The sequence below is a fragment of the Saccopteryx bilineata genome, chromosome 4 (genome assembly GCF_036850765.1).
Source record: "Saccopteryx bilineata isolate mSacBil1 chromosome 4, mSacBil1_pri_phased_curated, whole genome shotgun sequence".
NCBI classification, from domain to species: Eukaryota; Metazoa; Chordata; class Mammalia; order Chiroptera; family Emballonuridae; genus Saccopteryx; species Saccopteryx bilineata.
In genome coordinates, this window is record NC_089493.1 from 198,633,495 (window position 1) to 198,701,298 (window position 67,804).

Consider the following 67,804-nt stretch of genomic DNA (forward strand, 5'->3'; position numbering starts at 1 on the left):
TTCCTGGGGTCATGGGTCAAACAGGGGCCAGCAGCGGCCTGTGTCCGTCCCAGGGCCAGTGGAACGAGACCCTCTCTCTGACCGGCACTTACATGAGGACTATAAAGCTGTAACATCAAAAGCGGGAGCCATGAAATGAAAATGAATAAATTAATAACTTTGGACATCACCAAATTTAAAAACTTCCTGCTCTTTAAAAGTCACTGTGAGGAGCCCTGGTCGGCTAGCTCAGTGGTAGAGCATCGGCCTGGCGTGTGGAAGTCCCAGGTTTGATTCCCGGCCAGGGCACACAGGAGAGGCGCCCATCTGCTTCTCCACCCCTCCCCTTCTCCTTCCTCTCTGTCTCTCTCTTCCCCTCCCGCAGCCAAGGCTCCATTGGAGCAAAGATGGCCCGGGCGCTTAGGGTGGCTCCATGGCCTCTGCCTCAGGTGCTAAAATGGCTCTGATCACAACAGAGCGACGCCCCAGATGAGCAGAGCATCGCCCCCTGGTGGGCATGCCGGGTGGATCCCGATCGGGCGCATGCGGGAATCTGTCTGACTGCCTCCCCTGCTCTCACTAAAAAGAAAAAAAATAGGCAAAATATATGAATGAGATATTTCCTCTCTCTCTCTCTCCCTTCCTCTCTCTAAAGATCAGTAAATTAAAAAAAAAAAAGTTTTAACCCTGAAGCATCCACGTACACAAGGAATTCCCTCAATGCGGCAGGGTACGCGATTTTCTGTACACTGACAACGAGCAATTTGAAAAGGAAATAAAGAAAATAATTCCGCTGATGATAGCATCAAAAAGAATGAAATACTTGAGAAGGAGCCTCACCAGGGTGGCAGAAACTGGCACGCTGAAATCTACAGCCACCCCTGAAAGAAATGAAAGGGAACCGGAAGAAACAGAAATACATCCAGTGTTCATGGATCGGACGAGAGTATACGCCCCATACTGATCCAGATTCCGTGCCGTTCCTACCAAAATCCCAACAGCCTTCTGCTCAGACGTGGACGAGCTGATCCTACAGCTCATGTGGAACTGTAAGGCATCTCCAAATAACCGCAATATTCCTTTTTTGTTGTTTTTTAGAGAGAGAGAGAGAAACACTTAATTTTTTGTTGTTGTTCCACTTCTTACGTGGAACCTTGACTGGGGAATCGAACCTGCACGCTTGGTGTGTCAGGACGATGCTCTAAGCAGCTGAGCTACCCGGCCGGAGCCAACATACTCACTCTTGAAAAAGAACAATGCAAGACTCCACTCCTACTCTCTGATTTCAAAACCTGCCTCCCGGCTATGGCCATCACACAGCATGGGGCAGAGTGAGGATGGCCCTCAGCATCTTCGGGAGTCCAGAAAAGAGCCGTCCACTTGCGGTCCTTGACGGGCCAGGACCGCTGGACGAGGACTGGGCAGTCTCTTCCGCAGCGAGACTGAGATGCTGGGTACCCAGGTGCAAAAGAATACAGCTGGAACCCCTACCTCAGACCATACGCAAAAATTAACTCAAAATAAGTTTAAAAACCTAAAAATGGCCCTGGCCGGTTGGCTCAGCGGTAGAGCGTCGGCCTGGTGTGTGGGGGACCCGGGTTCGATTCCCGGCCAGGGCACATAGGAGAAGCGCCCATTTGCTTCTCCACCTCCCACCCCCTCCTTCCTCTCTGTCTCTCTCTTCCCCTCCCGCAGCCAAGGCTCCGTTGGAGCAAAGATGGCCCGGGCGCTGGGGTGGCTCCTTGGCCTCTGCCCCAGGCGCTAGAGTGGCTCTGGTCGCCGCAGAGCGACGCCCCGGAGGGGCAGAGCATCGCCCCTTGGTGGGCAGAGCGTCGCCCCTGGTGGGCGTGCCGGGTGGATCCCGGTCGGGCGCATGCGGGAGTCTGACTGTCTCTCCCCGTTTCCAGCTTCAGAAGAAAAAAAAAAACAAAAAAAAAAAACAAAAAAAAAAACCTAAAAATGACAGCGAAAAACCATAAAACTCTTAGACCAGTGGTTCTCAACCTTTCTAATGCCGTGACCCCGCAGTACAGTTCCTCAGGTTGCGGTGACCCCAAACCAAAAAACAATTTTGGTGGCTACTTCAGAACTGTAATTTTGCTACAGTTATGATTCGGAATGTAAATACCTGATATGCGTTATGTATTTTCCGATGGCTTTAGGCGGCCCCGCCGGGGTCGCGACCCACAGGTTGAGAACCGCTGTCTTAGAAGAAAACAGAGGTGAATCTTCATGGCCTCGGAGCCCGCAGTGGTCTCTGAGACACGACCACCAGAGACACCGCGACGAAAGGAAAACCAGGCAGATAGGGGCTGCGTCCCATTTTAAAACTCGGGCGCGTCAGAGAACGCCACCGAGAAAGCGCGAGGACGGCCTACACCACAGACGCGGAGAAAGGGCTCTATTATCTGGCCAGGGTCTAAGTCTCAGAAAGAACTCTGACAGCTCAGGCGCCAAAAAAAAACAAAACAAAAAAACCCGAGTTCTAAAATGAGCCGGGGAGCTGAGTAGACATTGGTTTCTCCATAGAGGACACACCTGTGGGGTGTGTGGGGTCGCTAGGACAGGAGGGGAGATAGCAGGTCGCACCCCAGCTGCGCGTGTGTGTGTGGGTGTGTGTGTGGGGGGTGGAGCTTCTCCTCTGGGTGTGCTGGGACCACGGGGGGGGGGGGGGGAGCCCAGTGAGACCTGGCCTTCTGGGGGTTTTTTTTTTTGTTTGTTTGCTTGTTTCCTGAAAGAGCTAGAAATAAGATTTTAATGTAAAATTTCTCCATTTTAAATCTTGGCAGCTGATTTTAATTTTTTTTTTTTTTTTTAATACTATATTGTGCTTTTCAAACAAAGCCCACATCTGGGCCACCGTTCGGGACCCTCTGGTGAAAGGGTAGGCAGGTCAGAGGCCCTGTGGTTCAGCGGCCCCCTCCCCTCCCCTGCCCCCGCCTGGAGGCCTGCCACAAATCCCCACAAGGTCAAGAGGAGATGGCTAATGCCCAGGGGCTCAGCAGCCTTAGGGGACAGCAGACCCACCTCTCACTCCTAATCTCCACTGGTGACGGGCAGGCCACAGGAGCCGGAGGAGCCCCAAGCCCAGAGCGTGGCCTGTGAGGACCCAGGTGCAGGCCACCAGGGGCCATCTGTGCTCTGTGCCCCTCTGGCCTCCTCCCCCCTGCGCCCACCAAAGGGTTAATGGAAGAGACTGACACCCTGGGATCTCAGATCCCATTATCCCCTGTCTGTCTGCCCCCACCCCCACTCCAGGCCAAAGCTCTTGTGTTCCAGATCCAATTAACACTCCAGGAGAGAGCAGACAGGTGGGGTGATGGGTCCCCCTGGGTCCCCGGTCCTGGGGGGAGACAGACCCTAGCTCTGCAGCCCACCAGGGTCCCCAGGTCAGAGAACGCTGACCAGTCACCACTTCAGGCCTTTCTTTTCCCAGCCTGGAGGGTGATTTTTCTTGGTGACCCAACTCCCAGCTCTGGGGAAAAGGTGGGAACCCCAGGAGAAGCAGTGAGCCCCGACACTGAGCAGGACCACCTCCAGGCCCAGCAGAGGTGTGAGCACAGGGGGACATGACTCTCTACAGCTCAGCTAAAGCTTGGCCTTGAGGGGCTGGGACTGTGGCCTCAGTCGGGCTGGCCTCCCTCCCTTCTCCCTACAAAGTTGGATCTCAGTTCTTAGATGTGTTTTTTGCGCTGGTCCTCAATGCCACTGGCCACTGGGGCACTGTGTCCATGACCCTCTGGTGTCATCTTCCATCCTCAAAGGCCCCAGAGGCCTCCTCACACACACACACCCCAGGGCTCTCTGTCCCTCTTCCGCTCCACTGTATGGCTTGGGAACAGCAGGCCACCTCCCACCTGCAGGCAGGAGGGACCCCTGTACTGCCCAGGCCCAGTGGACTGGCCTACCTCCTGACACCCCACCCACACATCTCATTTCACAGTGGGGAGGGAGCCTGCAGGAGGCTGGGGAGAGGGGCAGACCCAGCCCCAGGTGACAGGGACTGGGTCTGCCCCTCTCCCCAGCCCCAGGTGACAGGGACAGGACAGGCGGTGTGGGCGGGGCGCTGGGCCTCCCGACCTTGGAACAGGCCTCTGTGCGCGAAGTGGACCCGTCAGAAGGGTTTGCGGGCAGCTGACAGAGCCCGACGTGGTGTCCCTTCTCCACCTGTCCGGTAAGACCAGCTGCCCCTCCCCCAGGACCTCCCACCTGCTGCCTCTTCCCAGTCCAGTCGCGGACACCCCGTGGGGTCTCCCTGGGGGGGCCTCCTCGCCCCTCTCGGCCTCTGTGTTTCCCGGACCCTCCCCACATCACCCCACACGCAGAGGCCCACGGGGTCCAAGGGGGCGGCTGCTCCAGTCCAGGCGGAGGACGGATCACGCCGATCCATCCGCGGGCCTGGGGAACTGGGCCACCGGGTGGAAGACGTGAAATGGGTCCCCTACCTCCCACTGCCCCACAGTCCACCCCCAGTGGGTGGCGGCTAAGGGTACCAAGCCGAGTTTCTTGCCGTGTCCGGGCCGGCAGGGAAAAGTTCTCAGACACGGAGGGCACAGATCCCGGCGAGACTATGGATAAATCCACCCGCGGCAACGCCAGAACCCCCGCAGGACGGAGCACAGTGCTAACGCAGCCACAGGACAGCCACACGTCACCTGCGAGGGATGAACACCCAGGACACACGGAGGGCTCCCTGAAATCAACACGAGAGGTGGGCGGCCCGTCGAAGCCCTGGCCACGGGCGGGCGGGAGCAGCCGTCCCAGGAGAGGGCGAAGAGGGGGCAGGCCCCCCACCGGGTCACGATCTGGGAATGCACCGAAGCCACAACCAGCCGCCCGTCAGGACCACCACATGGGCAGAAATCGAGGTCTGGCGGGATGGGGTGTGGGTGCAGACGGGGCACAGCCGGACCCTCCCCCTGCGGGAGCGCACCTCAGTGCAGCCCCGTGCCACGCCTAGCGCGGTCTGGACTGTCCTTGCCGCTCTGTGGCAATACCTTGCCGACCGTCCGTCCCTGCGAGCCCGGTACACGCAGTGTGTGCACATGCTCGGAGTGTCGGAGGAAGGGATGAACACCTCCAACCACCCTCCTAGGCACCCCACTGCCCGGGTCACAGGGCAGGGCTCCCCCCAGACCCAGAGCTTCCGGAATGAAGGGTTGGCCCGCTCCCACCCCCCTACCAGCCTCGTTTTAACTTAATTATTTCTTCAGCGGTCCTCTCTCCAAACAATACAGTCACATTCCCAGGTAGTGGGGTTCGGGCTTTGACGTGAGTTCTGGGGGACACAGTGCAGCCCACACAGAGCACTGGGCCACCATCGCCGGCTCGGTGAGCACCTGACCAGTCATCTTCCCCGGGGACTTTCCGGCAAGAGCTCGAGGGAGACCAGCAGCTCCCACCTGGTGGCAGATGGCCTGGGACTCAGGCTCCGGGGGCCGGGTCCCCCTGTCGTCCCCCCACCCCCACCCCTGCTCTGAAGGTGCCGGTGTGCTAAGAACAGAGACGAGAGGGACAGCAGAGCAGCCCTGGTGGCATCTGAGCCTCCCTTTTATGTGCAAAACCCCAGGGCCCTGCCTCCGGTGAATTCGTTATTTGCCTCAGCAAATTTGAGTAAGGTCTTTGTCATTTGCAAACCATAAAGAACCCTGATGGACAGACGAACGGTTGTGGAGGGAAGTGTGCTGCCCTGCTGTCACAAGGGGCCCAGGCTCAGAGGGCTCGAGATGACAGGGAGGCGCAAACCTGCCTCCGGGTCTGGACGGGGCCCAGCGCCAGACGCTGTCAGCCTCGAGGGGCCTCCGCTTCTGCCTCTGCAGTGAGAGGGTCGATCAGGGGGCCCCCCAGGGCCAGCTCTGAGAGAACTGTGACACTTGGAACTGTCCCCCAGCAGACCTCCCATCAGGCTGTCCCATCGCCCCCAGGAGAAAGGACGCTCTCACCAAGATCCTCACTGACCGGTCGGGTGACTGGGGTGAGCCCAGGTCCAGCCACCTAGCCCCAGCCGGCAAAGCCCTGCGCCTGTCAGCGTTCCGCGGCTGCCCAGGCCCGCCTCTCCGGCACAGCACTGCTGCGGGGGGTCTTAGATGCCCCTAATTGGATTCCTGACAGTTGGGGGAACGGACAAACGGTTTGCTCATCCCGGCTTTAATTGGCACGGCGCCGCCTCCTCTGCTGAAGGTGGCACGGGCGAGAGCCACGGGGCCGTCATTACCGCTCCTCGGGCAGCGTCTGCCACGGGGGCTGTCACCCCCCCCAGAGCCGTCACCCCCCCCAGAGCCGTCACCCCCCCCCAGAGCCGTCACCCCCGTGGCCGCTGCACCAGGTGCTCCCTACTCCTCTCCACCCTGGGCCTCCCGCTCTGCTGTCCCCACGTAGAGCCTCCCCCCGCCCCCCGGTCAAATTCTCAGGTGCCAAGAGGTCTCTGGCCTCCCCCTGCCACCAGTGCCTGCTTCTCCGGCTGGCCTCGGCCACTCTGGGGCATCTCGAGCCCCCCCAGGGCAGCGGGACCTGCCCCCATCCGAGATGCCGCACTTGCCCTGGTCTGGGGTCTGTCCGCCCCCAGCTCCAGCCTGTGCTGAGCCTCACTTTCCTCACGCACACGGAATAAAGCCTGCTGGCTCAGACTTCCACCTGGCTTGCTGCACCCTGCTGCCCTAGGCTGTCAGGGCACCCCCCCCCCCCGAGACGCCCCGTGCACACAGTAGGCACTTAGTGCACGAAAGGATGCCGCTGCCCACACACGCTCTGGGGGGGGGGGGCTACTTCCCTGCTGCGTCTCAGCAGCCCCCAGCCCGTGGGCACGGCCACCACCAGCAACCGAAGGAGGCCAAGCGCCCCCCCCCCTCCTGCCCCTCGGAGTCCGGCAGGGTGTCTCAGCTGCCGCGGGGGGTGCTCTGTGCCCCCAGGGACACCTGGGGGGTGCGTGCGTCGGTGGACATATGACTTCTCGTCAGAGATTCCTCTGTCTCTGTGGTCCCGTTCTCCCAAGTTCCCTCCTTTCCTGTGTCTGACTCTTTCTCTTCTTGACTGCTCTGGCTTTGCCCTGGGTAAATCTCATTTCATCTCCCCTAATCTATTCAGACAAAGTTGCAGAGTTTCACTATCCCCTAAGTTATTAGCCGCACCTGCATAACGGCACCTGCAAATGTTTGCTTGCCTGTGGATTTGCCAGCCTGCCTTACAGGTCAGAAGCCCACCAACTTCCTGGGGGTGGCCCCCAGCCAGGGCAGCAGGGAGGAGGCCAGTTGGGGGGACCCTCAAAGGTGACTGCTAAGGGGGAGGGGTGGGCATGGACTGCGTAAGGCAGGGGCCGGCCCCAGTGTGCAGGAGACCCTGCCCGTGCAGGCCCAGCAGGCTTCCTGGGGGAGGCAGGGCTTCAGGGGCTTAAAAGGAATTTGTTGCTTATTAATCTCTGAAACTTACTGAGCATTTTGCATGTGGCAGGCACTACTTTAAGTATTTTACAGAAAATAACGAATACCCCTGACCACTTTGTGAAGACGGGCAACGTGTCACTGAGAAGTCTTGTTTCTTGGGCCATGATGCTGAGCTCTGACTTGGGCTGGGGCCCCGAGCCCTTCTGGCCCCGTGGGTCCTGGGGGGGAGGACAGGAAACAGGGAGGGGTGACCCTTGTCCCCCCACCGGCCTGTCAGCCACACCGGGGCCTCGGCTCTGCTCTGGGAAGCCGAGCTCAGAACCGCCCCCTCACCACCAAGTCATTCCTTCCAGCCTCTCGCTTTAACAACATCTCCCGAAAATGTCATTTTGTTCCACGCTGTCCGAGATGGCTGTAACAACCTGTTCAAGGAAACAATGAGAAGGATAAAGCGCACTCGGACACAGGGCCTCCCAGCCCGTAACGGCGCCGATCTCGAGGCGATGATTCAGAAACGGGCTGGAAGGGTTTCGGAGGTTGGGGGGGGGGGGTCTGCAGTGCCTGGCGGGAAAGGGCAGAGCCAGAGAGGCTGCAGCTTCCTGCTGGGGGGGGGATCATTGAGGGAAACTCCTTCCCCAAAGAGGAGCATCTCCCCCTCTCGCCCCCAGGCTGCGGCTCCTCATGCAGAGGGCTCAGAGCCCCCCTCTGCTCCCCAGAGTTAGAAACTATGTCCGGCTGCCCCCAGCTTCACAGCTCCTCCCCCGCATCCAGGCATACCGGATCGCTCACAGCCCACCGCCCAGCTCCCACCCCTCCTACAGCACCTGCCCGAGCCCCATGCTTCCAGAACCTTCCCTTTAACTGGGACAGGCCTCTGTGATGACCTCCGTGAACAGACGCTCCGTCAGTCAGCTCGGGGACAGTAACAAATGCCACAGGGCTGGCTGCTGAACCAGCAGACATTCCTGTCCCTCAGCTCTGGAGGCCAGAAGACCCGGTGGTGGGCGGGGCTGGCGCCTCCCTAGGCCTCTCTCCTGGACAGGTGGACAGCTGTCCCCCCCCCCGTCCTCACGTGGACATCCCTCTCCGCGTCCGTGACCTCATCTCCTTCTCCTCGTAAGGACACTGGTCAGATTGGAGTGGGACCCAAACGAACAGCCTCAATTTAATTCAGTCACCTCTGTAAAGACGCTGTCTCCACATCCTGTCCCACATCGGGGTCCCCCTGGGGCTCAGAGCCTCAGCCTGGGAATCTGGAGGGGCCTCAGGTAGCCCGTGACAGGTGCGACCTGACTTCCGAGGCCGGAGTCAGGAAAGGTGACACGTCTGCCCTTGGAGTCCGGGGCCCTGGGCCGCCTCAGGTGGCTGGGCAAGTCCTGGAACCAGTGGCTCCCCGTGGAGCCCACCCTCGCGCGGCTAGACTCGCCCCTCCGAAGGCCACCTCTCCTGCCGTGCCCCCTGGCACGGAGGCACAGGCCCCGGCACAGGGGGGGCTGCACAGACCTAGTGGTGGGCAGTGCTGCAGTCGCACACTGTGACTGATCTTTGGCCTCTGTGCCGGACGGAGGTGCAGTGTCCAGAAGCAGGAAAGTGACAGGAATCTTCGCCGGTCAGTCAGAAACGGGAGCGTCGTGTGTGATCCTGAGGGCATCACCTAAGGACACTGGCAAGGCAGGATGCTGCCTGGGACAGAGTCGGGGGTCCTGGCCTCAGCACAGGGGTGTGGGGTGAGGGGCCGACATGAGGAGCGAGTAGGGGTGAGTCTGCGCGTCTTCGGGGGGCAGGACACAGGCCGCAGAAGCGGACTTGACCTCATTCACACAGAATACCCTTCTCACGGCCAGACCGCACCAGTGTGAGACGGTGCTGCTCCGACAGGTGGTGAGCCCCCCATCACTGGAGGTATTCAAACAGAACTAGGACAGCACTGGGTCGGGGACACTGTACAAGGTGAGCAGTTGGGCTTTGTGCTCTGCCAGGTTCTTCCCTTCTGATTGCTGCTGTCCCGGCGGGCTCTGGGGAGATGGCGTGCAGTTATTTCTGTCTAAAAATGACTCCTCGCGCCTCCTCTTCCCTGTCACGTCGAGTCCTCTAGTAACAGCTGTGAAGAAGTCACATTTGTACCTTCTCAGGAGCTCTCTTGAACTTGGAGTGCAAATTAACTTCATGTGATCTGAAATGTAAAAGGTCGCGTCTCCCGCAAATTAGAATCTGGGTGATGCTTGCCAAGCTCACGAGCCTGCAGGTTCTACAGGGGAGTCGTGGGGGCGGGGGACGGTGTCCAGCTGCCACGCTCACGAGGATGGCTCCACACTGTCCTCTCTCAAGGCCACTGGCCGGGTCACAGCGTCCTCCCCGGCTATGGCTCCCTTGGCCAGCCTCCTGAGTACATGAGCGCCCACACAGGACACACGCAGCAGGACCCTGTCTGCCAGCCCCTCCCCACACCATGTTGAGAGGTACAGGGCGCAGGCCTCAGTCCCCCACACTGCACAGGACCAGGCCCTGCCCCACCCCCCTGTTCTCCTGTGTTCCCACACCCTACGGATGGATGCTCCCAGAGCCCCCTGGACTGCTGCTATGTAGGGGCAAAGTCCCTGGCTCCTCCCCCCACCCTGGGAAAGGGGTCCATCAGGGAGCTTGGGGGGTGTCAGCAGAAGTGCTCTGGGCTGGGGGTCTACAGTCAATCCCAGCCCCGCCTGGTGACAGCTTCCTGAGATCCTGAGAGACCAGCCTCAGGGGTGCCGGCTTCACTCCTGGTCTTCTGGGGGCTCCTTCCCTGGTCTCCCCAGCAGCGGGCCTGGCACGGAGATCCTGCCGGTCTCCAGAGAGCCCCTGTGCACAGCCTCTGCCAGAGCTGAGCCACTGCCCCAGGGCAGGGCCAAGTCAGACAGCTGCTCCAGGCCGGTGACCTGGCCCCAGCCTCGGCCTCGGCCTCTGCCCCTGCTCCCCTTCACCTGGACACAGAGCCACTCAGCTTTCCTGAGCTCCCCACTTCCTGTCGTGGCCTGTGCTGTGCCCGCCCAGGGTGCCATCCGGACACCACAATCACTCTGCCGGGTTCCTAGTCACACGACGTGTCTTCCAAGACAACCTGAACCCCCAGAGGCCTGAGTTCTAATCCCACTTCTGCTTGTCACTGTCCAGGGCAGCTGGGGCCAGTCATCTCCCCACGCCTTGGTTTTCTGGGGACAATATGGGGGGCCACAGTGTAAGGTGAATCCCCAGTGTTCAACAAGACAAGACATCGCCAAGGCAGAGAGAAAGAGGTGCCCGGCACAGCGAGGCTGGGAAGTGGGGGTGCTTTCTTCCTCCTGGAGGAAAGATGCCACGTCTTCGGACCCGGAAAGGAGGGACGGAGGGACACACGGACAGGTGGCAGATCGCACTGCCTCCTTTCCAGCTGAGAATGTGGCCTGAGTCCCATTTCCAGGAAAAGTCCTGCAGAGGACACAGGAGCCAAGCGCTCGTCCCTCCACCCCCACCCCCAACACACACACACGCATGTGCGCAGGCGTGGTCAGGGCGGGTGTTCCTGGGCAGCCCCTTCCCCGGCCCCCTCCCGCCGCCCCCTCTGGCTTCCTCCCCCAGAAGTAAAGGGCGGGGAGGGGCAGACGTCTGAGAAGTTTAGCAAGATGCACAGAAACGTGTGGCTTTCTGAGAACACCAGGTGCAGCGCCGGCAAATGAAAACTCACGGTGATGAGAGGAAAGGAAGAGCGATGAGGGGGTCTTGGGGGGATCCGGTTTGGGCTGACGGGCCAGGGTTGGGTGGCCCCGCGGGAGGAGGCGGGGCCCGCGGGTGAGTGACAGGCCAGGGAGGAGGCGGGACCCGTGGGTGAGTGACAGGCCAGGGAGGAGGCGGGGCCCGTGGGTGAGTGACAGGCCAGGGAGGAGGCGGGACCCGTGGGTGAGTGACAGGCCAGGGAGGAGGCGGACCCGTGGGTGAGTGACACACCAGGAGGCCCAGTTCGCCTCACGCCCTCGTGGGCCCCACCGAAGGACGCAGCTGCCCGCTGAGGCCTGGGAGCTTGAAGCCGGGAGGCGGGGGCTGCCCAGGTCCCAGCCCGCCCCATGCGTTCTCCTCTCCCGTCCCCAACTGTGTGCACACCGGTTAGCTGGGACTCTGGTGGCAAACGGCCTTTCAATCCAAGATGCCCACCGTGGTTCCTCCCCACCAGGAGGGGGTCTACCTCCCCTTCCTGAGGTCCGGGCCAGGCCCGATGGGCTTTGACCGGTGGGACGCAGCGGGAGTGATATCAGCCAGCCCGGTCTCTAGAGGCTCCGAGGCTCTGGCCTCACCCTGGGATGGCCGCCCGAGGGAGCCGTCCACCTCCCGCAGCAGCGGGCCTCGAGAGGGTGGACCACAGCCCACCGGAGGAGGGCAGGCCGTGGCCACACCAGTGGGGAATGACGCAGCCAGCCACATAACCATCTGGCGAGCTCAGGGCCCCGTCTTCCGGCTGCCACAGCCCCTGGGAGAAGGACGGAGGGGGAGTGTCCACCAGGAGTCGTCGTCCCCCTAATGAAGCCATCCCGCCGCCGTAATGAAGACCTTGTGCACCTCCAGTGCCACTTAGCAAATCCGGGCACAAAGAACTAACCCAAGTCCAATTGAATTAGCCTTCAGCTGATCAGCACAGCTAAACAAATTATCCCGCAGCCCAATGAGATTACGAGGCCGGGCGCAGACGGGCTCCTTTGGCGGGAGGGTTCCTCGGGTTTAACAAGTTTAAAGCCAAGTGCCCCGTGGTCCCTCCTCCAGCCGCAGGCCACTCCTCCACGCAGGCTTTCGGGGCACGGCCCTGGGGGCTGCGGAGAAATACCAGACACACGTGGAGGAGCACGCGGGCGCGGGCACCGGGGAGTCAGGGAGACAGCTGCTCGCGTGCAGGGGAGAAGACGCAGGCGGCCGGTGCCAGACGCCCGGTGATGGGGACGATGACGGAGCCACCCCTGCTTTCCAGGCAGACAGGCAGGTGCTGGTGGCAGACGCCGTGAGAACCAGCGGACCCAGGAGAGACCCACTCTGCAAGATCTAGTCTGTCCCAGCCCCGTGCAGGGGCTGCAGTGTCACCACACAGCTGGTGGGTGGAGGCCTCCTTGGCGGGCACCCCAGTGACAGGGCCAAGCATTCAACAAAGCAGGAATAAACGGAGCTGCTGGCGTCCTCACCACGCCCCTGCTGTGCCCGCACCCATGCCCGGTGGCTCACTGGCCTCATCCCCGGCGGCCGCCACACAGCCACCCCAACGGCATTTAGAGCAGAGAGCACAGGGCTCGACCTCCTCGGAGAAGGAGATGCTGTCTTGGCTCCTTCTGTTGATGGCAGCCGGGGGGGAGGGGGCTGCAGCAAGGCTGGGGCTGGGGAGGCCAGGGCACAGGAGAGCCAAGGGCTTGGTCCACCGGAGCCAGTGGCCACACACCCAGGGGGCTGTCTGTGCAGTAGGCTGCCCAGGTACACCCCCAAAGAGCTGGAAGCAGGGTCTCAAATGGACACTTGCACATCCATGTTCACGGCAGCATTGTTCACGGCAGGCAGCCGGTGGATGCAGCCCCGGTGCCCACCGACGGGCGAGTGGACAAACACAGTGCAGTTCCTCCAGACAGTGGAATGTCATTCAGTCTTAAAAAGGAAGGACAGTCTGACATCTGTCACAGCGTGGATGAGCCTCGAGGACACTGTGCTCAGTGGAATCAGCAGGACACAAAAGGACAAATACTGCGTGGTTCCACTTCCATGAGGACCTGGAGGAATCACATTCACTGAGACAGCAAGTGGAGGGGTGTGTGGACTGGGGTGGGGGGTAGACAGCCTTTAATGGGGCAGAGTCTCAGCTTGGGACGATGAAGAGTCCTGACGATGGATGGTGATGGTTGCATAACAACGTGAATGTACTTAATGTCCCTGAACTGGACACTTAATAATGGTTAAAATGGCACATTTTATGTTATATCTATTTTTATAACAATTTAAAGTGGGTTTTTTTAAATACTATGGCCCATGAGAACCAAGAAAGGCAAGTCAGGAGGGACGAAGGCAGTGCTGGGCGTGAGTCCTGGAGGCCGTGGGAACAGTGTCTCCTCAGGGAGATGCTGATGGGCCAGGTGGTCCAGAGAACAGGTGCTGGTCCAGTGGCCAAGTGTGCATGCAGGCGGGAAGCAAAGGGACAGCATGGAGCCCCAAACCACACACTGACCCCCCTACCCACATGTATGCATGCACACACAGGCACACACTTGTGCACACACATGTGCAAACACACACCATAATCTTGTGTACACAATAATCTCATGCACACATGCACATGTACACACTCACACTCATACATACACATGCACATACATTTACACACAGTAATCTCATGCACACAATAATCTCATGCGTATACATGCACACACAAGCACACTCTAGGGCACTCAGGTGCACATTTACACACAACAATCTCATGCACACACTAATCTCATGCACACACAAGCACACACTCTTCTACACTTGTGCACAAGCACTTACACACATCATATCCTCGTGCACACAATAATCTCGTGCAAGCATGTACATGTGCACACGCTCACACACACTCTCATGCACACACGTGCACACACACAAACACACACACAGCTCCCCCTCCTCGCCAGGGCTGCCAGCACAGACCATGCGATTCCATTCAGACGCCACTTCTGGAAAAGTCTGGGCTAGAGGGACAGGAGCAGGTCAGGGGTCACAGGGCTGGTGGGGAGGGGCTGACTGACGAGGTGACAGGAGGAAAGGTGGAGGCACGGTGGCACCTTGGTGTGGACATGGGTCAAGACTCACAGAACCGCACACCAAGCACATGCGTGCTACCGTATGGAAGTCACGCCTCAAGTTTTTAAGTTATTAAAAGAAAACAAGCTTGGCCAGGCGCCTATTTCTTCAGAAGATGTCAGGGTTCCCCTGGGTGAGGCTGGTCCCCACCCAGGGCCCTGCGTGGGTGACACAAGGGGGTCACACCCAGAAGAGGAGCAGGGAGAGGGCGGGCCAACACCGCGGTGTCCGCTGCAGAGACCTTTGGATGGAGGACGTCATCCTCCAGGGGTCTGGGAATCCGTGGGCAGCGAGGTCGGAGCCTGGGCACCTGACCCTGTTTCCCTTCCTCTGTGGCTACCGGGAAGGCAAAGCTGAACTGGAGGCCCAACAGCCTTGACGGTGGGGGCCCCGTGGGCGGCACGCCCCCGCTCTGTGTTTTCACTGTGGCCGCGGCCGGCCCTCTAGGCCAGCGACGCTTCCTCGTCCGCAGGTGCCTGCTCACCACCCCGCTGCCTGCGCGCACCGGCCGGCCTCCCCACGGATGCGGCTGGGCCTGCGACTTCCTGCTGCCCCTGCGCAGGGCCTGGCCCCCGGACAGGCTCAGCAGGTGCCTGTGACATCAATCACAGGTGTCACACCCTCGCGGCACAAAGGGCTTTGCCCCTGGGTGTCTGCGTAAGGGGGAAAGACGTCCAGACGACAGAGACAGGGCAAGGGAGGACTGGCGGCTGGCCTCCTGGAAGGACGCAGGGAGCTGGCCCCCGACGAGGACGAGGTGGGGAGGGCCTGAGGGAAGGAGGCGCCGCTTCCCCAGCTGGAGAGGGAGACAGGACAGCCGGTTCCTCCGCTCACCCGCTTGCCCCGGGCTGGGCCCTAGCCGGGCGCCACCCTCCTCAGCGTCCTGCGGCCTCTGCTGCCCTCCAGTGGCGCTTGCTGGTAACAGGCGCCCCCGCCCAGCTGTCCCTGTGACCCGCCCTGCAGCCCTGGGGTTTCCCCGCCAAGACCGGACTCGGACCCCAGCCTGGGTTTGTCCCAACCCCGGGGGTTGTGGGTGCATCTATATGGTGCAAGAGTCCCTACCCACACGGCAATACGTTCCCTTCCTTCCCCTTTTTCTTTCTTTCCGGTCATAAAAGTAAAGGATGCTAGCTTTAACAAAATACAGACAGTACATAAATGCGTAAAAACGGAACAAAAGGCCCACTTCATTCCCTCCACACACACCCCCTTCTCCAAAGCGACCTCGGGACACAGCCTCACGATGGCCCCTGCACCAGCAGCGGGTCCTGATCTCCAGGCCTCTGTTCACGGCCCTGGCTTGTCTGCTGCAGCTGTTTCCCCCGAGAGATTCTCCGCTTCTTTCCAGCTCCTTAGCGAGTCTCACCGGTCTCGTCTGGGCTGGGGTGGCTCCTCCTGCTCTCACCAGGCTCTGCCCTGGCCCGCAGCCCTCTGGTCATCCTCTCCTCTCGGCTGCAGTGCGGGGCGGGGGCCACAGACCAGCCCCGAGCAGAAGACGTTCATTGGCTGAATCAGCAAGCCAGTGCCTCTCCCCTGGGTGAGAGACAGCCAGGTGAAGTCATCTTGTGCCCAAAAGGGAAGCAGATGAGCTCGTGCAGGTGAAAAGACACAGACTAAAACGACTTCTCTCTCCGTGATGGATGGACAGACGGATGGATGGTGATGGATGGACGGATGAACAGACAGAAGGATGGGCAGACAGATGGTGGTGGATGGATGGATGGTGATGGATGGATGGATGGATGGATGGATGAACAGACAGAAGGATGGGCAGACGGATGGATGGCAACGATGGATAGATGGACGGACAGATGGATGGATGGTGATGTAGCATGTGTAAGGGCTTCCCTCTTTTTCAAGGCTGAATAACATTCCCTCCTATGGGTGGACCCGCTTTGCGTGTGCATCTGTCTGCTTAGGGACAGCTCAGCTGCTCCCACCTCTGGGCCCCTGGGGACTATGGGGCTGTGAACACGGGTGAGCGGACACCCCAGCCTGCTGTTCTCATCTCCTTTGCGTAGACGCCCAGGAGTAGAGCTGCTGGGTGACGTCATAGCCCTGTGTTTAATCTCTTAAATTCCACGTCCCCTCCCAAGCCGCGGCATCCTCCACAGCAGCCTCGCCGCCCCCCCCCCGAGTCCACAGCCGCGCACAGGGGCTCGTGTGCCCCACGGCCTCTCCACCGCTCGCCGCACACATGCCCCGTCCTCATGGGTGCACGGCCCTGGGTTACGCCGAGAGGCTGCTTGGGCGGGAGGTGGGGCTTTTCCACCCACTCCGTTTGTCGGTGTTGGAATGATTCATTCACTTTTTAATCACACACCCTGAAATGAACTCAATGCACAGTTCCAACCGTGTAGACCAACGTCTAAGTCACGTCCCAAAGAGCCACCATCCCAGAGGTTCCCGTGGCCCCGTCTGCAGTCAGACGCAGCCCTCACCCCGCGGGCAGCCCCTCCCCTGCCTCCTGTCCCTGCAACCTTGCCTTCTCCCGATGCCTAGCCCTTCCGCCTCACTGAGACCCCGCGTGCCTGCCACCAGCTGCTCGTCCCCGTTTGTCAGAGGAGCCTCCGCTGCTCCAGGCCTGCGGGGCGCTGCCGGCCCCCTGTGAAGAAAGCTGCTGTGAACACTGCTGCCCGGTGTCCGTGTGAACACACATCTTCACTCCTCCTGGGTAGACCTCTAGGGGTGGGGTTTCTGAGTGTGCGCCTTTAGGGGAAACGGCTGAACCTCCTCTCAGTGCTGCACCGCGACGCATTCCCGCAGCCCCAAACTCCAGCCAGCGCTCCGCGCTGCCCTTGCCGGCTGACTGTCTTGTTCTGAGCATTCTTGTAGGAGTCAGTATCTCACTGTGGTTCTCGGTTTGACCCTGACATACAGCACTCTAGAGGTCCGAATCTGGGGAAGCCTCCAGAACTCTGAGTCCAACCCCCCACACGTGACATCCCTGTCCCCTAGTCCTCACCCCGGATGACCGCCTGGTTGCAACGCTCCCAACGGAGGGCGCTCCTCTGAGGCCACATCCCCATCCCAGTCGGGGAGCTCAGAGGAGCGCATTGGAGGTCACCGGGAGGCCACTGGGCCGATTTTCCCATTTTACAGATGAGGAAACCGAGGCCCGAGGTGGGGGAAGGAATTGTCCAAGGCCCTCGTGAAGTTAGAGCCCCGGGCAGGGCCTGGCTTCTCCTTCCTCATCTCACCGCCCCCCCACCCCTCGACCCCCTTGCTCTGTGAACTTGAATGGGATGCAGGTGAGCAGATGTCGGTCACGGCTCCAGGAGGACCAGCCCTGGCTTCTGTCCCCTCTCTGTAGGAGAAGAGGGCGGGCACACCAACCTCCGTGTGGACCACCTTTGCCTTTGGCTCCACACCCTGTGTAGAGGTGGCTCCCTTTCAGGGGAAATAAGTTTTTAAAATATTGAAAGAAAGGCTTTCAGGAATTGTACACGGATTAAGATTTCATTTGGCAAAGAGCTAAACAAACAGCATTAAGACCTGAGTAGCGGCCGTGTTGATATTTCTAACGGGGGCAGAAAGCCTCACTCCGGAACGAAACAACTGTCGTATTTGGGTCGGACGAGGTTCGGCGGAGGGGAGAGTGACACACCAAACTCTCCATTCTGGACCATGACAGGATTGGGCCCAAAGCGGGAGATTTTCTTTGTGTTTCCCGTGGGATGTCAAAATAAAAATAGCCCCGTGGACATAAACCCCCCAAAGCTCAGGGCAAACCCCAGGCCACGAGATCCTCGCTCAACGGGCCGGCTGACTCTACACCCGACAGGGGAACACCACCGGCCTCGAGGGGAAACCGATGTTGTTGCTTCGGACCCTGTGCTGCAGGCACCTCGGAAACGCTCCCGAGAAGTTCCCTGGGAGGGGGGGTTGTTCCCTTTCCCGATGAACTGCTCCCTGGATCCTTATAAACCGGGCTTGGTTTTAACGGTATTTGTTAATTTCCCCTGGGAAAAATCTGAATTTCACAGAGACCCGGGGTTTGTTTTGTAATAAAAGATATGTGATTTTCAGTTGGTTGCCTTCAATTTGTTCCTTTTTTTCTCTCTCTTTCTCTCTCTCTCTCTCTCTCTCTCGAAAAACCTCGGTGGCAAATATGTTTCCTGCATCTTGTCCCCCTCCCTTAATTTAGAAAACCTTTGTTTGGAAAAGCTAATTGTTTGCTGTCTTCTGCTGGACGAGCGGGGGCTGCGGGGTGATTTCTGTGCTGTTACTCGTGCTGGGGTCCCTGTGACCAGAGGCTGTGTTGGGAACACCATGCCACACAAGCAGCTCTATGGTCTGGCAGCCATGCCACCGCATTGTCACACCCACCTGGGGCAAAGAAGGGCAGTGCGTACGAGGCTGGGTAAACTGGGTGCACGGGGCACGGCATCTCTGCCCAGCAGCGGGGTTGCCCCTTGGAGAAGGGTGTACACAACGCAGCCAGGGCGGGGGGGGGGTGTGGCCGGAGCCCCCGAGTCTCGCCTGCCGCCTCTGTAGCTGTTCGTGCCCGCCCATATATTTATGTCCTGATATGGCGTGATCCAGCCCCTCAACCATCACGGCCTTTCTTCCAGAGACGGGATGGTGGCGTTGTGACCCCAGGGCCTGAACGTGCAGTGTAGGCTGCTCTGATGTTTACCAGACCAGCCATGGGGGGAAACAAGGACCCTGAGGGGTAACTGCCATGCCCAGTCCTTGTGCCCCTGCAAAAGCCTGGCGTGTGGACAGCCTGGAGCCACTGACTGCAGAGGGCCTCCTGTGCAGCATGGCGCTGGACCCCAGAGACCCACGGAGGGAAAGAAACCATTAATTAAATACCCTGCCGACCTGTGACCTGGATACACTGACATCTGTAGGAAAGGCAGAGGTCTCAGGCCTGCTGGGTGTCACCTCCACACGTCCCTGCCTGAGCGTGATAATCACGCACATAAGTAAGCGGTTCTGCCTGTGTCCACGTCTCACTAAAGCAAGAGGGGTGTTGTGTCCACGAGATGGTGACTCGTGGAAAGAGTGTCCCGAGAGGCCTGGGCGTGGACGCGGGCCGGGGCAGCACGCAGCACTCCAGCATGAGTCCCCCCCGAGTCCCGGGGCGGGCACTTGGCAGCGGGGTTTTACTTCCTGAGGATGAACCGGTCCATACTACGTTCAACAGCTACAGTCGTGCAAGTCCCAGTGACCACGCGCCCCGTCCCATGGGGCGGGCACAACAGAGGCCAACGGGCAAGTTGCCCCAAAGCACGAGGTGAGGTCCAAACAGGTCTGACTGACCCACTGGAAGACCCTCGCCCCCCAGCAGGTCCTTCTTGTCCAGGACGTTTCCGTTGCCCGGCTGCCTGCGTCGTGAGGTGGCACTGGAAAACAGGAATTGTCACAACGCGGAGCTGCACTACCAAGCTGACTGTTTCCACGGTAGGGTCCTCCTCAGACAGCTTCTGGGTGCCGCCCCGGAATCTCACACACCCACACCCCACGGCGAAAGGCCTGGAGCCCCACAGAGTCCAGGGCACGTCACCTGCAAAGTCAGGGGGTAAACCTCACCTAAGATGCGTGACTCGGGGAGCCCAGGGGTGTCATGCTGCGGGGTGCTCCGGTGGAGCCCACAGTCGCATGTGGGTGCGGGAGGGCCAGGCGGTGCCGGACAGGCAGCAGCTGAGGATGCGGGAGCCAACAGGGCTGGCGGCCGACAGGATGGCCCTTCCACACAGAGTGACCCGAGGAGCAGAAGATGAAGAGGCTCCAGGGCGGACGGACTGGGTCCTTGGACACGTCAGCAAAACCGATGCTCTTGACCACGCAGCCGGGGGAAGTCACACATAGCGTGGAGGGTGACGTGTGAAGCCGCCACCACACGATCTGTTGGGAAAAAATTATGACCCTCCCGGCCTGTAACTGGAAAGGTGACCCACAGGTCTGGCTGGCTGTCACGGAGGAAAGTTAAACTCCTGAGCCGGGGGCTGATGAGAGAGGGAAAGAGGTTGATCCAAGTGCCGGCCCCCCGTGAGAAAACGGGGAGACCCTTGTCCTCAAAAACCCACCTTATCCTTTGGTGCGGGCAGGGGTTTTTACAAGGGAGGAGAAAGAAGAGGGGGAATATACAAAAAATAGAACAAAGGCTTCGAAAGGAGGGGCTGAGAGTTCCTTGCTGAGGGTGCTCAGTGCAGCTCATTCAGACTCAGTGGGTGAAGGCCCAGCGGGTCTTCCGAAGCGGGCACAGCTGACGGCTGGCGTCGTCTGCCTTTTCTGTTGTTACAAGAACTGAAGCCAGCAAGCAACTCATAAACTAGGGGTCCTGTTCTCTGTAACAGGTGCCCTCACATTCCCATGGTCAGGTTGTCCTCGGCATGGTGGGAGTGAGGAGAATGGGGGTTGAGGTGAGACTCCTGCTCATGCTCATTCTTTTTTTTTTTTTCCTTAGGTGAGGAGCAGGGAGGCAGAGAGACAGACTCCCGCATGTGCCCCAACCAGGATCCACCCCCACCCCCTATGGGGCGATGCTCTGCCCATCTGAGGCCGGCGCTCAGCAACCAAGCTATTTTAGTGCCTAAGGCGAGGCCATGGAGCACCCTGGGCCAACTTGCTCCAACAGAGCCATGGCTGTTGAAGGTAAGAGAGAGAGAAAGAGAAGGAAGGAGAGGGGGAGGGGTGGAGAAACAGATGGGCGTTTCTCCTATGTGCCATGACTGGGAATCGAACCCAGGGTCATCCACACGCCAGTTGGATGCTCTACCACTGAGCAAACTGGCCAAGGCCACTTACACTATTCTTCTTGCTCAGATGTTAACCCTCGTTGTGCATCAGCCGGAGGGGAACAGGCCTTTCAGCCATAACCTGGCCAGAGGTGAAAGCACAGGATTGACTGTACTCTTTTGATTTGTTACAGAATATGGAACTGTGGTCAATAAACCCATGATACTAAATCATGGTTATAAGAGAAATAAACTAGATTTTAACATTATACAGAGATTCTTTCATATGCTTACTTTGTTATTACGTTCTTATTTAGCTCTATCTTATGGCTCGTCAGATGGAGATCAGTAAACCTGTAATAAGCATGTTTACTCCCAGTTACACAATCAACACTTGATTAACTCTTTGGTGGTTCTACAAATTAGCATATAATTGCCTTCAGTATCCCCAATTCCTTGACTAAAAAAATTTTTTTTTTGACTAAAAATTTTTTTTCTTTCAAGATAAATTCTCACATTCTTTTTTTTTTGTTTTTTTTTTTGTTTTGTTTTTTTATTTTTCTGAAGTTGGAAATGGGGAGGCAGTCAGACAGACTCCCGCATGCGCCCGACCGGGATCCACCCGGCATGCCCACCAGGGGGCGATGCTTTGCTCATCCGGGGCGTTGCTCTGTTTCAGCCGGAGCCATTCTAGCACCTGAGGCGATGGCCATGGAGGGGTTCTCAGCTCCCCATCCAACTTTGCTCCAATGGAGCCTCGGCTGCGGGAGGGGAAGAGAGAGACAGAGAGGAAGGAGAGGGGGAGGGGTGGAGAAGCAGATGGGCGCTTCTCCTGTGTGCCCTGGCCGGGAATCGAACCCGGGACTCCTGCACGCCAGGCCAATGCTCTACCACTGAGCCAAACGGCCAGGGCCTAAATTTTTTTTAGCTGTGTATTGTTATACTTGTTGCCATGATGTAGCCACCAATCTTTTTTTTTTTTTTCAGAGACAGAGAGAGAGTCAGAGAGAGGGATAGACAGGGACAGACAGGAACGGAGAAATGAGAAGCATCAATCATTAGTTTTTCATTGTGACACCTTCGTTCAGCGGTTCTCAACCTGTGGGTCACAACCCCGGCGGGGGTCGAACGACCAAAACACAGGGGTCGCCTAAAGCCATCAGAAAATACATATTTATTATACAATACGTTCTTAAATAAAATATGTATTTCCCGATGGCTTTAGGCGACCCCTGTGTTTTGGTCGGGTCGCGATCCACAGGTTGAGAACCGCTGCTTTAGTTGTTCATTGATTGCTTTCTCATATGTGCCTTGACCGCGGGCCTTCAGCAGACCGAGTAACCCCTTGCTCGAGCCAGCGACCTTGGGTTTAAGCTGGTGAGCTTTGCTCAAACCAAATGAGCCTGCGCTCAAGCTGGCGACCTCGGGGTATCGAACCTGGGTCCTCGGTATCCCAGTCCGACGCTCTATCCACTGCGCCACTGCCTGGTCAGGCAATTCTCATATTCTTTTGCCCCACTATTGATGCTGTGTTCGGTTCCCATTTTCAGTGAATTCACTTAAGGGACCTTTCTTTCCAACCCCGTTTCAGCCTTGCCCTGGAGGACAGCCTTGGGTAGGTGGGGGGTCCTGCTCCATGGTGCCAGCTGCATACACTCTGCCCACACACCCATCAGGCCGCCATTCAGCCACAACTTTCCCGCCTCTAGCTCCCTCACACTCAAGTCTTCAGCAAAGATCTAGACTCCTCCCCCGAAAAAAAAAAAATAGCCAAATGACAAGCACTTACATATCTGCTTAACAATGTCAGCAAAACATCAGCCACTTTGTTCTAACACATCCATCTTATAACAGTGATGAGTTATTTCAGTGTTGGTTTTGGGGGGAGTCATCAGATTCCTTGTTTCTATTTGCCTAGAGAGAGAGAGAACAAAGGAACAGTTGACTAAAAGCGGGGATGAGACTTTTGAAGGTTTCACACGGCAAAGGAAGACACTGACAAATTGCTTTCAGTGTGTGTGAGGCATGGGGGTGGATGTGTGTTTCAATTTAGAACCAACAGAAACTTAAGTGACACCCTCGAAGAAATTATACGCTTCCTTCTTTTTGAGTCTTGGAACCGTGAGGCTCAGAATCCTTCCCTGTTGAACTGGATGCAAGAAAAGCCCAGAAACAAGGTTCCTCTTGATTGGTGTGTCTATTTTGATCATGTTTTATATGTGTGCCTTGTGTTTTGAGCCACCAGAAACCGTTTTTGGAAGGAGCATGCTTCACTGGGCTTGACTTGAGTTGCACAGGAGTTAAGTCATTAGAAATAAATGAGTAAACATATCTGGGCTGCCAAGGTTTCCTGCCTAAGGGGGATAGGTGCTGTGGGCTGGGGGTTGAGGTGAGGGGTGAGGGGGATGTGCTTTGACAGGGCTGTCAGGAAACTAGACAGAAAGGCCTCTCAGAGTGGGCTTTTCAAGGGGAGTTAACCCCTTGAGGAAGAGTTGCAGGTCCGAGTTGCTGCGGTATCAGCACAAGACTCCCCACCCTGCCAGTAACACTTGGAGAAAGGGATGTCAAGCAGTGGGAGACTCTGGGGGTGGTGTGTCCCAGGAAAGAACCAGAAGTCATCTTGCTACAGGGAAGCCCTGGTCACCCCTCCCCCTTTACCAGAGCATGTGTGACACAAGACCAGTGATTAAGGGTATAAAGGTTTGAAGCCCAGATCCAGCTCTTCTCAGCTTTGCGACCTTGGGCAAGTTCTCTGAACCTGAACATCCTGTCTCTAAAATGTCTCCACTTAGTGGGGTTAAGATTAAATGACTGAATGTGTAAAGCACTTACAACAGTGGTAGTCAACCTGGTCCCTACTGCCCACTAGAGGGCATTCCAGCTTTCTTGGTAGGCGGTAGTGGAGCAACCAAAGTATAAATAAAAAGATAGATTTAACTATAGTAAGTTTTATTTTTTTATTTTTTTATATTTATTCATTTTAGAGAGGATAGAGAGAGACAGAGAGAGAGAAGGGGGGGAGGAGCTGGAAGCATCAACTCCCATATGTGCCTTGACCAGGCAAGCCCAGGGTTTCGAACCGGCGACCTCAGCATTTCCAGGTCGACGCTCTATCCACTGCGCCACCACAGGTCAGGCCTTAACTATAGTAAGTTTTATAAAGATTTATTCTGCCAAACTTAGTGAAAATCTGACATAAAGTAATTATTATTATATGCTTTAACTTGCTGTAACTCTGCTTTATAAATTTTATAAAGTAACGTTACTTCCCTACTTTATAAATCACCATTACTGTGGAACTGGTGGGCGGTTAGAAAATTTTACTACTAACAGAGATACAGAAGTGGGCGGTAGGTATAAAAAGGTTGACTACCCCTGACTTACAACAATGCCAGGCACACACTAAGTGGTATTCTTTCTACTCCCTTGGGCATGAAAGGATACCCAGCTGGGCTTTGGGGGGCACAGATCCCGGCATCAGCAAGAGGGGCTCAAGAGCTCTGTGTCACTTTGGGCAGAGGGCTCTGACAAAGGTTCTCTCTGAGACCACACTCTGCGCAGGGCCCCCTGAACTCTACTTAGCAGGCCTCCTCTTTTGGATTCCTGTGTCGTTTCTGCATTTTCCAATGTTGCAAGAAGGCCCCCTCCTCCACCACTGATCCCCATCCCCCAGTGGTCTGGATCACCTTGGCCCGCCATCAGCAAGCATCCCGCCCCCTACCCTGATGTTTCTTCTCAGTAATTTCCAACCCACTGACCCCACTTGCTTCTCTGCTCTAAGTCCCACTGGCCCACTTGAGCCCGTGGGACAGTCCTCGTGAACAACAACAACAAAAAGGGGGTTTTACGGGCAACTGATCATGAAATCCCAGCGGGGCTGTCACGCCCTAGAGGCCTGCGCCTTGCGGAGCCCTGACTCTGCCTTAAGCAGCCCTGTTCTCTCTGTTGTTTGTGCAGGTGTTAACACACCTTTGACATAGCAGCCATGCTCCTTTTTTTTTTTTTTTTTTTCATTTTGAAACGGTTACTTATTGATTTTTAGGGAGAAGGAAACACCGATGTGTTGTTTCACTATTTTATGCAATCATTCGTTGATTCTTTGCATGTGTCCTGACCGGGGATGGAACCAGATTCTTGGCGTAATGAAAGGAGGCTCGAGCCCGCTGAGCCACGGGCCAGGCCTGCACATCCTCTTCCGTACCCCGTCCTCCAGAGTCGCCTTGCCGTCCCCTCCTGCACCCCAAACGCCTAACAGAAGCTGCGCCCTGTCCTTGTCGCAGCCCCTGCGGTCGAGCTCCCGGCACGTGGTCAGCTTGGCTCAGCTAAAACCCTCGCGACAACTGCGCCCGGGCCTGGACGTTCCCTAGCAGGGCCACTCCGGTCCGGCTCGCTTTCCTCAGAGCGCCTGAGGCTCTGCAGAAGCGGGCGGGCCTCCCGTGGACGGCCTGGCGCCGAGGCCGCGGTTGCGGACTGCAGCCCTGTCCCCAACACCCGGCACTGCGTTCCCAGGCGCCCCATCAGGAACCTTCTTCTCGACGGGAGGAACCCAGCTGCTCAGAGGCCGGAAGACCCGGCCCGGGGACCGGAAGCCGAGCAGCCTGCACTTCCGGAAGGGCTGTGGGGTGGGGGGTCTATGGGGAGGGCCGGCCCGCGTCGCCTATGTGTGCGTCACTTCCGGGCGCGGCGAGCTAGGTGAGCCCGGGCGGCGGCGTAGAACCGAGTGCGGATCTCTGCGGTCAGCCCCGGCCGTCCTCTACCCCGCGGCCCAGGTCTCCGCCCGGCCTGGCGGTGGTGCTGCTTCCCCTGCGGGGCCGCTCGTTTTCCCCAGACGCCCCGGGTCGCTCCGGCTTGTTTCCGCGCTGGTGGCGGCGGCATCACGGGAGACTGTGTGATGGGTGTTGGAATCCATGGGAGTCCGAAAGACCAGAGTAACAAGCTTTTTTTTTTTTTTTTTTTTTTTGTATTTTTCGGAAGTTGGAAACAGGGAGAGACAGTCAGACAGACTCCCGCATGCGCCCGACCGGGATCCACCCGGCACGCCCACCAGGGGCGACGCTCTGCCCATCTGGGGCGTCGCCATCCTCAGTGCCCGGGCCAGCTTTGCTCCAATGGAGCCTCGGCTGCGGGAGGGGAAGAGAGAGACAGAGAGGAAGGGGGGGGGGGTGGAGAAGCAGATGGGCGCTTCTCCTGTGTGCCCTGGCTGGGAATCGAACCTGGGACTTGCACACACCAGGCCGACGCTCTACCACTGAGCCAACCGGCCAGGGCCCAGAGTAACAGGCTTTATTGAAAGGAACCCTGCCAGACACTTCTCCTGGGGAAAAGAGCCTCAGTACAAGCTAGGGAGATGAACTTACAGGGTTAAAAGGAGGGTCCTCAAGCAAGTGGGTGTTGAGTCCAAAGCCCTGGTTTGCTTCCTTCTGCGGTTTTACGATATGGGCTTCTTGGAATGCTTTTCCTCAGGGCCACCGACCAGCTTCCTAGAACTTTTCTGCTTCAGGGGTGATAGTAAGTAAGCAAGGGTGGGGTCAGATAGACAAGTGGACCAGCAAAAGAGCAGTTGGAAGTTCTGGTGAATTTATGTATCTATCAGTGGGAGGGCCACGCGGTGCCGCAGAGTGGCTGGGCGAGCGTGGGAGCTGCTGCCCGCGGCGGGGAACGAGGCCCCGCACCCGCCTCTGGGCAGAAGCGCAGGTCGGCATCCCCCTTTCTTGCCGGGGGGTGGGGGGGTGGGGGGTGGTGGTATCTATAAGTGTGTGTCTAATGAACACATCCGGAAAGGTCCGGGGGAAGCCCGCGTGGGCGGGCAGACCCTTGCTTCCCAGTGGGCCGACCTGTGTTTCTGTTTCTGTGCCTCAAGCTCCTTATTTTGCAGCCTCAAGGCGTATCTGACACTGATCAATTTACTCCCTTTCTCCCAACCGCCCTCCCTTCCTTCCTGCCTTATATAATAATAAACTAAAGGTGCCTTTGCAGAGACCCCCACCATGGAAGCCAAACCCTTGGTGACATCGAAACAGAAGACGGAAGTGGTGTGCGGGGTCCCCACCCAGGTGGTCTGCTCCGCCTTCAGCAGTCACATCCTGGTGGTAGTGACCCAGTTCGGGAAGATGGGTACCCTGGTCTCCCTGGAGCCCAGCAACGTGACCAGTGACATCAGCAAGCCCGTGCTCACTACGAAAGTCCTTCTGGGGCAGGACGAGGTAATGTGGTTGGGAGAGCATCTCCATGATGAGGCAAACGACAAAGCCAGGGCTGTGGCTGTAACTTTACCTATACAGATGAGGAGGGAGTGTCTGTCAGGGATCCCTCCCCTCCCCCGCGACAGCATTCTCCAGATGGTCTTCCCAGCCCATCAGCATTTTACCCAGCAGGCCGGTAGAGGTACTGGTCTTGGAATTTGGGTCTACTCCTCAGTTTGACCCTGTAGTGATGCATCATAGTAATGACCGGCTCTCCGTGCTCCCTTCCGGAAAGATCCTCTGTGACACTCCACAGAGCTCCCATCTGCAGACTTGTTCTTTTTTGGGGGGAGGGGCATCCTCCCAGATTAGAGACAGCCGGGAGAGACAGGAATCAGGAAGCACTAAGAAGATCAACTTCATGGTGCCTCCCCGATGGTGTGTTTATGACCGGCGTGTTCCGCGTCTCGCTGAACTCTGAGACACTGTCGTGTCGAACGTCTCGGGCGGTGTGGGAAGCGGCTTGGGTTCGGGGTCCTGGGGGAGACGGGAAGGCATAAAGGAAGAACAGGCAGGAAGTCGTGACCTCCCTTTGCCCCCCAGCAGCCTCTCATCCACGTCTTCGCAAAGAACCTGGTGACGTTCGTGTCTCAAGAAGCTGGTAACCGAGCGGTCCTCCTTGCCCTGGCGGTGAAGGACAGAAGCATGGAGGGGCTGAGGGCCTTGAAGGAGGTGATTCAGACGTGCCAGGTGTGGTGACCCTGGGGGTGGCAGAGGCAAGCAGACACTGAAACACCCTCTCAACTTGAAGACCCTCCCTTCAGTCCGTCAGCAGAAGCAGCAGCGCTCGGGCGCTAGGCTGGGAGCCAGGAGAGAGGCGCTGTTTCCGGCAGACTTTTTGTTTGGCCTCTGACGACATCCACGAATGGAAGGGAGGACGTGGATTGTGTGCTGGGAGAGTCGTGAATGGTTCTCATCAGGGTCCAAGTAGTTACGTATATTTGAGAATTGAAAGAATGAGTCACAGCCTTCGATATGTCATGTTAGCTACTGGAGAAAATTGTTTTTGTATTAAAAATAAGTGCATAAACCAAGCTACTCCAGCATCCTTCTTAACTGTGCTGAGAACTTCCAATCCCACGGCATAAATTCGATTTAGTGTGCCTTAGATGGGGAGAGGCCTTGTGTGGCAAATACCAGGTCTGTGGTTCACACAGAGAGACGGACCCCAAGTGCTAGTTTTACACCCTCATCTTGCTCCTCGTGTGAGTGCTGGGGTGCTGGCTGGGAGTTTACTTCCATTCCACAAATGTGTCGTAACTGTCTGGCTGTGTGCATTCCCTGCCCTGGGCCAGGGGCGCAGACCCTAGCCTCAGGAGCCACATCCTGGAGAGCTAGGAGCAGGTGCACATCACCTCACAGGCACAGGACCGGGGGAAGGGCCGATGGGGCAGGCCAGGTGGTAACTGCCCAGGGAAGGTGTCCAAGGGAGGGAAGCACATGTCCAACAAAGACCAGGAGGTAGGTTCCCATCAAGGGCAAGCAGTGCTGCCGTCCGGAGCGATGCAGGACGTCCAGGTGGAGAACAGACGGTGGAGGCCTTGGACTTGATCCTGAACTCAACGGGGTGGTCAGTGGTTTCTCCAGGATGTGAACTCAGTGCCTGGGTCATTTGCACAGCCCACAGCTGCTGCCCGGAAGGTGGTGGCTCAACTGACCTATAATTGAAAGGGCCCCCGGCATCTCTCAGTCACATGTTTTTACAGCTGCCTGAAGCTGCTTGGGAGCTATTAAAAAATACAGACTAAGGCCTTGGCTGGTTGGCTCAGTGGTAGTGTCAGCCTCACATGTGGAAGTCCCGGGTTCGATTCCTTGTCAGGGCACACAGGAGAAGCAACCATCTGCTTCCCCATCCCTTCCCCTTTCACTTCTCTCTCTCTCCCTCTCTCTCTCTCTCCTCTCCTCCTCTCCTATAGCCATGGCTCGATTACAGCAAGTTTGCCCTGGGTGCGCTGAGGATGGCTCCAGGGCCTCTGCCTCAGGTGCTAAAAAATGGCTCTGGTTGCAATGGGGCAAGGGACCCTGATGGGCAGAGTATTGCCCCCTGGTGGGCATGACAGGTGGATCCTGGTCAGGGCACACGTGGGAGTCTGTCTCACTAACTCCCCACCTCTCATTAAAAATAGAAATACTGAGACAAAAGGCTCCCGTGAGAGCTGATGCCTGGGTGCTCTGCTCTGCCTGACGTGGGACTCGTGTGAAAAGGCACCTGGCCTTGCCTTCCGCAGTGCTCGGCTCCCAGGTGCTACAACTCGGGGAGGTACAAGCTCCAGCTGGGAGACCCACGGAACCGGCAGTTTCCATGGGCAGGTGGGAAGGCTGCGTGTGGCACTTACCCAGCCATCAGACTGTAATTACAACTACTTCCAGCAGTTAATGACTATTGAGCTAGTCTGCCAGCCCGGGCAGCACAGATGGGTAGGTGAGGTCTGCTCTTCACAGCTGTGCCCCTGGACCAGCACAGCGTAATTCATCCAACATGCTTTCCTGCTGAGCACAGGCAGCAGCCCCCGACCTCCCCCCCACCCCACCCACTCACACTGGACGCAGGTCCAGCTGAGCCAAGGATGGCCGGCACCCTTGGAGGTCGAGAGAAGCCAGGGAGGGCAGCGGCTGCGGGTTCTCTTTCCGAGCAGCCCACCCAGGGTCCTAGACCCAGCTGAACCAGTTACGTATGACAAGTGACTGTGGAATAGGGCAGACGGGGAGAAATCAGGAGAGGGGCCCTGAGTAAGTGACCGGGATGGCGGCTGGGTCAACGAGGATGAAGCCAGGGAGGCCAGAGGGAGGTGGGACGGCTGCGGAGTCACTTGTCATCCAGGCCACGTCGTCTGCACCACAGCGAGAAGCAGCACACAGCCCATCCCGTGTGGGGGTGACGGGGGCTCGGGTGGGAAGTGGGGACTCAGAAAGTTCTGGAAGGACTGCCCAGGGCAGAGGCAAGAGTGACCAGGTGCCACACGTGTGTGGGGACAGTGGACAACGGACTTGCACAGGCCCAGTGTCTCTTGTGTAAGCCTCTCGAGAGCCCCCTGATGGGCTGCGCAGAGCCGTGAGTCTGTCCATCCTCAGGGAAGACAGGAAGGGGATTCCTGCGGGGCTGATAACTCACTGCCCGGTGGCTGGAACCAGGCTGCCCATCGCCGGCCCTGGGCCCTGGGAAGGGATGGAGGGCCCAGTGCTGGGCGGGACAAGGTGTAGGACGGGGAGGCACCGAGGAGAATGCGGCACTGGGAGGAGAGGAAGGAGAGGGGGAGACATTGAGAGAAAAACAGAAAGGGGGGTCTTTTTTATTTTTATTTTTATTTATTCATTTTATAGAGGAGAGGGAGGAACAGAGAGAGAGAGAGAAGGGAGGAGGAGCAGGAAGCATCAACTCCCATACGTGCCTTGACCAGGCAAGCCCAGGGTTTCGAACCGGCAACCTCAGCATTTCCAGGTCGACGCTTTATCCACTGCGCCACCACAGGTCAGGCAGAAAGGGGGGTCTTTAAGAGGAGGAGACCAGAGCACTAGCCCTCGAGCAGGTGCCGCAGGACTGACTGTGGACAGCGCACCAGACACGCTCACAGGGCCCGCAGCCTGCTTTGCTGATCCACCTCCTCCAACCCCGACACCAGCCAGGAGCCTGAGGGTCCTTGTGCCCACTTCACCAAGGGCGAGACGGAGCCTCAGGGCTGTGCAGCTCCGTGCACCTACCTGCCGGCTTGGGCTGCACCCCGCAGCCTCAGCCTCCTCCCTGGTCGCCCTGGCCCCAGCTGCCCGCCTGTGGTCCCTGCTTTAACAGTGGGGAAGGAGCTGTCCCGAGACTCCGTCCCGATGCAGGACACTCAGAGGGAAGATGGGCAACAGAAGCGTGACAGCGAGGGGATGCCTGGCCAGGCTCCTGGTGTGGCAGGCACTGTCTCCCCCCACTTCACTGATAAAAGACCTCTGTCCACACAGAGGGGCCACCCAAAGCCGCACCTGGTCAGTGGTTCCAACAAAACCCACACCCAGGCCATGGCCGGTTGGCTCAGTGGTAGAGCATCGGCCTGGCGTGCAGAAGTCCCGGGTTTGATTCCCAGCCAGGGCACACAGGAGAGGCACCCATCTGCTTCTCCACCCCTCCCCCTCTCCTTCCTCTCTGTCTCTCTCTTCCCCTCCCGCAGCCAAGGCTCCACTGGAGTTGGCCCAGACACTGAGGATGGCTCTATGGCCTCTGCCTCAGGCGCTAGAATGGCTCTGGTCGCAACAGAGCGAAGCCCCGGATGGGCAGAGCATCGCCCTCTGGTGGGCATGCCAAGTGGATCCCGGTCGGGCGCATGCGGGAGTCTGTCTGACTGCCTCCCCATTTCCAACTTCAGAAAAATACAAAAAAAACCCAGACAAACAAAAACAAAAAACCCACATCCAGATGCCAGAATCGTTTCAGCCAACTTGTACCCCAGTCTGAACGATGGCTGGGAGAGACAACTGGTCCCAGATTGGACAGGGTATGGCAGAGGGTGTGGCCCACGTGCACCGGGGCAGGTAGGGCTGGCCTGGCAGGGCAGGCAGACCAGCAGTGGACAGCTTTCTGGGGCTGGGGACAAGCCAGAGCTTCTCCAGGAGCAGCAGTGTCTGTGGCTGTGCCAGGCTGCTGTGAGGAGAGCAGAGGGTCGGAGGCCCCCACTGTAGGGTCCACACCCCTGGGTGTCTGTCTCAGGCCTGGAGAACTGCCACAGACCTGTCCAGGGGGGCCTGGCCGGCCAGCGGAGGGAATCACCAGGGAGGTGAGCTGCATGGGTACACGAGCATATGTGTGTGCATGTATGTATGTGTGCATGTATGTATGTGTGCACACAGAGGAGGGGCGTGGCATCCAGGCTGGGGCCCCAAGCACCCCAATGGGGTAGCAGCTGTTAGAAGAAAGTGCCCACACCTTGCAGTTCTGAGAGTCACGGTCACTTTGCCCCCACCCGCTCCACCCCCAGAGGTCCGTGTTCCTGACCGACCCAGTATGCCACCTGAGCACCAACGGGTCTCAGGCCTGCCTGGCCAGTCCAGGCCCAGGTCAGGACCCCTGATCTCCCCAGGTACACAGCCAGGACTCACATCTCACTCTGGGGCGACCGACAGGCAGGTACAGACAGGTCCTGGGCTCACACGGGTTCCCCCCCGGAGACCGAGGCAGCAGGCCTGGGAGTGATGCAGGCTGGGCATGGGCGTGACAGGAAGGGGAGTGGGGTGGAATGAATCCCAGAGACTCCAGCCTGGGGCACCCTGGGAGGAGAGGCGACCGGGCTGGTCAGACCCTCGGCCTGGACACTGAGAGAAGCCCACCATGGTACAGCCGGCTGGGGGGACACCGCAATGAGTGAGCCAGCCGGGCCCGAGTTCCCGGGCTGCGGTAGCCTGACACTACCTTTACCGGGAGCAGGTTAAAGAGATGCCAGTGCCTCCTGAGCCCCTCCTCGGGCTGGGGGTTCCAGTCACCTGTGGACACAGGCTGAAAGAGGCCCAAGGTTTGCCCAGAGTCACAGACACAGGGTGTCAAGGTCTCAGCCCAGACGTCCAACCCTGTATCCCCTTCCCCCACTCCCTGGCTCTGAGGCCAGTGCCCTGGCCCCGGTGAGGAGTGGGCGCTTCGACCACCAAGAGGCCACGCTTCCCTGTGTGCCCACTGCCTGAGGGACCCCAGAAAGAGCGCTTGGGGGGGGACCCGTGGTTCACTCACCCCCTTGAGGCCCAGAGGAATGGAAGAAAGTCTCGGGATCTCCAGGCTGGTGCGTGGCCAGCACAGGACTGTCATCCAGGCCTTCCCTGTACTACCGGGCAGAGCTGGGAGGTCAAGGGGCCCGGTGGTCCAGCCGCTATCCCTCCCCTCTGCTCCCAGCTCCCATGTGTGTGACCTGAAGGCCTAAGCACCTGAGCCCTTGGCCAAACATGGAGTCCTGGTCCAGCCATCCCTGGCCCCAAGCCATGGTGGGTTATTAGCTGAGTCAATGGCCGTTGTGTGGGCTGGGACAAAAGGTCAGTGACAAGCCCTGCTACTCCCTGGGTGCCAGCCGGGGAGAGCCCTGGCGGGGCTGGCCCGGGAAGACAAGGCATCGGGCACCCCTACCTGCCACTGTGGCCCCCACTTTGTCTCTGCCAGCCCAGAGGGGGCAGCTCTCAGCTGCAGAAGGAGGGAGGGGGAGCCTGTCCCTCGTGGGAGAGCCACCACCTGCCGCCAGAGATGTCCCCAGATAGCAGGCTGGACTTGGAAAGAGGTTCGGTGCCAGCACCAAGGCGGGAACCACGGGTACCGGGTCACTGGGGTGAAAGGCAGGTGGCGCTGGGACGTGGGCATTGAGGGCTACGGTGGCTGGCAGCTTCTCAGCCACCCCAGCCCGGCCGGGAGCTGCCAGGAGTCCGGTCACCTGCTCAGAGTAAACAGTGCTCCCCAGCCCTGGCTGCCCGTCTGGACCCGCAGGTCTGTCCTGTGACAAACTTGGCCAGCGTCCAGGCCCAGGCAGGAAAATCAGGCTCAGCCGGCCCTGCCAGCTCTTCTGAGTGGGTGTGGACCACGACACCAGCCACCCAGGACCAGCCCCAGGGGTGGTGGAGTGGCTAGCCTCAGCCCAGCCACTGGACACAGGGGCTGACTCCTCGGTTTCCAGACCCAAACCTCTGTTCACTGGGCAGCTCAGCAAAGCCAGCCTCCTCCCTCACCTCAGAGGAGGGTCGCCTCACCTCCCCACGGTGTCCTGCCTGCCACCTTCCTCTGAGCTCAGGACACAGCAAGGGGGTTTGTCCCAGGCCTCCAAAGATGACAGAGACCCGCATGCGCATGCTGTACCCCAGGGAGGGGCAAAGGGCCCAAACTCATCTCTACAGACGGGAAGGCTCTGGAGCAGCAATGGGGCTGCAGAGATGACCACGCGGCTTAGAAAATGCACATGAGGCCCGTGCTGGCAGGAAGGGCCAGGCTGAAGCCAGAGCTGCTCCGTGAGGCAAAGACCTTGCCCAGAGTGTGCAGGAGATTCTGAAGCGGGGAGGCTTCAGAGCCAAGGCTCTCTGGAGGCCTTCCTGGAGGCAGTGACCAAACAAAAATACTCCAGGGGAGGACAGCTGCAAGAACAGCCCCGAATGACACTGGACCTGGCCTCCACCGTCAGAGCACAGGGTGGCCTTAAGCAGAAGGAGCTTCCCAGGGATCAGGGACCCTCAGGGTCAGTCTGATGTCAGAATCCCCTCGTCCTCACTCATACAGGCAGAGCGATGGGACGGGTTGACCACCAGCCCCTCCGCCTGCCTTTCTGCACAGCGCCATCGGCCTTTGAGGAAAGGGCAGAGCTTTGGAAGGCCCTTGCGGAAGCCAGCACCCTCGGGGCCCTTCCAGAGGTGGTCCTGGCAATTCCAGCTAAGGAAGTCCTCATGGCATCTAACCACAGTGCCTCCTGCTGTATACTTGCTCATCCCCAGCATCAACCTGGGAAGGACCTGGACCTTGGTTTCCCCACCTGTCACATGAGTGGGTCCCCTGGGTCCCTGCCAGCCCTGTCCACATCCTGGTATCCGAGTCCTTGCTCTTTGACGCCCCTGAGCCGTCATCCCCGTAGGCAGGAAACCCTGGTCAGCGCATGCGGAGCCAACACTTCAGGTCCCTGGGAGCCGTGGCCAGGTCTCAGGGGGGCTCCAGGGAGCCCCTGTGGCATGCAGGAGGATCTCACTTTGGCTGGAGATGGTATAGACCACACTGCCACCCCCGCTGAGCCAGTGGGAGCCCCACCCCCCGCTCCAGGACACGGGCTCCCTGCACAGGGGGTGTGGGCCTGTTGGCTCCAGGCTCCAGAGGCTCCCGCGGAGGGAAGGCAGAGGCAGCGGCCTCAAAGCGGCGATGGGAAAGGAGCCGACACCTGAGACAGCAGGACAGGAGTCCCCTGGGAGAAAAGTTGGCCCGGAGGAGGCTCCTGTGGGGTGTTCCCATCTCTAAAAGGGGCACGATTTTAGCATCATAGGTCATCACGCTAGGGCCCGGGGCACAGGGACGGTTGATGGCAACAAAGGACAGGACCTGTGGTCCCAGGATGGCATAGAGCAGGCACTTCTTCCCAGTACCCACCACGGCACGAGCCCTTCTGTAACCAGAACAGGTGCCAAGACAGAGCTGAGGCCCTCACCCACCCACCACCCCCTCCGGAGACTGAGCAGGAAGCCTCTTTCCTCAGGAGCCTTGGCACGGGATGACTGTGGGCACAGGAGAGTCAGGCCTCCAAGCCGGGCCCAGTGACCTGGCTGTCACCTCCGCCCCACCCACCCCCAAACCCAGAAATGTTTCCCATGTACCTCTTGAGGGCCCAATGTTTTACAACCCACGATGTTGTACAGCAGACACTTCCTTCTTCCAGAACTTTTCATCCCCCCAAACGGAAGCCGTGTTCCCCTGCACCCCACCCTCCAGCTCGAGGCCTGTCCTATTAAAGCCGCCAGCCCGGGTCCACCCACCCTGACCCACCACAGACCCCTCCCACCGGTCTCTACGGCCGGGCCGGCCAGTCGGTTGGAGGCAGCTGCCCGGCCAGCTGGCACAGGCAGGTGAGGGTACCTGGCGGCCAGCAGGTTCCAGCGAGCCAGCTGCCGCCCAGCAAAGGCCAGGAAGGATCGAGTGTCCACAGGGGGAGGGGACAGGCGTCTGCTCCTCCTCCTCCTCCTCCTCCTCCTCCTCCTCCTCCGCAGCCCCTCCCTGCAGCCAGGAGCTCAGGTCGGCCACCCCTTGGTGAAGCCAGTGGCTGCCTTTCCCTAGGGGCTGGTCCAGCCTCCAAAGAGGTCCCTTGCCCCACCCCCAGGGAGGCCACCACTGGGGGCCACGTGGCCACACGAATGACCAGTCAGGCTTCCCTGGAGACCAGGCCACCCAGGGCCGGGCTGGTAGCTTCCTGCCTGAGAGGTAGGTGTCGGGCCCTGTGACCAGGGCAGGAAGGAGGCGGGCGGCGGGGACGCACAGCCTTGAGCAGGTGTGGGAGGAGGGAGATGCCCGGCGCCCCAGCCAGTTGGCAAGCAGCTGAGGACAGGCGTGTGGGGCTAGCGAGTGGCAAAGCTGGGCACCCAGACTGTCCCAGGGAGCCAGTGGAAGTGGAGTCGCACCCCCCGCCCCAAGCCACCTGCTCCCTGGACTCCAGCCCAAGCAGGCCTGGCAACTGGGGTTCCCCCTCTAAACCACGGGCTCCCGAAGGTGGGCACTACCCTCGGTCACAGTCAGGTGGCTGATGTCTGCACCCAGGGAAGGAGGCACCCTGGGGCTGGGACCCTGTACACAGAGGGAAAGTGAGCAAGATGGTTAGACTTGGGCTGTCCCGGAAGGGACAGTGACCGCTGCGAGGCTAGTGCAGGCCGGCTGGCTGCCTGGAGGAGGAGTCCTCCCTCCCCACTGCCTCCCTCCCCTCCTGGACCTGGGCTGCTTCCAGCTTCCAGACACCTTTGCTCTCTCCTCCCTGCCATGTCCTTCCTGACTCGGCAGATGACTAATGCCTCGGGGCTCCCGGGAACAGCCGGCGTCCTCCTGGTGCCAGCAACCTGGCCGCAGCCCAGCCGCCTGCCAGCCATGCCCACCGCACCCGCCGGGCTGCAGACCGACCCAGTGGGGAACAGCTCCCAGGGCACCTCCCAGCTCTTCCTCACCACCGCGCTGGCCCGCGGCATCTCGGGCATTTTCGTGTGGACGGCCCTGGTGCTCACCTGCCACCAGGTAAGCCCTTCTCTCTGCACCTGCCTCCAGTCCCCGCTCGTCCTGAGATGTGACCACAGCTCGGCCTGGTCGTGACTGGCCCTGCTGGGATCATGGTCCAGCTAGACAGAGGGGCAGTGCCCAGGGCCGCTCAGAAGCAGCATCAGGCCAGGGCGCCTGTGGGGGGCAGGCGGGGGGAGAGGGCGGCCTCTCCAGAGCGTAGCCGGGGCTCTGAGCCTGAAGATGGAGGTCTGCCCGGCAGAGGGAAGAAGGTGTTTCACCTGCAGTATTTCATCAGCCCCATCAGCACGTTCACCCAGGTCAGCAGTCTCGTTCCCTTTCACGGATGAGAAGACTGAGGCTAAGAGCGGTCAGGGGTCTTTTGCAGGTTCTCATAGCGGGTAAGGGGAAGTTCCTTCCTCCTCCAGAGGCATGGCACCCCCGGGAAGGCTGCTGGGGGCTTAAACTTTGCTCTGTATGGAGTTGAGAGCCAGGAGCAGGGTCAGAGCACCAGGAAGGGACTGTCCTTCTCAGATGCTTCATGAGAGAAGCAGGGGACAGAAGCAATGTGTCCAGCCCAGAACAGTTGCCACTGGGGAGACAGGACAGCCCCCAGATGGAAGAGCGCCAGGCTCAGAAGCCAGGAAGAGTCAGGGAGTGTTGGCAGCGCCTGCAGGAGGGAGTCTCTGAGCCCAGGACCCCGGCAGTGGGAGGCCCTGAGATTTCTCAGAAACGTAGAAGGACACAGGGAGGACATGTTTGCACAAGAGCAAAGATGGGAGGCAGGAACTCATGGCAGGCCGGCAAGAGAGCCACCTGGGCTAGAGGGGCCTTGGACATCAGTGTGGGGGGATGGCCTTCAGCATGGGGGGTGCTGGGGAGCCATGGAAGACTGTTGAGGGGGAGCTGCAAACAGAGCTGCCCTTCAGGAAGATTCAGCTGGCACCGGTGTAGCGAATGGATTGGCAAGTGAGCCTGAGGCAGGGGGCAGTCAGGAAACTGGAAGGCAGGACAGTGGGCGGCCCTCTCAATGAGGGTCACCTGCTGTGTGGCCTCGAATAACCAACTGGAAAGTAGACACAACAAGTGTGTAAGGGTGGGCCAAGTGGACACCAGTGCAGCTGAGGGGAGGTGAGAGGAGATGGTTTCTTTTTGTGGCACCATCAGGGAGGACTGCCTGGAGGAGGCAGTGTTTGCACTGAGTCTTACCCAGCTGCATCTGGACAGGCAGTGGCACGTTTGCATTTACATAAGGTCATGCCTGACTGCCTGGTGGTGGAATGGTTTTAGGTCTGGTATATGCGGTGATTTGTAGGACAAGGCTCAGCAAAGGGGAAGTCACCCAGTGCCCAGGGTCAAGCTTTCTCAGTCCCAACCACGGTAGGGCCCTTGGTCTCCCCCCCACACACACACACCATCCCCAGGTCTAGCTTAGACCTTCTGTAACTTGAAGACCAGCTGTGTGTGTCTGTCCATGCTTCCTGGGGACCCACCACCCAGACAGGATGGACGGAGACTTCGGGCTGCAGCTCTCCAGCCCCACTCTCATCCTCCAGCCCCAGCCCACCCCCTCTGCCAGGCTCTGTGCCCATCATCCAGAGCCCAGCAAGACAGACAAGGACACAGGCCCTTGTGGCTGAGACAGGAAACCGAGGCTGGAGAGGACAGCAGCTCACCAAGGCCACACAGCCAGGCCGTGCTGGCACCAGGAGCAGAGTTCAGGGCTCCGAGTGGCTGGTCACCCTGTGCCCTGCCCCTGCTCCAGCTAGGGAGTGAGCCGCTGATAAGGAGCCTGTCCCTGCTGCCAGCCTGCCCCCACCTGCCCCGAGCTGTGCCCTAGGAAGCTGGGCACACTGGCCCCACTCCCTCTGCCTCAGCCTGCCTTTCACCTTCCCCCTCTCCCCCTCTGCTCACGGCACCTCCTCCAGGAAGCCTTCCTCAGGTGCTATGAGACCACACCGTCAGCCACCTAGGCACCAGGCTCCCCTCTTCCCCTTGAGGACCCTGTCACTTTTTTTTTTTTTTTTACAGAGACAGAATCAGAGAGAGGGATAGAAAGACAGGAACGGAGAGAGATGAGAAGCATCAGTCATTAGTTTTTCGTTGCGACACCTTAGTTGTTCATTGATTGCTTTCTCATATATATGCATATATACGTGCACAGACCAAGTAACCCCTTGCTTGAGCCAGCGACCTTGGGTCCAAGTTGGTGAGCTTTGCTCAAACCAGATGAGCCCGCGCTCAAGCTGGCGACCTCGGGGTCTCGAACCTGGGTCTTCCACATCCCAGTCTGACGCTCTATCCACTGCGCCACCGCCTGGTCAGGTGACCCTGTCATTTTTTTATGTCCTCGTAGAAAAACCTAGGAAGGTATAGAGATAAGCTGTCGTCACCCATGGTGCCTGTTGTCCAGGGGTAAGACAGCGCTTCTGTCCATTTTGACCATGCGTTTTCGACACCCTGGGGGTGCTGCTTGGCCTGTCGTCCAGACTTGTCCGGGTCACATACTATCAGGGAGGGCACGTCCCGTTTTCCTGGTTGTGCGACACCCTTGCGCGTGGCTGCACCACAGTGTAATCAGCTGGCCGCCATCACGCGCGGTCCACCCCGTGCGCGGCAATGACAAACATCTTTCTCCACTTCTGAGTGACTCTGCCACGGGGGTCAAAGGGTTCCAGCCCTTCTCGTGTCCCCACTGAAGTGCCAGACTGCCTGCCGACTCGACCGTCTGTGCCCACTGGGACCGTGACTGCCCCTCAGGAGAGTTTCCTCGGATGAATGAGTGAACGAATGAGTGAGTCGGTGAATGAGCCCGAGCCAGGAGTGAACGAGTGTGCCCCGCCCCCGCGCAGGGTGGCGGTGGCCCGTCCCCACGCCTGCGCTCCTGCTCCCGCCCAGATCTACCTGCACCTGCGCTCCTACACGGTCCCCAACGAGCAGCGGTATATCATCCGCCTGCTCCTCATTGTGCCCGTCTATGCCTTCGACTCCTGGCTCAGCCTCCTCCTCCTGGGGGGCCACCAGCACTACATCTACCTGGACTCCGTGCGGGACTGCTACGAAGGTGAGTGCCCCCTGGCTCTGGGCTCAGGGTGTGGTCCGGAGGGTCCCGGAGGCCAGAGCCCAGTGATGGGTGGCCACCCTCAGGCCTGAGTCTGGCTTAGCGAGGCCCAATGGTGAGGGAGCCGGGGATGGTGGGTGTGGGCGGCTACAGCCGGGCCTGCCCAGAGCCCAGAAAGGAAACAGGGCCCTAGACAGGGTGCTGGTGGGGGGCCTCCCAGTCACAGTGACTGCTGTGAAACACCGCGGGTGGAGGGTCCTGCTATGTGACCTGTGCCTCAGCTTGCCCTCAGTGAAATGGGTGCAACGTGGAGGTCCAGGAAAGGAGTTCCCACAGGCAGGGTGCCTGGGTGGTCGCTCAGGCTCACTGCGCCCACCTGCCCGCCCGCCGGGCCCTGGGCTCCGCAGCCTTCGTCATTTACAGCTTCCTGAGCCTCTGCTTCCAGTACCTGGGGGGCGAGAGCGCCATCATGGCTGAGATCCGGGGAAAGCCAGTCCGGTAAGCGTCTCCCCCAGAGCCCACCGGCCCCTCCCCCAGAACCCACAGGCCCCCTCCCCCAGAGCCCACAGGCCCCTCCCCCAGAGCCCACAGGCCCCTCCCCCAGAGTCCACAGGCCCCTCCCCCAGAGCGCACAGGCCCCTCCCCCAGAGCGCACAGGCCCCTCCCCCAGAACCCACAGGCCCCTCCCCCAGAGCCCGCCGGCCCCTCCCCCAGAGCCCGCCGGCCCCTCCCCCAGAGCCTGCCCCGCCCCTCCATGCCCGGAAGCGGGTGGCTGGGGCCCTGTCCTGCAGGGACAGGCCTCAGGGACTCGTACACCCAGGTCCAGCTGCTTCTATGGCACCTGCTGTCTGAGAGGCATGGCCTACTCCATCGGGTTCCTGCGCTTTTGCAAGCAGGTGAGTGGGGTCTTCCCGCCTCCCTGCCCACCCTCAGTGGCCGGTGTGCCGCCCCTCCCACATTCGCGCCCCTCGCTCCCCTCCCCCGCTCCAGGCCACGCTGCAGTTCTGCATTGTGAAGCCTGTCATGGCCTTGGTCACCATCGTCCTGCAGGCCGTCGGCAAATACCACGACGGGGACTTCAAGTAAATCTGGCAGAAAGTGGTGGTCCCGGCTGGGGGCGGGGACACAGGGGAGGAGAGCTCAGCAGGCAAGGACAGGTCTCTCCTCCCCTTGGGAGTGCCAGGGCGAGGCTGTGGCCAATTGGCCCAGGGAAGCGGGCCCTTGTCACGTGTGCGCCCTGTGCTGCGAGGCCCAGGCAGCAATGGACCCACCAAGGGAGAGCGAGGGCGGGATTCAAGGGCACTCCGGCCAAGGTCCACACGCACATAGCACACATGCATGCACATGCATGCTCACACATGACGGCACACACAGTGCTCACGTGTGCACGTGCACACATGGATATACACACAGGCACATGTATGCCTGCGTCCACAGCACAGAGGGCTCGTTCCTTCAGGCTGTGCCCAGGCGGATGTGGGGAGGGGCAAGGGCAGGGGAGGGCTACATCCTTACTGCTGTGTCGGGACTTCCCGCAAGCCCCCCCCTCCTGGTGCTCCCCAGCGCCTCCCCTGGGGTACCAGCTGCCCGTCTGGAGGGACAGTGCAGGTCTGGGTCACTGCTGGCACAGCTGACGAGGGCGGGGAGGGCGAGGAGGCGTGGGGCCCCGCCCTGACTCCCAGCACCTGCTCTGGCCCCCAGCATCCACAGCGGCTACTTCTACGTCACCCTCATCTACAACATCTCCGTCAGCCTGGCCCTCTACGCCCTGTTCCTTTTCTACTTCGCCACCAGGGAGCTCCTGCAGCCCTTTGAGCCCGTCCTCAAGTTCCTCACCATCAAAGCCGTCATCTTCCTCTCGTTCTGGCAGGGTGGGTGGGGCCGCTGAGCCCAGTGAGCCTGGTCCTAATCCCACACCCTGCACCCTCGGGCCCAGCCTCAGTTTCCCCAGCTGTAGCATAGGAACCTCTCAGCTGGAAGCCGCACGGCCTGGGTGCAGGGCTGGCTATTGTGGGGAGAATGGACACTCCGAGCACCAGAGTGGCCCTGTCCCCAGCGGCCCTGGGCCAGGCTGTGGGCACTCCCAGCCCCCACTTGGCAGAGGAGGGCAGTGAGGCGTGGGGTTGTGAGGAACTCTTGGATATATGATGTGCCAGGAGTCCCTCTGAACTTGGGCCTCCCCCTGCATGGGACAGAACCATGTGGATGGGACATTCCAGAACCAGCTGGGAGCCTCTGCAGAGGTCTGAACCTCGTTCTACCCTCAGACCCCTGCCAAGCCCCTGGGGCAAGTAGTAGTGGGCTTCTTGGCCCAGCCTCCTGTCCAGGTGGGTGCCTCAGCAGCGGTCGCCACCTGCAGGGATGCTGCTGGCCATCCTGGAGAGGTGTGGGGTCATCCCCGAGGTCCAGGTCGTGGACGGAAGCAGAGTGAGGGCTGGCACGCTGGCCGCCGGCTACCAGAACTTCATCATCTGCGTCGAGATGCTCTTTGCCTCCGTCGCTCTGCGCTACGCCTTCACCTGCCAGGTGTACTCAGAGAAGGACAACGCTCCAGGTGCGCGGGCCCTGCCGGCCGGGGGCGAGGAGGGTGCAGCTCTCGGAATGGCACCGCCCTTGTCACGTGTGTGCCCTGTGCTGTGGGGCACGGCCAGCCCTGCCTTCCCCAGGCGCCCTCTGTCCCCGTCCTGCACCAGGGCCCGGGGGCTGTCAACCTGATGGGCAGGGAGGACTGAGCCCAGGACAGGTGTGCTGTTTGCACCTGGTCCAGGGAAGAGACAGGCAGACTAGCTGGGGCTAGGGGCAGGCAGTCTGGGCTCAGAAACGGCAGGACTGGATGCTGGGCCACAGGACTCCTGCCCACTACACCCAGGTCCCCGGACCGGGCTGACAGGGCCGGGGGACAAGGACTGGTTGGTGCTAGTGTCCCTAGTGAATAGCCTGTGGCTACTCTGGCCAGCCGAGGCATTTTCCCCACCTGTGGGCCCGGGACAGCCCCATTGGGGAGTGGGACTGGCATTTGGGGGCCCCTGCTGGCCGAGTCCAGCCTTGGGCCGTCCGCGGTGGGCAGGAGCGGTCCGTGCCCCAGGGCTGGGGGCGCAGGGGGGAGCCGGGGAGACCCCCAGCCTCCGCCACGTGCACACTGCCGCCCCCAGCCCCCACGGCGCCCATGCAGAGCATATCCAGTGGCCTCAAGGAGACCATGAGCCCGCAGGACATCGTGCACGACGCCATCCACAACTTCTCGCCTGCCTACCAGCACTACACACAGCAGGCCACACAGGAGGCCCCGGCGCCCGGCGCCCACCCCGGTGTGGCCGGCGGGGGCAGGAAGAGCCGCAACGTGGAGAAGAGGATGCTGATCCCCTCGGACGAGCTATAGCGCTGGGTGGTCTGGCCTCTGAGGGAGGACAGAGCCCCTCGCCCACCAACCCTCTTGCCAAACGGTCCAGCCCCTCCCAAGAGCCCTCCATCCAGACCCGTGGGAGAGGGCACCTGAGCTTATCTGAGGAGCCCAGGGACCTGCCGGGTGCAGCTGGCCGTCCCCTCAAGCAGCCGCTGTGGGGCAGGGGGCCAGTGTGGCCTCCCTGGATGGACAGGTCCTCCCAGGCTGGGCAGCTGCAGGCTGCAAGGTCCACACAGGCTGCGGGGGTCGGGGGTCGGGGGGGAGACTCAGCTGGGCCTCACTGTGCTCTAACAGGGTGCCGTTCTGCACACCTTCCAGCCATGGCCGCCCTGGTCAGCCCCCCACCCACCCTGGGAAGGTGGGGCAGGTGACTCCTCTTATTTATACATAAACACCCAGGTTTTCTAGTGGCTCTGTGGCCTCTGTGCTTACAGGGCCGGTGGCTGCACTGTGGTGAGTTCGAGGGGGGCCCGTTGTGTGAAGTCCTGGGTGTTGGGGGAAGTGTCCAGCTCCAAGCAGGGCAAGACAAGGAGCTCACCGGACACGGAGTGTCCTGCCCTGGTGCCACCTGAGATGGGGGTTGGGGACAGAGCGCCTTCCCCTTGGGGCCTGTCTTCTCCGTGCCAGCCCCACCCCCCCGTGGGTCAGAGAGCACCACAGAGCGGCTCAGACCTGCCTCCCTGTCCCCTCTCCCTCCCACATCTGTCCTCGGGGGAGAGAGCGCAGGGGAGCTAAGCCGGATGCAGGCCTGCCCTCCGGAAGCTGATAGCATGGGAGAGGGAACAGAAGCGGCCCTTGTGGAGTTGAGGGAGGCCTCCTGGAGCCCCCGTGGCTGGGCCTGGATGTCAGGGTCACGCATGGGAGGGGCACTGCAGCAGGGGAGCAGGGCCAAGTGCTGTCCTGGGTCTGGAAGTCCAGCAGTGGGAGGGGAGATCTCAGGGAAAGGTATGAGAGAGCCTGCAGGCAGGGAGGTCCAGTGGCTACCACCCGGCAACCCCCATCCCGCCCTCCTGGCCGCCCACTCCCTTGTCACTGGGGAAAGAGGTAGAGGTGCCAAGAGTCTGAGACTGAGCGGGCAGGACCTGGCCAGCGGTGCCCACGCTGAGGGGGGTCTCTCCTGCTCCCTTGCTCCCTGGGCCTGGGGACAGGGGACTCAGGACCAGCAGCCTCTCCCAGGGCCCCCACCAGGGCTTCCTGATAAGATAGACTGAGCCTCCCCCTGCCCCCCGCTGGGAAGTCCCCCACCTGACTTATCGGGCCCTCTGCAGCTGGCAGGCCCCGCCGGCCCCTGCGGCTCCCATGGCCACGTCTTCCACATCTCAGTCAGCAGTCTGGGAGAGGACATGGCCCTCCCGGAGAAGTGCCGACCAAGCTGGGGGTCATCTGGAGGCTGCGGGACGGAGGCAAGATGCCAGGCTTCACTGTGAACAAGGGGTGCTGCCCCCCCACACACCCTGGCACACCTTCTTCATCTGTGAAATGGCCCTAGCGATCCACCCAGAGGGCAGGCAAGTGGCCTGGGACACAGGGTGTCCTTTAACCACTGCCCCGGAGTCCAGCACGGGGCCAAGGTCTGTGCCACCAGCTCGGAGTCACTGTACCGCTGGTCTGCGGGTCCCCCAGGAGGAGGAGGAGGAGGAGGCTAGGGTCGGGTCTGCCCAGGGTTGGCTGCAGGGGGCTCTGCTTAGCTGGGAGAACGTCTGTAGTTATCGCTGATAAGCTCGGGGTGACAGCAGCCCCTGTGCTAAGTGGTTCACCCCTACACCCGATCGCAGAGGGAGCTCGAGGCTTGGAGAGAGAAAGGAGCTGGCCCAGGTCACCCAGAAGTCAGGCTGGGACTTAAACCTGAGTTGCTGGCCCTGCAACTCAGATGAGACACTGCCCCCGTTAGTCTGGACACAATGGGCCAGAGAGCTGGCTGGTTCCGGTCACCCCGGGACACAGGGCTCCCTTGCAAGTCTGACCCTGCTTCAGAGGCTGAGGCCCAGTGCTGACCCACTGGCAGCTGAGGGCAGGTGGGTGGGGCTGCTCACCAGGGCAGGGCAGGTGGGATAGGGCCCTCGGCTCTGGAGTTCTGGGCCAGTCCACTTCCGTTAGGCCATGCTACGGGGGCTATCTGCTCTTAGCCTCTGGCTGGCCCCCCACCTCCTGCAAGCTCACCTTAAGAGCCCTAAAGTGAGAGGCCCAGCCCAGTGACCGGTCACACCTCCCCACCCCACTGGGGTCATTCTTACCTGTAAAGGAGAGGCCATGTCCCCAGACTGGGGCTCCAGGCCAGGGCAGGCGGGACCCTCAGAATCCAGCCCACCATCCACAAAGTGGGCCAGACTGCCCTCCCAGCCAGGGGCCGTGCCGATGTGGACCTGGCAGCCTGGAGAGACCCACTGGGGCAGCACCTGCCCTCTGGGTGAGGGGCACAGTGACGGGGTGGGACCTGCAGCCTGGAGACCCCCTGGGGCAGCACCTGCCCTCTGGGTGAGGGGCACAGTGACAGGGTAGGAGCTGGGGGCCTGGAGACCCACTGGGGCAGCACCTGCCCTCTGGGTGAGGGGCACAGTGACAGGGTAGGAGCTGGGGGCCCGGAGACCCACTGGGGCAGCACCTGCCCTCTGGGTGAGGGGCACAGTGACGGGGTGGGACCTGCAGCCTGGAGACCCACTGGGGCAGCACCTGCCCTCTGGGTGAGGGGCACAGTGACGGGGTGGGACCTGGCCACCTGGAGACCCACTGGGGCAGCACCTGCCCTCTGGGTGAGGGGCACAGTGACGGGGTGGGAGCAGGGGGCCCGGAGATTCACTGTGGCAGCACCTGCCCTCTGGGTGAGGGGCACAGTGACGGGGTGGGACCTGGTCACCCGGAGACCCACTGTGGCAGCACCTGCCCTCTGGGTGAGGGGCACAGTGACGGGGTGGGACCTGGTCACCCGGAGACCCACTGGGGCAGCACCTGCCCTCTGGGTGAGGGGCACAGTGACAGGGTGGCCCTCTGGGTGAGGGGCACAGTGACGGGGTGGGACCTGGAGACCCACTGAGGCAGCACCTGCCCTCTGGGTGAGGGGCACAGTGACGGGGTGGGACCTGGCTGCCCGGAGACCCACTGGGGCAGCACCTGCCCTCTGGGTGAGGGGCACAGTGACAGGGTGGGACCTGCAGCCTGGAGACCCCCTGGGGCAGCACCTGCCCTCTGGGTGAGGGGCACAGTGACGGGGTGGGACCTGGCCGCCCGGAGACCCACTGTGGCAGCACCTGCCCTCTGGGTGAGGGGCACAGTGACGGGGTGGGACCTGCAGCCTGGAGACCCCCTGGGGCAGCACCTGCCCTCTGGGTGAGGGGCACAGTGATGGGGTGGCAGCATGGGGCGCAGCACTGACCACACAGTGAGACGGGTCTGAAACCAGAAAACTCTTTATTGAAAGGTACAAAAGCGTCACAGCAGAGATGTACAGCAATAAATTAGACGGTGGCCGTGGGTGGGGACAGGGTGGGAGGGGCACGACCGAGGGTCTCTTCTCAATAATTTATACCAGGGAAGCAGCAGCACAAAATAAATATTGAAATGAAGCTGCCAAGCAGCTGCAGGAGGCTGGCGTGTGAGCCTGCAGACGGAGACCGCCCCCGGGAGAGGCAGGGGCCGCCCCCTTTGGGAAGGACTCCTGATCTGAAGCACAGGGGATAAACCAAACCCACAAAATGACAAAGGTCCTTGCCTTTTCTCTTAAATAAAAATCCATATATTAAATTGTGACAATGACATTCCAATACTCTGAAAGGAAAAGCATGAGGGACATTGCCAGTCTTCCTTCCATAACCCCCAGGGAGGGGGGCCCCCTGTATCTCAGGGACCTGGGGCGGCTGCCCAGCAGGACGCCTGACCACCCCACACAGAGGGCAGGCAGGGGGACGGGGCAGCAGTGGGGAGGGCTCCAGCCGCAGACCTGGACCCACACTCGGACTGCAGCTCCGCCTAGGGGACTTACAGTATCAAACAGGAAACGGTACAAAAATCTGTACGATAAAATGTGTATATAATTTTATATATATATATATATATATTCTCTCTTTTAAATATTCCCCATGGTCCTTACTGATATCCAATGTGGATTACCTACCACGGCGACAGCATCGACAGCTCTCTCACGCCCGGCCCTCACTCTCAGGATGCAGCGCGCCCAGCCCCCTCTGGCCCCCAGGACAGGGCACCGCCACCGGCTGGCCGGCCACTCTCTGTCCACCTGGGCACGGATGCAGGGTGGGCACCTCCCACCCCCTCCTCCTGGTGCAGCCGGCACTCTGCCTGGGGCTGGGGTCCGCACGGTTCCTGGGGTCTTACTTGGGGCTCAGGCATGCAGCTCCCCCGGCATCCTCCCCAGGAGGGGCGGGGAGGGGTGGCCACACCTGCAGCAGCCGTCAGGGAAGGAAGCCCAGCAAAGGTCACCAAGCTCAGCCTGGCTCCGAGGCCAGAAAGAACAGGTGAAGGTTGCAGGAAAGGATTAAGCACCAAAGTTGCAGAGTCCCGTGTCCTCTGCACGACAAGCCGGCCAGGTGCCCCCACCCCTCTGGGAGGCTGGTCTGCCCCACATCCCACACAGGGCCTGCACCTCCCCCAAATCAGAGCCCCCCTACCCCCACCTGCCATCCTGCTCTTTCCTTCTCCAGCAGTAGGGGCCAGGCAGCCCGGCTCCACTGCTGCCCAAGGCCACTGCCAGCTGCACACCTGGTGCACCCCGAATGGCTCCCCATCCCCTCCTGGCCCAGGCCTCTCTGCCTGCAGCCCCACCTCCCCAGGGCTCTGGGTGGCAGCGGGGCCAGATGGCTCCTGCTGGGAGCTGGGCTGCACAGGGACCCTCTGCAACACATGCGATTCTCCACACGGACCCCGCAGGCCCGCAGGCGACCACCCGTAACAAAAGTCCCCTCTGAGACCCCACTGCTGGTGCACAGGTGTGATGCAGGCACAGGCCACGCACACGTGCACACCTGCCCTTTCAAGCAGCCTTCTTCCACCTCTTCCTGGTACAGGGCTCCGGCTACGGCTAAAGCCGTCACGGTGTGTTTGGACACTGGGGACCAATGGCTCCTCCTGGGGCAGCAGACCTCAGTCAGGGCAGTGAGGGGCCCCTGTGCGGGCTGGCGGGTCACAGTGGGACAGGTGCTGACAGGCTGCCTGAGGGACGGAAGACGGAGTCCCTGCCACTGGGCCACACGGCCAGGAACCTTCTGAGGACCTTCTCTCTGCATGTGCCAACCACCCCTGAAAACAGTCTGGAGAGAGCGGGCGAGCCCAGGGGGAGGCCAGGTGTGTATGCGTGTGCGTGGGCGTGCGTGGGCGCGTGTGGGAAGGCGTGTGGCACACAGGTTCACAAGACCCTACTCTTCATCTGGCACCCACAACCACCCCTGTGGGACCCCCGCCAGGGTCTGCGCTTGGACTTGGATGTGGGGGGGCCTGTCCCCACGGGCCCTCTGACGAGCACGAGGGACGTGCCCAGCGCCCGTCCACCCAGCGCCCTGCCACTGGCACTAGGAGGCAGCCGAGAAGGGCACGGAGGGGGACTTGACGATGGTGATGACGCTGGTGGTGGCCACTTTGGAAGGCGTGATGGGGCCGCGGGCCACGGTGCGGGCGAAGGTCTGCAGGGCCTCGTACTTGGCCCGCAGCGCGTCCAGCTCCAGCCGCATGCTGGCATTCTCCGAGGCCAGCTTCTCCACCTCCCGCTGCAGCTCCACCCGCTGCCGCTCCAGCTCCTCCTTCTGCGTCACCCGCTTGATGCGGCAGCTGGCGGCGTAGCCCCGGTTCTTGAGGGTGCGGCGCCGCTGCTTGAGCCGCACCACCTCCTCCTTGGACAGGCCCCGCAGATGCTGGTTCAGCTCCCGCACCGACATGGACACCAGCTCATCATCGCTGAGCACTGGGGCGTTCTCGCCCACCTCCTTCTTGACCTGCAGGCCAGGGCATGGGTCAGCACGGGGGACAGCCCGGTGGACTAGAGCCTGAGTCCTGGCAGCAGCCCCTCCACATCTCAGGCTGGGCCTCGCGCCCCCAGCGGGCATCACTGATCACAGGGAACACAGCGCCCCCAGCGGGCATCACTGGACACAGGGAACACAGCGCCCCCAGCGGGCATCACTGATCACAGGGAACACAGCGCCCCCACCGGGCATCATGGATCACAGTGAACACAGCGCCCCCAGCGGGCACCACTGATCACAGGGAACCCAGCGCCCCCAGTGGGCATCACTGGACACAGGGAACACAGCGTCCCCACCGGGCATCACTGGACACAGGGAACACAGCGCCCCCAGTGGGCATCACTGGACACAGGGAACACAGCGCCCCCACCGGGCATCACTGGACACAGGGAACACAGCGCCCCCAGCGGGCATCACTGGACACAGGGAACACAGCGCCCCCACCAGGCATCACTGGACACCACGCACACAGTGACCGAGGCACATGTCGTTCTGAGGGGCTGTCGGCTGCCCCAGCCACTACCTGGGCACCACTGGCGTGCTGGACCTGCGGGCTGGCCTGTGACTCTCCAGTGCAAGACTGACACAGGCAGGTGGGCGACAGGAAGGCTGAGGGGTACACACACATGGAGACCCCGCTCTGCGCCTGAGACCAGAGACAGCAGCGCAAGGGCACAGCCAGTCTCAGCAGCTGAGAGGGACAATTGAGCCCGGCCCGGGTCCAGGCCCACACTGCCCAGCTAGGTGCTGTCCCTCCACCAGCCTCCACACTGGAGTCCTCTGCCAGGACCCTGGGGCTGGCGTCTCCTGAGGCCACCACCCCGGACTCCGTCCCTGTGTGATGCTCGTCCTGCCCCAGCCCCTGCCCTGTTCCCGCCACACTCTCTGAGGGTGGTCTTGGGGAGGCCGGGCTGCCAGGAGGGACAGGGGAGAGGGGTCTGGGTCCGCCCCCCCACCCCCACGTACCTTTAATGCTTTGTTCGGTTTGGGATTAGTCGTCATAACCTGGGCACTGTCACCCGGACAGAACTGCTTGGAAATCGTAACTGGAAAGCAGAGGACACAGAAACGAGAATGGTTAGGTCCTCCTGGGCTGTGACAGGGCGCGCTGACCGCAAGGTGATGTGGAGCAGGCCAACCCCACTGCAGAGAGGCTCACTCGCCCTCCAGACTGGTCACAGCACCCCGAAAGACCAGCAGGTCCCCTCTCATCCTGAGGGGCCCCCTCCCACCCCGAGGGGCTCCCCCCATGTGGGCATCCTGGCTAGGCCTGGACTCTGCCCAGGGGACCCAGGGGGATGCCCAGCCATGTCCCCCACTCCAGCAACAGCCCCAACAGCGGCCGGACCCTCCTGGTCCAAGTGCCCCCTCCCCACTGTGACGAGTGCCCGCACCCCGGGGGTGAGGCTGCACTGAGCAGCTGCTGTCCCTGCTCTGCCTCTCCCTCTGGGGACAGACATTTGCCCCCAGGCAGCACAGGATGCCACGTTTAAGAGTCAAAGTGCGCACAGTAAAGGCGCTCCAAGAACGGCCACACCTGTCACCTGAGGAGCCACCAGCCTCAGGACAGCAGCTGCCCTGGCAAGAGCCTGTTGTCCCCAAGGTGCAAGGCCCCTTCGGGGAGCCTCTGGCCCTGCTGAGCTCACCCCAGGGGGCGGTGGAGCCCCGTGCCCCTCTAGCCGGCCCCGCCCTCCCGGCTGGCCTACCTCTGCCAAGGGCACTGGCACTGCAGCTGTGACATCACCACCTCCACCTGGGCTGCCCCACAGCGTGACCTGGCCCAGAGTGGAGGTGGGGGGTCCCCTGGAACAGGGGGCTGGGGCGGTGGGAGCGGCTGCCCGGAGAGCTCCTGGCCCCTCTGGCGGGAGCTGTCCCCGCGTCCGCCCTCCTCCTCCTTTCGTCTGCATTGTGTCACACATTCTAATCATTCATGAAAAAGCCAGCCAAGCATCCCAAGCATGATTCCCCTCTGATAGTTGCCATGGCGACCTTGGGAAGTAGCCAACCCCTGATGGTCGTCATGGAAACTGAGAAGCCCACAGCAACAATGGCTCCAGGCCAACAGCGCAGACTTCGCAGGTTGTGGGACAGTAAACAAACCCCTTGGAGGGGTATGGCACCAGACTTGAGGCTGCCGGTGTCACGAGCCTGCCGGATCGGTCCCTCTGACGTCCCACACACCGGGTGAGGTGAACCGAGCCGGGCAAACACCAGAAAAACGCACCCACAGAGGGTCCTGGGCCCCAGCGATGAGCCGACTCAAAGCCTCCCCCCTCCCTCGGCCACAGCCCAGGACCCTCACTGCAGCCCTGCCTGGACCCTCCACTCACAGGCCCAGCTCAGCGCCGACACGGGCCCACCTGCCCCTCGCCACCAGAGGCTGCACACTCAGCACAGGGCCTCACACCCCAGCCTGCAAGCCCCCCACCCCCCGCACTGGGGCCACTCTCCTGGGTGCGAACCGCGAGTAACAAGGAGCACGGCTGGGCAGTGGGCAGAAGGGTGGGGGCTCCGGGCCTCTCTGAGCCCCTCGCACGGCCACATACACTGCCCGAGACAGCAGGCCACGGTTTGCGAAGGGCCAGGCAGGGCACGGAGAGCTGCTGCCCACAGCGGCCAGTGGCCTTGTCTCTGGCGTCCTGGGTGACCCGACCAGGGCCCCGCAGGGCTGGGGTCAGAGCTGGGCTGGGGTCAGCGCTGGGCTGGGGTCAGCGCTGGGCTGGGGTCAGAGCTGTGCTGGGGTCAGAGCTGGGCTGGGGTCAGAGCTGGGCTGGGGTCAGAGCTGTGCTGGGGAAGCCACGGGGACTGTGAGAAACTTTTCCACACGGCGCTGGGAGGGGCCGCGGGTACCACTGCCGCTCACATCCCGCCAGAGCGCGTCAGCGCACGAGGCCGGCCGCCAGGCATAGCTGTGCGGTGAGTCACCGGCTGTTTACAGAGCAAGAGCTCACATTCCCACAGACCGCCCCGCCCGCCGAGGGGAAGGGGAAAGGAAGGCCCAGCCAAGGACTCGCCTCGGGCAGACCCCACACAGACCCCAACCAGGCAGGGACTGCGGGGTCAGGAGCCAGCTCAGCCAGGACGCAGGACGCAGGACGCAGGCCACAGGCCGCAGCCCAGGGTTGGGGCAGGAACACCCCCTCCGGGTACCTGCGGAGGATCCGTCCTGGGATTCACACGGACTGACCAGGATGGACACAGGCTGGGCTCAGCGCTCTTGGGCTCTGCGCCCTCCCCTCCACAGTGGCCCCAGGAGGGTCTGTCTCCTGGCTACACCCATAGAGTCAAGGTCCCTCGGCTGCTAGCCCACCTCTCCTGCCTCCCTAGCCTCTGAGGGGCTGCACCCCAGGCAAGGAGCCTGGCAGAGATGGAGAAGAGAGGCCCAGGGGCCCTCCCATCAGGGTCTTTGGTTCTCAGACCTTCTGTTCCAGACAGAGAGAGCGGGTGTGGGAACCTGTAGGGGTGACGGTCATCATCCCGAGATGGAGCTGCTCTCTGAAAAGTGAGGGGGTCAGAAACACGGAGCCCCAGGGTCCTGTCCAGCTCCCAAAGGCCTCAGCAGGCCAAGCGGGTGACATTCTGTTCTCAGCCCCTAGGGCTTTGGGGTGCGCCTGGCCCCCTGTGAGGAACCAGAGTGCAGGGGAGATGGGGAAGCCTCAGGCGGGAGCAGGTGTGCTGCCCACTCTCAGGGACCCACTCTCCTGGGCCACCACCATCTGCTGGAGTCTCGGCCACCCCAGAGTCAGGGCTGCATCTCCCCAAACTCACCAAGTACACAGTACTGACTTGAAGCACACGTTAGAAAAACAACCGCCCACTTTTGAAAAGAGGTTTGGAGAAGAGCCCTGTACGCATGAGAGAACTTGTAATACACCTGCTTTTAAAACAACCGTCCTAAAGTAGCCGTCTGTAAACCACTGAGCAGCAGCACCCCCAGCGTGCAGGAAGGACTGTCCTGAGACTCGGGCACCCAGCTGGGGTCAGAGACTGCAGCCTTGGGCTGCTGGGCCCCTGGGCAGCCTGCTGCTAGCGTGCCCACCTCAGCAACTGGTCAGCAGCGGCCCTCCAGCAGCTTTCCGGGAGGGTGCTGCCACATCCACTGAGGACCAGAACTCAAGCCACCCAGAGTCCCAGGACCAGGCAGGTCTGCGTGCCACTGCGCGGACCGCTCGCTGCCCGAGGGACGGCCACGTGCGCACCTCCCACGCCCTGGCAAAGCTGCTGCTCCAGAAAGCATACCCTTAGCACCTGTCACTCGGAACACTGTTTAGGCAACTACTTTTCTAACTGAAGAGGCTGGTTTTCAGCCCGAAGCCAGAAACGTCACTCTGACGCACACCTAGGCCAGGTAAGCAGGAGAACGTCCTTCTTCTAAAGGGAACGGAGGCGCTCTGGCAGCCGAGATGGGCCCGCTCTGGGGACTGCAGTTTGAAATAAATTAGGGGCTGGGAGTCCCTCCCCTTCCAGCCCCCTAAGAACAGGGCAGGGCTGCTTTGCCCAAGAAGGGCCCCCAGTTCTGCCCTGGGGCACCCTGGTGGGCAGGGCAGGGAGCACCGGCTGCACAGTCCAGGACTGCCCTTCCGGGAGGCGGGTGAGCTGGAGGCCAGAGTCTCAGACCCTTCCGGGTTCCATTCTCTAACTCCTGGACAGTACCAGGGGCTCACCCCCTGCTCTGACTCTGCTCTTCTGGGGCGGCTCGCAGACCAGGCCTTCCCAACGAGCACGGGCGGCGCTGGGCTGGACCCAGGCTCAGGGCCCATCAGTCAAGCCATCTGGGAGCAAGGACCCCACCCAAGCAGCCCTCGGTTTAGATAACCCAGCAGAAAAGGAGGTTCTAGACTTCCAAGGGGCTCTCAGTCTCACCTATACTATAACCAGCTGCCCAGCCGAGAGCGAGCCCCACGCGTCAGCCTGGCACTGGGCATGGGTGGACTCCCAAAGACACTTGTCCCGTCCAGTGTGGAGTGAGGGCAACTGTCCCTGAGGGTCCTGCAGGTGCCGGCCCTGTCAGCCCTCCCAGCCGGCCCAAGGGGCGTCCCTTCCACTCCACTCTCCCAGGTGTCAGGAGGGCAGGTCCTGGAAGAAGGGGCCAGAGCAGCAGGGAGACCAGGAAGGGAGGTACAGCGGCTCCCACCCAGGGAAGCAGGCCTGACTCCAGAACCAACTCTGACCACCAGGATGCGGCCCCCTCTGCTCTAGGGGTCCAGGGGCCTTTTCAAAAGTGACCCAGTGCCAAATGCCCCTCCAGCAGCTTGGCGGAGTCAACACAGCAGGCACCTGTCTGACAAGAACATGCCACCCGACTGCAGACAGCTCCCAGAGACAGGAGGGCTCCCCACGGCCACCCCCTTCCGGACACCCGGTGCTGACGTCCTGAGCCAGCTCCCCTCAACGTGGGGCTACATCCCACAGAGCCTTGCTGGGCACCCCACCAGCCCGGCCCACACCCAGCTTGCAGGCCGGCCCTGGCTGGCTGCCCTCCGCCAAGACAGGACTGTCTGCTGGGCTTGGAGGACGTCTGGTCACCTTGCCTGTGCAGTTCGAGGAAGCTGTGTCATCCTGACTACGTCCAGAGGTGACTCAGGCAGCATTGGCTGATGGCGGGCTGCATGCCACACCCTTCGGCCAGCTGTGCTGGACCCTGGCTCCCCCCACCCAGTGTCAGCAGGCCTGCTCCCCTCACACCTCTGGGCGGTCCTCCAGGCTCCCTGCGGGCTTCTGTCCTCTCCCCAGCCCATCTCACGCTGCCTAGGGCTTCAGTCACCTGGGAAACGGATGGCCTACGCATCCAACAGGCCCCCTGCTGCGACTCCATCGCAGGGGATGACCCACCACGTACTCACCCAGAAGCAGCCCCCAAGGCCTCTCCTCTCTTTATACGTCCACTGACCCTGGCCTACTGGCCTCGGCCCCAGCACCCCGGCTCCAGCCCCACAGCTCCATCCCTCCCAGCTCAGGCCTCCAGCTTCCCTGCCTGGACTCTGACCTGGGCCCCCAAATACAGCCCCCACAGGCACGCAGAGGATCACCCACTTCTGCTCAGCACCCTCTCAGTGCCCTGCACTGCCCCGGCCCCCTATCGCCCTGTGGCATTCCAGCCCTTCCCCTCTGGCTTCTCAGAGGCCCCCACAACTCATGCCTCACCAGAAAGCCCCCTCCTGCCCTCTCTGGGGCAGGCAGGTGCCCTCTCCTGAGCGCACATCCAGGGCTGCACCCAAGACCCAGCCCTGGTCTTCCTGTCCAAGGCCTGTCTCCCTGCCTGGGTGGGCAGAGGGGACACTTACTTACACCTGCTCCCTCACTCCTGGCGGCCGAGAGGTTTGCTGCGTAGCACGTCTGCCAGCACTGCACTCAAAGGACGGGTCTGGGGGCAGCTTCCACCCCAGCACCTCTCCACGCCCCCTTGCCTGGCACCCACACAGGCAGCACAGAAAACAGGCAGGGTGCGGTAGCAGACCCCGGACCCCACTGCCACAGGCCAGGTCAGGCAGCCAGGGGCTGGACTCCCTCATCTAAGACGGGGTGTGAATGTGTGAGTGCGTGTGTATCCTGTGCAACCCGAGGTTCATCCCTACCTGCCCTCAAAGTCTACGGTTTAAAGATGACACTTTCGACTTCCTGAAACTGTAAGAAAGAGGAAGCATGACGGGTGTGTGATTATGAAAAGCAAAAGTAAATACCGGAGAAGCCGCACACCTTCCACTAGCGGGGACCAGGGGGCGGTGCCTAGGGGGGGTGAGTCACTGTTTACTGCGCTGAGGAGCAGGCCCCACAGAGGGCTCCCAGCTGCCCAGGGCTGCACTTCCCCTGCGGACAGCACCGAAATCCAGCAGGCTCACTCCAGAAACCTTTAGACTTGGGAGCAGCCAGGCCACAGGCAGGACTTCTCCCAGACCGCTGAGAGCCCGTCCACAAACTCTCCGGCTTACTGTCAGAGAGCCCCAGAGAGAAAAGGCACACACAGCTGTGCACCAAGAACGGTCCCCAGAGCCACCCCACCGGCCCGGCTGCCCCACACTCAGGAACAGCCCATTCCCCAAGTGGCCTTCTATTTCAGCAACCCCCTTGAAAGAGGGTGATGCTGACCTTGGGAGCGGTCCCTTAAAGCCCAGCTGCGTCCCCTGCACAAGCGCAGGTGCCCCAGGAGAAGCCTCGCTTTGTGTTTTCAGTGAACAAGCGCTTTGTTTTGAAATAAGGAGCATCTAGCTTTCTGTTGTAAAAGCAGGTCCCCTCTACCTAGCTCAATCTCCAATATTCCTACTGTTGTTACCTGGGGAGGGAAGTGTTCGCAAAGCACGTCAGCTACCCACAATGCCATAGGTGGCGGGTGTGTCCCCTACCCATCACCTGCTGCTTCCCAGATCCCTCCCACCAGCTAGGACTAACCTTTTGAAAAGCTCTATCCCCCTGAAGATGTCAGGCGTGGAGCCAGGGCTCCAGAGGGGGCATTCCCCGTACACCTGCACTTTATCAAAACACCTGGGCACGGCTCACTGAGGGCAAAACCTTATCAACGCCAATAAAGGGCTGGGGTGGGGGTGGGGAGCACTCGGGCAGCCAAGCCACAAAAATGGGGGAACCCACTGATTCTATCCCCCTGTACTGGGTGTGCACCTGCCCAGGGAAGGTGGTTGGGTGTTGGTCGGATGCTGAATGAACAAGGAGAGGAAGAAGATCCCATTTCTGTCTTGGCCAGAAGAGCCGTGTGAAAGGTAAACAGGACCGTAATCATTAACATGGCAGAGAGCACGGAATTCCCAGCAACCCCGCCCCCCCCACCCACCCCACTCCCCGGGCAGGTGTCGCGATGGGGAAGAATCCACAGCTGCCTGGGAATCCCACGGGAGACAGGGTAAGGCGTCCCCTCCCCTCGGAGGTTCCGGAGAAACTGAGGAAGCGGACAGACAAAACACCTGTCCTGTGTCCTAAACTCAGCAGAATCACAGAATCACCCGCATTTCAAGTCAGAAGAGATCCTCGTTCACAGATGGTTAAATGTCAGACGCGCGCGGACCTTGGGGTTTTGGGAGAAGTGACACGTGTGCCTAGGTCCCCTCCCCACCCAGAGCTTCCCCAGCAAGGCCTCCCTCCGGGGAACCCCCCACCCAGGCCGGTCAGCGAGGCCCCTGCTCCTTCCTCTACCCACCGCCCACCGATGTGGACCGTGCCGCGGACGCAGCGGGGTAGGGGCCGCAGGGCCGTCCCGGCAGCACGCGGGAGCGGCGGAGGCGCCCGGGTACCCGAGGCCGAGTGGCCCCGGCGCAGCCGCGCGCTCCCTGCACGTGGCGGGTTCTTCTCGCCCCTGCCTTCCCGCCTCGGAGAGGGTCTCCGGAGGCTTCCAGCGGACAGGTGGGGAGGGCGGGACAACGGGGACACGCGGGCACGACCGCCCCGCCCTCCGCGGGGTGCCCACCGTGCCCGGGCGCCCTGGCACCGCGCGGAGGTCCGACCGCCGGGCCGAGACCCACGCCCGCGCGGCGCGCTCGGGCAGCACACCTGACGGCAGGTGCGCGGGGCCGGGCGGGGGTTACAGTCCCCGGCCAACTTCGCCAAGAGTCCCAGGCGGCCGCGCCCCCGCGCCCCGCGCCCCGGCCCGCGCCCCCGGCCCCCGGCCCGCCCGGCAGCCCCTCACCTGGCCTCGCGCGGCGGCCGCGGGCGCGCAGCGGCTCCTCCCGGGCACGCGCTCTCCTCCCGCTCGCGCTCACCCTCGCCTTCCCGCTGGGCCTCCGCCTCCGCCTCCGCCTCCGCCGCGCGCTCCGGCTCCGGCTCCGGCTCCGACTTCGCGAAGAAGAACAACAAGTCCCCCCCGCCGCCCGCCGCCAGCGCGCCCGCCAGCCCGGCTCCCCAGCATCTGACACCGCTTCCGGGATCGGCGTCGGCGCGCGTCACGCCGCCCCGCCCACCGCGCGCGCCGCCGCGCCCACCCAGGCCCCGCCCCCAGCTCACAACCACGCCCCGCCCACAAAGAAGGCCGCGCCCCCGCTCACTAAGGTCCCGCCTACAACGGAGGCCGCGCCCTCGCCTCGCCCCGCCCCGCTCGGCTCCAGGTTCCCGGTCCGCCTACGGACGCGCTTGCAGCCGGTGGAGTTGGCCCCTGCTGCCGAGTCTGCAGATTCTCGGCCTTGGGAGAAGCTGTGGAAGCGCCCCCCCCCCCAATACCTACGTGTGTGGGGCCGGCAGGCTGCACCTGTACTGCAGGTGCCAGTGGTGCGCCCCGCGTGCCTGCCACCCCGTGTGCACCGAGTCCCGCACGTGGCTCAGGCGTCCGGGTTGGTCGTACCGAGCCTGAAACACCCCTTTTCCCTTCGAGCGCTCCGTCTCTGGGCTCGAGGATAAGAGAGACCGGTCCTTGTCTGAATCTCTGGGGTGGGAGGCGCACCGCATACCCCAATCTCATCAGAGCCTCCGGCTAACCTCCCGTTCCCAGGCCAGCCCCAGGACGATGCTGCGGACATTACAACCAGGCCGCAGCGTCCGGATGGTTGACCACAAGAGATGGGCTGGACACATGCAGGGGCACACAGAACTTCCTGCCTGCGCCAGGCCGCCCCACAAAGCAGGTGAGGGCGGCTGGCATCCCCTCCTGATGCACGTTTCCATCTGTCTTTTTCCTCCCTTTTTTTTGTTTGTTTGTTTGTTTCTTTTTTATTTATTTATTTATTCATTTTTTAGAGAGGAGAGGGAGAGACAGAGAGAGAGAGGAGAGACAGAGAGAGAAGGGGGGAGGAGCTGGAAGCATCAACTCCCATATGTGCCTTGACCAGGCAAGCCCAGGGTTTCGAACCGGCGACCTCAGCATTTCCAGGTTGATGCTTTATCCACTGCGCCACCACAGGTCAGGCTTCCCCCCCGTTTTTGATTAACAAATGGGTAGGGAACTATTTCCCTTCTGTAGGAAAGCCAATAATGTAACATGGTGATAAAAGGTTTTGACGTACAGCTTTAGTGTCGAGGGCTCCAAGACACCAGGGCCTGGGGAACAGTCCCACCTAAGCCCCAGCTGATGGGGCACCTGCCGGGGGTCTCTGGTGCCTTCCCTTGTATCCTGGGAAACAGAGAGGAGACAACCGAGAAGTTTGTGGGTCTTCTGTGTGCAGTTAGTTAGCACTACAGTGCGGCCTGGAATTTTAGGGAGATGTGGCTTCCTGCTTTGGAGAAGCTTGGGCTCCCGTCCCAGAGCCTGGCCTGGTGCTCACTGGGCACACTCGCCTGTGGGCTTGCTGCCAACCAACGATGCAGCAACAGTAGCTACCCATCTTGCCTCTCCAGGCCATTTTCAGAGTGGTCTCCCCCTGGGACTGGAAAGGTGGCCCCTTTCTCCCCACCACCGCTTCTGAGTTCAAGCTGCCAATTCGTGGCCCCTCTGCAGACCCTGCCATGGTGGATATAATTTAGCTTCTTGTTAGTATCCTCATTTTCCTAACCTGACTGCAGAAGTGGGAGATGTTTGGTCACGCTGATGGTGTGACCTTTGTGGGAGGGGGGAGGTCTCTTCATTTCACCGCTCTGGGTCTTACTTAGTTGACTCAACTTTGAAATGGGCTGATTGAAACAGAGCGAGGATGGAGTGTTTAATAAATGATGTTGGGGCCACGTGATAACCATCTAGAAAAAGATGAAGTTGGGTTCATCATTTATCCACGCCATACACCAATATCAGACATTTCAACTAGATCAAGAATCTAACATTCTTTAAAAAGAAACCATTAAAGGGAAAAAAAAATGTTCTGGAAATGAACAGTAGTGAGGGTTGCAGAACACTGTGAATGTACTTAAGCCAGCGAACTATCCACTTAAAAATAGTTAAAATGGTCAATTTCACGTTATGTGTAGTTTAACAAAAAAAAATTTTTTTTAATAAAAATATTTGACGAACACATGAACGCCTTTCTTTATTTTTTAAAAGCATTTCCATTAATTTGAGACGGGTGGGGAGGGAGAGAGAAGAGACGGGGGAAGAGAGAGACAGAGAGAAGCATCCACTCGTTCCACTTAGTTGTTCCATTTATTTATTTTTATTTTTTTTTATATAAGGGAGGAGGTGCCTGAGAACAGCAATTTGGCAACGAAGTCTAATTTTGGACTTTTGGGGTTTTTTTGTTTTTGTTTTTTGTTCTTTCATTTTTCCGAAGCTGGAAACGGGGAGGCAGTCAGACAGACTCCCGCATGTGCCCGACCGGGATCCACCTGGCATGACCACCAGGGGGCAATGCTTTGCCCATCTGGGGCGTCGCTCTGTTGCGACCAGAGCCACTCTAGCACCTGAGGCAGAGGCCATGGAGCCATCCCCAGCGCCCGGGCCATCTTTGCTCCAGTGGAGCCTCGGCTGCGGGAGGGGAAGAGAGAGACAGAGAGGAAGGAGAGGGGGAGGGGTGGAGAAGCAGACGGGCGCTTCTCCTGTGTGCCCTGGCCGGGAATCGAACCCGGGACTCCTGCACGCCAGGCCGATGCTCTACCGCTGAGCCAACCGGCCAGGGAAGTTGTTTCATTTATTGATAGTTGTGCACTCATTGATTGCTTCTCCTAAGCGCCCTGACCCAGGGATTGAACCCAGGGAAGGACGCTCTATCCATCCACTGAGCCATCAGCCAGGGCCATGAATGACTTTTCCTTTAAAATTTCGAGTGGGAGGTGGACTTTTGTAATCATGATTAAACATCCAGACTGCCTGACCTGTGGTGGCGCCGTGAATAAAGCATAGGCCTGGAACGCTGAGGTCGCTGGTTTGAAACCCCGGGCTTCCCGGCTCAAGGCACATATGAGAGAAGCAATTACCACGAGTTGATGTTTTTGCTCCCCCCCCTCCCTTTCTCTCTCTGTCCTTTCTCCAAAATCAATAAATAAAATCTTAAAAAAATGAAAATAAAAAAGCAACTATCACCACAAGCCAAGTCAGAACACAGAGTACATTTGTACTAGGAAAAAGGATTTGGTATAAGCAGATGGCTCCCAGAAAGGTAACCCTAAGTGACTGGCAAATGCAGAGAAAGAGGGCCGTAATAAGAAAAAGGCACATTCGGCCCTGGCCGGTTGGCTCAGCGGTAGAGCGTCGGCCTGGCATGCGGGGGACCCGGGTTCGATTCCCGGCCAGGGCACATAGGAGAAGCGCCCATTTGCTTCTCCACCCCTCCCCCTCTCCTTCCTCTCTGTCTCTCTCTTCCCCTCCCGCAGTCAAGGCTCCATTGGAGCAAAAGATGGCCCGGGCGCTGGGGATGGCTCCTTGGCCTCTGCCCCAGGCACTAGAGTGGCTCTGGTCGCGGCAGAGCATCGCCCCGGAGGGGCAGAGCATCGCCCCTGGTGGGCGTGCCGGGTGGATCCCGGTCCGGCGCATGCGGGAGTCTGTTTGACTGTCTCTCCCTGTTTCCAGCTTCAGAAAAATACAAAAAAAGAAAAAGAAAAGAAAAAGGCACATTCAAATGACATTGCAATTCCGTTCCTCATCTATCATAATCTCCCAAATGGGACCGCATCCTGTGAGGGCAGGCCCCCCCCCCCCCGCACTGCTGGTGGGGGCGGCGGGGGAGGGCGGTGGGGGGAGGGGAGAGGAACAGCGCCCGGTTCCTTCTAAACTCACCTCGGCCTTGACGTGTCCTCCTCGGCTCCAGCAGCCCCGTTTCTAGAAATCTGTGCTGGAAACACCCGTTCATGGGCGAAATTGGGGGTGTTAGGAGGCTTCTCCCTGTGGCATCATCTATGACAAAAGGTCGGAAGCCACCGAGTTGTCATTAAGGGCCCAGCTTAATCAGCAGTGGGACATCACCAGATGAAGCCCTGAGCAGCTGTGCCAAAGGGGCACAGAGGGTTCCTGAACGTGGGCACAGATGACTTTGGGGCGCTGAGAGCGCAGGCCAAGGTGCGGGGCTTCCGCTGGCGAGGAAGGAGGCGGTCACAGCGTCTGTCTGTGCTTGTCTGCGCCCAACGAGAGGAGCCCGGGAGGGTTCTACAAGCAAATAGTAGAAGGGGTTGCCTTCGGTGGCCGGGGCGCATGGGGCGGGGAGAGGAATGACATCGCTCTGTGTAAATCTTTTTTTTTTTTTTTGTATTTTTCTGAAGCTGGAAACGGGGAGAGACAGTCAGACAGACTCCCGCATGCGCCTTACCGGGATCCACCCGGCACGCCCACCAGGGGCGACGCTCTGCTCCTCCGGGGCGTCGCTCTGTTGCGACCAGAGCCACTCTAGCGCCTGGGGCAGAGGCCAAGGAGCCATCCCCAGCGCCCGGGCCATCTTTGCTCCAATGGAGCCTTGGCTGCGGGAGGGGAAGAGAGAGACAGAGAGGAAGGAGGGGGGGGGGTGGAGAAGCAGATGGGCGCTTCTCCTGTGTGCCCTGGCCGGGAATCGAACCCGGGTCCCCCGCACGCCAGGCCGACGCTCTACCACTGAGCCAACCAGCCAGGGCCATAAATCTCTTTATGTTGTTTAGTTCTGACTGTTGGACCGTGTTGTTGTGTTACCTATTCAAAACTATGAAGTTACGTTTCAAGTGAAGTCAAGTAGAGGGTACCACGGAGGACTGGGGTGAGGACTCAGTTTCTTTTTTTTTTTTTTTTTTGTATTTTTCTGAAGCCAGAAACGGGGAGAGACAGTCAGACAGACTCCCGCATGCGCCCGACCAGGATCCACCCAGCACGCCCACCAGGGGGGTGACGCTCTGCCCACCAGGGGGTGATGCTCTGCCCCTCCGGGGCGTCTCTCTGCCACGACCAGAGCCACTCTAGCGCCTGGGGCAGAGGCCAAGGAGCCATCCCCAGCGCCCGGGCCATCCTTGCTCCAATGGAGCCTCGCTGCAGGAGGGGAAGAGAGAGACAGGGAGGAAGGAGGGGGGGTGGGGGTGGAGAAGCAAATGAGTGCTTCTCCTATGTGCCCTGGCTGGGAATCGAACCCGGGTCCCCCGCACGCCAGGCTGACGCTCTACCGCTGAGCCAATCGGCCAGGGCCAGGACTCAGTTTCTAAATGGCCGTGTGGCTCCTCGTCCTCAGTGGCCTTGATAAATGGGACCGTTTCATTCGGGTTAGATATATTGTCCTCTTGGCTGGGGGGAGGGTCCTGTGCCCTACAGGGCCTCAGACTGGGGTAGATGGGACCTGCCCCGTCACCCAGCTGCGTGGAACTGGTTCTGGAGGAGGAGGGTGGGACCATGCTGCCCTCTCCTGCCGGAGAGGAGAGGTGGAGGCAGGGAGTTCCATGACCCCACTGAGGTGGCCCTGGCTGACGCGAGGGGGAGAGGGGGACACTGAGGACTTGAGATCAATGACTCTGCAAGAAAAGGGAGAGGCGGGGACTAGCTGTATCCCAGAGGAAACAGCTGGCGGCCCTGAGGAGCCCCCAGCAGTCACAGGGTCCCCACCAACATGTCCAGGGACCCTGACTCCAGAGGGAACAGCTGGCGGCCCTGAGGAGCCCCCAGCAGTCACAGGGTCCCCACCAACATGTCCAGGGACCCTGACTCCAGAGGGAACAGCTGGCGGCCCTGAGGAACCCCTAGCAGTCACCATCCCAGGGTCCCCACCAACATGTCCAGGGACCCTGACTCCAGAGGAAACAGCTGGCGGCCCTGAGGAACCCCCAGCAGTCACAGGGTCCCCACCAACATGTCCAGGGACCCTGACTCCAGAGGGAACAGCTGGCGGCCCTGAGGAGCCCCCAGCAGTCACCATCCCAGGGTCCCCACCAACATGTCCAGGGACCCTGACTCCAGAGGGAACAGCTGGCGGCCCTGAGGAGCCCCCCCAGCAGTCACCATCCCAGGGTCCCCACCAACATGTCCAGGGACCCTGACTCTAGAGGAAACAGCTGGTGGCCCTGAGGAGCCCCCAGCAGTCACAGGGTCCCCACCAACATGTCCAGGGACCCTGACTCCAGAGGGAACAGCTGGCGGCCCTGAGGAGCCCCCAGCAGTCACAGGGTCCCCACCAACATGTCCAGGGGCCCTGACTCCAGAGGGAACAGCTGGTGGCCCTGAGGAGCCCCCAGCAGTCACCATCCCAGGGTCCCCACCAACATGTCCAGGGGCCCTGACTCCAGAGGGAACAGCTGGCGGCCCTGAGGAGCCCCCCAGCAGTCACAGGGTCCCCACCAACATGTCCAGGGGCCCTGACTCCAGAGGAGCCCCCAGCAGTCACCATCCCAGGGTCCCCACCAACATGTCCAGGGACCCTGACTCCAGGAAGGAGGGGTTAGAACCTTGGACAGGTCGACTTGGGGGACGTCCTACTGCACACTCCCCCATGAGCAAGTACAGGTACAGCTCTCTACACGTTCAGTGGGTGGCCGAGTATGTGCACCCCACACCCCGTAAGGGTCAGCCTCTGCAGGCGGACGTTTGCTGGCCACTGACCGAATGGCTTGTGCCCCTGTGCTCAGTGATGCCCCTCCTGTCTCCGGCGCTGTCCTCTGAGGGTGAGGAGCAAAGCTCAGAGAGGATGAGGTAGTACATGCACACTGGCCGCCCACGGTGTCCCCAGGGGCTGGAGCTGTCCCTCCAGAAAGCAGGCCACCCTCCCTGTCCACTCCAGGGAGGGTGGATGTCCAGCCGGAAACCCTGGGCCAGGCTCCTTCAGTCCCCTGACAGCAAGCAGCTGATGGCCACAGTGAGTGTTTTGGGGGGATAGTGAGGAGCCTCTGGGTGCTGGTCCCCACCTGGCAGTGAAAGAGGGGGTCAGCTTAGCTTGGGGAGGAGCCAGTTTTTCTTTTCTTTTTATTAATTTATTTTTAAAATCTTTTCTTTTTTTATTTTTTTTTGTGGCAGAGACAGAGAGAGAGAGAGTCAGAGAGAGGGGACAGATAGGGACAGACAGACAGGAAGGGAGGGAGATGAGAAACACCAATTCTTCGTTGTGGTTCCTTAGTTGTCCATTGATTGCTTTCTCATATGTGCCCTGACCATGGGGCCACAAGCAGACTAAATGACCCCTTGCTCGAGCCAGTGACCTTGGGCTCAAGCTGGTGAGCCTTGCTCAAACCAGATGAGCCCGCACTCAAGCTGGCAACCTCGGGGTCTCGAATCTGGGTCCTCCACATCCCAGTCCGACACTATCCACTGCGCCACTGCCTGGTCAGGCTTATTAATTTATTTTTAAACTAGAAAGCCCGGCAGTCATACGAAATGACCGCTGTTCTAGATATTATAAATTGTAATTAAAATGATTTGTGCAAAGGTGTCTGCTAATTCAAACTGAATTACCCAGGGCAGGCGGCGAGGATGCCCCTTTGCTTACTGCCCCACAGGGTTTCCCCATTCTACTTGCTTAATTGCTTAAAGTAGAGTGCAATGAAGGAAACCACTGGTGGTACATTTCTTAAGAGCCACCACTAGCTCAATAAATAAAGGTGATTTAAATAATAAAATGTTAATTCACATGTCAAAGATCTCTTTGTACACAACATTTCTTGTGTAGATCTTTCCATCATTTTTAAGCTCGCCCTGCAGAGGACCATCAATTATTTTTAATTTTACATCCGTTCTTTCACGAACTCTTGAACAGGCAACATAAAGTTGACCATGTCCAAATGCAGGCTCAGGTAAAAAAATGCCAACACGCTTAAGCGTTTGGCCCTGAGACTTATTGATGGTCATAGCAAAGGCAAGTTTTACAGGAAATTGTCTACGTCTCAATTGAAACGGCAACCCTGTTTGAGATGGAGCCAAATCAATTCTTGGAACATGTATTTCACCTTTAGAGGAGCCAGTCAAAGACTTAGCTATTATGACATTATTTTTCAATTGGAGAACCTCTAGTCTTGTACCATTGCAAAGACCCCTTCTGGTGTTAAGATTTCTTAACAGCATAATAATTGCTCCAATCTTTAATCTCAATTTGTGAGGTGGCATGCCAGAAGGCGGGACTATTTGAATGCCGTGGCAACTTCACCCCATTGGCTAGTACAGTTACGCAAGCAACCAATAAGCTATCGGCGACAAACAGACACTTAAGCAGCATATAATAAAGATTTTTTTTCCCCATTGATTTGAGAGCACCTCTGAGAAAGGCAGAGGGGGCGGGGAGGGGGAAGCACAAACTCCTTGTTCCACTTAATTGTACCCTGACTGGGGATCGAGCCGGTGACCTCTATGCTCTGGAACGATGTTCTATCCACTGGGAAACCCCACCAGGGCAGGGAAGGAACCAGTCTTGAGCTGTGGGGAAGAATCAAGGAGAGGGAGGGAGGCGGAGCCCTGGGGAAAAAGGAAGCAGAATTTGGCTTCCATCTGGGTGGCCCTGGGCAGGTCAGTCCACACCTCTGAACCCGTTCCCGCCTTATTCAGCTGGAAATAGAAGCGACCGAGAACCAGAGGGGGGAAGATTTCTGTAAAACGCAAAGCTTTCTCAAATGAAAAGACGGTCACTGTGGCCCCGGCCAGATAGCTCCATTGGTTAGAGCGTCGTCCCCAGACGCAAAGGTTGCTGGTTCAAACCCAGTCGGGGCACATACAGAAACAGTTCGATGTTTCTGTCTCTCTCTCCCTTCCCCTCTCTCTAAAATCAATCAATAACTTAAACAAACAAACAAACAAACAAACAAAAAGGCTGCCACTATTGTTATGACTACTATACTATTTACTTATGGTTGAGTAAGGAAGTTGATTTCCACTCACAATTTGGGAGCAATTCGGTCAAGGTTCCGGAAGAGCATGCTCTGCCCAGCCCTTCCATGTTCATGGGACAGCAGCCATGTCCTCTCTGCAGAGTGGACAGGCCAGATCCCTGCGACCCATCAGGACTGCTGGACTAGCCTGGCATTGGGGCCCTGCGACTGACATCCAGGTCAGCTGCTGGCATCTCGTGGGTCGAGGCTGGGGCACTGTGGGACACCCTACAAGGCACAGGACAGCCCCATCAGCAAAGGGTCACCCGCGCCCAGGCGGTGCGTGGGGCTGTGGTTGAGAAACTCCACTTCTGGGGATACAAGTTGCCATGTGACAGCCACCCCTCACCCCCTGCCCCCAACAACAGCCACATTCACAGCTGTGAATTTTGAGTCACTTTTATGTGACAGACACCCATTAGGGATTCGGATGCACTCATCAGACTCCTTGAAGAGCCCAGCCGCGCTGGCCCCTCCGAGTTAAGGAGGATCCACGAACCAGGACGAAGGCCTGGAGGTGGAAGTGGCTTCGAGCGAAACGCCTGCAGGCAGGTGTTTATTCCACCGTGTTTGTAATCTCCCCCAAGTGGCAACAACCCACATGTCCACCAACAGGCGGGCATGGCTCGTCACCACATGTCCGTGGTCGGCAGCAGGCCGGTAGCCAAGTCATCGTGTCATGATTGTAGCAGGCTGTATTTTCCGGAGGTGGCTATGACAATACCCCCCCTCCCCCTCCCAGAGGTGGAGTGTGTGTGCCTGTGAACCCAATGACCTTTATGGCAGAGCCTTGGCCAACAGAGGAAAGTGGAACTGACGTTAATGCCATCAAGGATGAGTCACGACCGGGACCCTCCGGTTTTTCCTGGCACCAACCAACACTTTGCCTCTCCAGCACCAACGGGGTCCCCGATGGTTCCGATCCAACTCTGCCACCAGCTGCTGGCATCCACGTAGACGCCACGGGGAAGGGCTCGGACTTCAGATGCCGCTAACAGGTCTCGGGACCCAGGGTACCCGTG

General features: G+C 60.1%; 3 protein-coding genes and 1 long non-coding RNA gene across 13 annotated transcripts; 2 read left to right on the plus strand and 2 right to left on the minus strand.

The window, feature by feature from the left end:
• Positions 1-19,616: 19,616 nt before the first annotated feature.
• Positions 19,617-25,374, minus strand: LOC136333842 (uncharacterized). 2 transcript variants are annotated; one of them, XR_010731099.1, is made up of 3 exons: positions 25,053-25,374; positions 22,641-22,765; positions 19,617-20,018 (listed from the first exon to the last, which is right to left on the minus strand). It is a non-coding gene; the product is annotated as an uncharacterized lncRNA (long non-coding RNA). The 2 variants fall into 2 exon arrangements; XR_010731100.1 differs by lacking the exon at positions 19,617-20,018 and adding an exon at positions 21,441-21,612.
• Positions 25,375-25,521: 147 nt separating this feature from the next.
• PSMG3 (proteasome assembly chaperone 3) lies at positions 25,522-28,127 on the plus strand. Of its 4 annotated transcripts, none has more exons than XM_066273542.1 (3): positions 25,522-25,543; positions 26,828-27,054; positions 27,637-28,127. In XM_066273542.1, exons 2-3 carry the CDS (start codon positions 26,839-26,841, stop codon positions 27,790-27,792), a joined length of 372 nt encoding a protein of 123 aa, XP_066129639.1. In that variant the 5' UTR covers positions 25,522-25,543; positions 26,828-26,838; the 3' UTR covers positions 27,793-28,127. The 4 variants fall into 4 exon arrangements, with proteins under 4 accessions (XP_066129639.1, XP_066129636.1, XP_066129637.1 ...); XM_066273539.1 differs by having other exon boundaries at positions 25,525-25,779; positions 26,816-27,054; XM_066273540.1 differs by having other exon boundaries at positions 25,525-25,779; positions 26,816-27,054; positions 27,640-28,127.
• A 7,650-nt stretch (positions 28,128-35,777) lies between these two features.
• Positions 35,778-43,632, plus strand: TMEM184A (transmembrane protein 184A). 3 transcript variants are annotated; one of them, XM_066273531.1, is made up of 9 exons: positions 35,778-35,986; positions 36,557-36,784; positions 39,662-39,827; positions 40,232-40,322; positions 40,645-40,720; positions 40,815-40,906; positions 41,526-41,695; positions 42,184-42,378; positions 42,977-43,632. In XM_066273531.1, exons 2-9 carry the CDS (start codon positions 36,557-36,559, stop codon positions 43,201-43,203), a joined length of 1,245 nt encoding a protein of 414 aa, XP_066129628.1. In that variant the 5' UTR covers positions 35,778-35,986; the 3' UTR covers positions 43,204-43,632. The 3 variants fall into 3 exon arrangements, with proteins under 3 accessions (XP_066129628.1, XP_066129630.1, XP_066129629.1); XM_066273533.1 differs by lacking the exon at positions 35,778-35,986 and adding an exon at positions 36,002-36,053; XM_066273532.1 differs by lacking the exon at positions 35,778-35,986 and adding an exon at positions 36,066-36,271.
• Positions 43,633-46,655: 3,023 nt separating this feature from the next.
• MAFK (MAF bZIP transcription factor K) lies at positions 46,656-58,053 on the minus strand. 4 transcript variants are annotated; one of them, XM_066273536.1, is made up of 3 exons: positions 55,481-55,838; positions 50,163-50,242; positions 46,656-49,166 (listed from the first exon to the last, which is right to left on the minus strand). In XM_066273536.1, the coding sequence occupies exons 2-3, from the start codon at positions 50,196-50,198 to the stop codon at positions 48,747-48,749; spliced, it is 456 nt and encodes a 151-aa protein (XP_066129633.1). In that variant the 5' UTR covers positions 50,199-50,242; positions 55,481-55,838; the 3' UTR covers positions 46,656-48,746. The 4 variants fall into 4 exon arrangements, with proteins under 4 accessions (XP_066129633.1, XP_066129634.1, XP_066129632.1 ...); XM_066273537.1 differs by lacking the exon at positions 55,481-55,838 and adding an exon at positions 50,903-51,577; XM_066273535.1 differs by lacking the exon at positions 55,481-55,838 and adding an exon at positions 57,902-58,053 and having other exon boundaries at positions 46,657-49,166.
• Positions 58,054-67,804: the final 9,751 nt, after the last annotated feature.

Bases quoted from the DNA above. Each gene is read 5' to 3' on its own strand.
- TMEM184A (XM_066273531.1), top strand. From the start codon at position 36,557: ATGACTAATGCCTCGGGGCTCCCGGGAACAGCCGGCGTCCTCCTGGTG. The intron at 39,828-40,231 runs GTGAGTGCCCCC...TGGGCTCCGCAG, and splicing joins CGTGCGGGACTGCTACGAAG to CCTTCGTCATTTACAGCTTC. The intron at 42,379-42,976 runs GTGCGCGGGCCC...TGCCGCCCCCAG, and splicing joins AGAGAAGGACAACGCTCCAG to CCCCCACGGCGCCCATGCAG.
- MAFK (XM_066273536.1), bottom strand. From the start codon at position 50,198: ATGACGACTAATCCCAAACCGAACAAAGCATTAAAG. The intron at 49,167-50,162 runs GTACGTGGGGGT...CCTGGCCTGCAG, and splicing joins AACCGAACAAAGCATTAAAG to GTCAAGAAGGAGGTGGGCGA.
- PSMG3 (XM_066273539.1), top strand. From the start codon at position 25,743: ATGGGTGTTGGAATCCATGGGAGTCCGAAAGACCAGA. The intron at 25,780-26,815 runs GTAACAAGCTTT...AATAAACTAAAG, and splicing joins TGGGAGTCCGAAAGACCAGA to GTGCCTTTGCAGAGACCCCC. The intron at 27,055-27,636 runs GTAATGTGGTTG...TTTGCCCCCCAG, and splicing joins TCCTTCTGGGGCAGGACGAG to CAGCCTCTCATCCACGTCTT.